The sequence below is a fragment of the Prunus avium genome, chromosome 2 (assembly GCF_965620075.1).
Source record: "Prunus avium chromosome 2, drPruAviu1.hap1.1, whole genome shotgun sequence".
NCBI classification, from domain to species: Eukaryota; Viridiplantae; Streptophyta; class Magnoliopsida; order Rosales; family Rosaceae; genus Prunus; species Prunus avium.
The window spans coordinates 28156367-28217314 of NC_142285.1; the positions used below are offsets into that span (position 1 = coordinate 28156367).

Below are 60948 nucleotides of genomic sequence, written 5' to 3' on the forward strand. Positions count from 1 at the left end.
GAGTTGAAATTTCATTTCCGAAGTCAATCCTTCTCTGTTTTTTATCAGTCACATCAATGATCTAGTGGAGATTGTTTTATTTTAAACTTAAAGAAAAATTTAGATTTTACTCTGAAAATATCCAAAATATTTACTAGACTTCAATCTAGTATAATTCAAAAAATAAGGTGAAAGAATTTGGGGTTATTTTCTAATTATTTGAAACGTTATGTCGTTGTTTAAAATTATATAACAAATATGGGGTCCAAATGTAATTTTCAAAACTTGATTTTTCACCCCAGCCCAGCCTCTGCTTCTCGAGGTTTTCCCAATTTAAAATAAACGGCAGCAGCAACTCAAAAAACCAGAGGTCCAGATCCAGAAGGAAGAAGAAGAACAAAGAAGAAAGAAATTGCGAAAGGATAACGGTCCAGCCTCTTCTTCTCCACTGAAAGTTCTGCATCTGCTCCACCCACCAGGTTTTGTTCTTGATTTTAAATCTGAACTGAAGTTAACTTCTTGTTGCTCCTTCACTTACTTCGTAGATGTATTAGTTCAACTTCATTCGTGATAACCAAATCCAAATCCTGTCCAGAGTTTATGGATTAATAATAATTTCCTTTATCAAAATGATATGTTCGAACAGAAATGAGTAGTGTGGGGATGTGGGCAATAGTTCTAGTGCGAATGAGAAGATGATAGATGAACAATCAAATTTTCTATTTAATTGCGGTATCCTTGCCGATTCGTATCCTAGTTTTTGGAGATTTTCCGTATCCAAATGGGATATTTTTCGAAAATGATTTATTATAGTTTGCATTTTACTCAAGAAAGTGCTTCTTTTGATAGGTTAGTATGGCAACCCTAAGAAATCTGAAAATCAAGACTGGTACTTGCAAACGCATTGTTAAGGAGCTTCATTCTTATGAGAAGGAGGTTGAGAGAGAAGCTGCAAAAACAGCAGACATGAAGGAGAAAGGAGCTGACCCTTATGACCTGAAGCAACAGGTATGGTCCAGACATGCATCACAGACCAGATTGCATCGTCAAGTTGTCATCGTTTTTAAATTTATATACTACTGCAGTTGTTCTTCTTATGAAACTATTGTTGTTTCAGACGTTTGATTAGTTGAAAACAAGAAATTAGTTCAGTTATTAGCTCAGTTAAGATTTGTAGAATTTGGGAATTGCATGGTTTTGTGGAATTTGTCATATTTTCTGTTTGTGACATGTGAGTCGCATCTGTTCTTTGCAATTTATGTTATTTAGGTATATTTCATTTCCTGCAATTGGAATCTGTTATTCGACTTAGTGAAGCATACAGCTTTCTTAAGATTTCTCAAATTAGGTTGACTTTTTTCCTTTTAAATAATTTCTGCAGCAATTCTACTTTTCTGCTTATCATTCTGTTGTTATTGGAATTTGAAACCTCATAATGTTTAGAAAGGGGTAAGATATACTTTACCCCCATGAACAAATGTGGAAAATCACTTAACACGCTTCCACCACAATATTAGAAAAATAAGCCCCACGTTTGTTCTTAATTTTTCATTAATAGCTATTCTATCAGTATATTTACCATTAGTAAAGTTTTAGGGCCAAGTTCCTATCATCTGATGACTTATTTGAAATTTGTAATCGATCATTTTGCCATCTGACTCAATCTTTGAAACATTGGTGTGGTGATTAATAGATGTGCAGATGTGCAATGCGCAGTGTGCATGTACAAATAAATGCGCAGATTCGTTTGTTTACTTCCATGTCTTAGAAATCATGGTAATTTAACAGTTTTATCACAGAAGAATAAAGGTTTGGAATGCATAGAAGCCCGCAATATACACTAAGTACAGATATGGTTACCAAATATCATGTTGAGCACTGTGACTAGTGCAAAGTTAAACTGCATAAATTAGTTTACTAGTTGTTCTTTAACATTTTGAAGATTCATTAGTTGTTCCAAAAATTACCCTATTAGATCACATAATGTTTAGACTAAAGGTCATCGACTCAATCCTGCCTTTGATTGCTTGGAGAAGCTCTGCTGTTTACTTTGTTGTCAAAAGGTTTAATGGAAAGCTATCTATCCATTCCAAATTAAATTCATCTGTTCTTTGTTTTCCTTACAGGAAAATGTGCTGGCTGAATCAAGGATGATGCTTCCTGATTGTCAGAAGCGCTTGGAGGCCTCACTAGCTGACCTTAAAGGAATTTTGGTATGTATAAGTCTTCATTATCTTTACTCTGGATATCAACTCCTTTAGCCCCAATTTGTTAAGCCTGATCTTTATTTTCAGGCTGAATTAGAAGAAGAGTTGAACCAGAAGGAAGGCCCTGAAATTGAAGAAGCTCGAACCATTATTGGCGAAGTTGATAAGTTATTTCAGACGACAGAAGCCTAGTGCTGTAGCTTTGTAACATTTACTAACATCAGGTGGTTTTCAATCCCCGTTTGCTTTTTTTCGTGTTTCAAACGATGGGCATGTGGTGTTGTTGCCTTGACATTGTTTTCCAAGGAGCCTTATTCTGTTGCCTGTATTACTACTTTTTTCAGTATATAAATTGAAATTGCGTGCTGGTTCTCTTTCAGTTTCCATTGACAATCTTGAACTTCAGTTTGTACTCCATGTTGAATGGAAAAAATGAAAAGAATTATTAGGGGCCGTTCGGTAACGTTTTCAACGCCTGTTTTCATTTTCTACCAAAAACGCGTTTGGTATGTCGTTTTCATTTTCACTGGAATTTATTTTCTGAAAACAAATTCAAACTTATGTACAAAACTGAAAACACCAAATTATCGTTTTCATTTTCTATCTTGTGTATTGGTTGATTGCCTTTTTTTATTTTCTTTTTTTATTGGTTGGTCTGATTTTTTATTTTTTATTTTCATTTGTCATTTATTTTTTCAATTTTTATTTTCACTTCATTATTTTATTTTGTTACACGGGTGTATATTAATTTTATGATAAAACCATCATATATTATTCAATTTTATATTTATTTTAAATTAAAGATAATAGAATTTTATTATCGAAGTTTTTCTAACATTAGAATTTTTATTTATTTTAATTATACATTATTATTATCGAATTATACATTTTTCATTGTTTATAATAATTTTAGCCTTTAAAAAATATCATAATTAAAAAATATATATATAGGATAGAAATTAGCAAAAAAATATACTTGAAAAATAACTCACATATTGTTATTCTCAAATTGTCCCAAGTTTTCACTGTTTTTATTTTCGGAATTTATTTTCCAATTAATCTACCAAACTCATTCTCGAATCCTGAAAATGCAAATTCGTTTTCTCAATTTCTTTCTCAGAAAATATTCTTCGAAAATGTTACTGGGCCTTAGTATTTGGTCTGTTCTCTCCTTTTCATTTCCTGTTGGATCCATCTGTTATCAATTAAGTCCATGTGTCACACTTGAAAACGACGTAGCATCAAAAGAAACCTACACAAATATTTCTTCTTCCCCACCCCTTTTTTTTTTTTCGGTCAACCCACCCCTTTTTTTTTGGGTTAAATTATTCTCTACGTTCCTGTGTTATAATCATCTTATTATTTCAAATCCGCACCCCTTAAAAATAATTTCGGAATCCATCACTATCCATTACCTTGCATGATTGAAAGCAATTTATTGTCCCTATCATTCATCAAGCTTCAATTTCCCTGTATTTCTGAGAGCAATTTCTTCTTTTTTTTTCCCCTTTTTTTCTTATTTACTTATTGAAAACTGTCACAATATAGGACATGATTCAGCAATAGCACTTGCAAACATATGAGTCTTTCAAATCCTCCACAAACCAAAAGCCACCATGAAGTGGCCAGTGCTATAGCCCCAATTTGTAGTGGCATGTGACAGCAACTCCAGAATTGCCTTGCCTTCATCTGGTTTTCAGCTTCAAAATATTGCTGCACATCCAGCTACAATGTCATGGCCCAATTTAGATTCCGAGGCCAGTTTTTTTTTTTTTTTTTTTCATATGTTTAGTTTTGTTTGTTGGCTTGGTCATAAAAAGTTAAAAACCATAATTTTGAGGTTTGGGGATATCTTTTCAGTGTTTCAAGAACTAAAAGGCAGATAAAGTTCGCAGGTGCTTAGCCAAATTAGCTAAAGCAAATGCGCTTCCTACTCTGCATGCATCCAAGTTCAAATCTCATCCACTTAGTTTAAATTATATTAAAATAGAATATCGTTTGTATAAAAAATAAAAAATAAAAAGGCAGTCAAGTTCTAATCAACTTTCTAGTATTTACAAAATTAGAAAGTTTCTGACACCATGAGAAACTACTGTCCAAACGATGTATAATGACGTCACTTTGGCTTAATGCTACCATTAGAAAGTTTTGAGAGTTGTAACAACAGTTTCCTGTACACAACCCCAGATGTTACAGCAATCAAGAAAAACATAGCTGTTTTGGGTACATGGATGCTAATCACCTCCATTCTTTTTAACTCGAATTTTCTTAATTTTCATAAGAATGGAAGGATGGTTTCCTGAACTTCCGGCGGAAGGGCCTACATGCCTCAATGCTGAGATCAACAGCAGCTGCAAGAGCCATGAAGATGGCGGCATCCTCCACGCATGTAACATGCCTCATGGCTAGTTGTACCAATGGCTTGCTGCTCTTTCCTTCCCCTTGCACTCTACAGCTCATGACAAAACCACCTACAACTGGACCTAAACCTGCAAAGTCTCCACTGCTTTGTGGGCTTGGTATTGGACTGGCGGCCGCCGCTGCTGCTGCTGCTCGCATCTGTTTGTCTGTGTCTATGAAAAACTCCCCACCCTTTTCAGCATTGATGCGGATTTCAGACTGGAGGAGCTCCACTGCCTCCTGGCATTCAGAAAGAAGGCGAAATCGGCAGCAAACAGAGTCTCTGATGCCACGCTCACGCCATGCCTCAAGCTTTCCCCATGGCTGCCAACTGTCAGGCCTGCAAGGATCAGGACTAACAATCATCCAAGCTCCTGGGTTGGACCTTGCAACCCAATCACAACCTGTTGATGGAACAAATGGAGTTGTTATAAAGGCTGCTGCAACAGCCGAGCCAGAGAGATCATGTATGGTCACCTTCCATCCCTTTCTCTCTCTTCTCTCTGATTCGAGATCAGGATTGTTAGCAGAACCTGACCAGTATGTGCTCAATGGATCCACATGGGGAACCCTGTCAATTCATTAAACTATCAAAATCTTCATCGACACAAGGTGAAATGTAAAAGAGAAAACCAACTTGTCCATAGCAGGAGAAAATGAATAAGCGGTTTTTGCATGATTCTAGAAAACTGCATCCAAAGTTCGGTGATAGAATTACGTACGCTATATACTGTATCCAACATATCTTGAATATTCGTTGTTAAATTGAAATGTTTTGATTATTACTAAATTTATTATGTAGTTACATATACGCCTGGTTGATTCCTGACAAGGCGAATGTTAAAATTCAAATAGAAAAGAATACGGCTATTAAACATCTAACAGGGAAACAAGACCGACAGGGGACACGGAAAATGACTTTAAGCCAAGCACAGTGAATGTTCAAAAAAGAAAACAACCATGACAATAATGTGACAATCTAATCAACCAAATGCTGATTCGCACCCGAAATTGTTGTACCTAACAATGGAAATTTAAAATGACGATTGCCTCTTGAAACTAATCCAGTCAAAACTATACAACTTGGGAAGCCTTATTCATCCAACAAGAATCTAGAACAAGCATAAATGTTTGACAAAAAATAAATTGTTCTTTGCAATCATTGTTATACTTGTCCTTATGCTTTGCTTCTTTTAATTTTCTTGTGTTTTTTTTTCTCAGGGATGCATTCCATACATAGTTTTCATGCATCAATTTGAATGTCCAAAAGAAGATGAGACTAGACAGCAGCCTTTTCAAAAGCTTTAAACATTTAATGTAAGTTACAGAGATAACATAAATCACATCACCTGTCTCGGATGAACTTGCAACTGAAAATAGGCTGCTTAATGGAGCCTTGAAGCTGCACAACCTGAGGACTCAGTTTTGTGACATCGTCAAACTGGAATACATATCTTGGATCAGGATCTAATCTTACTCTCAAATGAAGCTCGGCACTCAATTTTCCACCCTCCTGCTTGTTTTTTCCAATACCTATCCACCCACTAAAGAGAACCACTGGCTTTCCTTCCCCCCATTCAGGACCAACCTCCAGCTTATATGTCCCAATTTGCTGCCTTTTGACCCCTACACCACAGTGGGACCCCTTCTTCCCTGTGAAAATAGCAATCTCCAGAAAGGCACGAGGACTGTAGAAACACCCAGGTTCCAGCAACGCTTTAATATCTGATTCTTCAAGGTAAAAACTTGAGGCAATGGTATGAGAATCAAGTGTAGCTTCAGGAGAGGATACTAAGGGGACTGACGCTGTCTGCATAGGGAATCCTCGAAGGCGAATTTCACACGAATATGGAGAAGAGAATGCATGAATCCCAGATTTTTCAGACTTCAACGCAGTTCCAGGAATCCTCAATCCCAGTGAGCTTATTGACAGCCTAATAAAAGCCTGAGGATCCATTCTGGTCACAAAAATTTCCCCATTATATCCAAAGCCATATTCTTGGACGGCCTGTGGCACCAGCAGAATAGTGACAATTTTTAGATCGCAAAATATTAAGTGATGAAATCTGATGGCATCATGTAACTAAAAGTGAAAGGAAAGTAGAAAAAATCTTAACATCATGTAGTAAGTTAAAACACATACAAAAACGAATTTAGAAAAACCTATTTAAAATCAGACAAGTATATAATGAAAATTCAGTTGACTGCAGGGAAGGAATATGAAAGTTGTTATAGTGTTCGGTGTAAGAAAATGGTAAACACTAAAAGAAAGACAGGTTTTTGGAGGTTTTTGGCCAGACGAGAAACAGGTTACACCATTAGTCTATTTAAATATACTCACATAGACAGTTCCTTGTGTACTCAGAGGCCTTTGCAATACACGATTGTTGTTGAAACTTTGAATTCCTTGATGATTTGTGTCCGAGCAGCAGCCTGTCAATCCACATGCCAATAACTACTTTAATATTTGAAGAACAAACAAGTGAAAAGAAGTGCCATTATGAATATAACAAAAAAGATCATATAATAGAGGCATAGGCCTGTGACTTTTACCCTTTCTAACCAATTTCTCCACCGTAATAAACTGAACCGATATGGAGAGAACCAGAGCCAGATATGAAAATTCAGTGGAGAACCACAAGTATTTAGACAAAAACATTGAAAGTGAACCAAGAGGACAATAAACAACACTTTAAGAACAGGAAAGGAAGATCCAAAACAACTGCCATAGTTCTAATCCTAACAAAGGTGAATAAGCCTGCCTATTAAGGGAGCTACACTGAGAAATACATCAAAGTTTCATACTGAGCAGAGATGCGGTCAACATTTCATTACAAGCTGTAGAAGCAGATGAAAAAGAAATGAGTTGAATTAATAAAAGGATTAAAATAGGTTAAGAATGATGGTAGTTCATTCCAAAGATTTCAAACATTTTCTTCAATTTGCAAAAGTAATTACCGCACTAGTACCTGGTGTTAAATCTATGTTAGACTTTCAACCATTTCCCCCACTGCCTCAAAAATGAGTTCTCATCCTTTCATCCTAAAACGAAGGAACAGTTGGATCATAAAGGAGTTGGAGCAGAAAGATGAGGGAAGCACAAAGGAATTATGTCTAATTTCTGACATCAATTCATTGATTGAGACCACCTTAGTGTACTACAACAACACATATCATCAGCACTGTTAGCATCTCAGTATATTTCGTAGGTATAGGTCATCCTCTGAATTAATCTAATTTTCGCATTCTGAAATATTAAAGTAAACCCCAACAATGCCCATTTTATCAAATGACTGTTTCATACTTGTCTCAAATCATATGATCCAACCTTAGAGGAATAAAATGGAAATAAGAGAGGTAGCAATATTGTCTCTCTTTTATTCTTAGATCAACTACTGACTAAGAATCCATAGTAATTTCCAGCAAGAATAAGCTTTGATTCCATGCAAGGAAGAACCCAACTTAAAAGATATACAAACCCTTTAGCTTACACACCTGCAGAGCTCTATTTGCATCAGGTTAATATCAGTACTAAGGCCAAATCAAATTCCTGGATTTTTCCAGTAGCAGTAGTGTTAGATTACCAGCTTCAAGCCAAAGCTGTCCCATCATAATCACAAGCTGATAGTCATCTGACAAATCACACAATATACCTTATCACTGTAATTATCAAACAGCGCAGCCAAAACTCAACTAACTTGATTTAGCTGTCTATTACTCTCATTCATGTTCCTTAATCAAGTGAACAACTTTCTAGTCAATTATTCCATGGTTCCATACAGAAGGAAAAAAACACACAAGTGCCTTACGGGAATTCCCTATCTTTCACTTGAATTAATTTTCCATGAAAAATAGAAGTATTTTACTTTACAACCCAAATAATTCGCTCAAAATAGTTGTTATACACATGAGTAGTTTTCTGCTAGAATTCCCATATGAAATAAGGAAGACACTAATAGAAGGTAGGATCGTATTTTCTTTTGTCTTTCTGCTTTCTTTTTTGGAAAAAGCGGATTGAAGAAAATAATACACCTAAACTGCTAAATTACAAAATAACATTATCAACATATCTCTTTTTTTTGAGAGAGAATAACATTATCAACATATCAAAATAACATTATCAGCATATCAACTATTCAAATTCAAATCCACAACTGACTTATCAATAACAATCTGCTCGTGACTTGGACTTGGTCTAACAGTAGCATGCCAACCAATGTATAAATCCAGCCATATTATAACAGAGTGTACAATCATTAATGTCTAAGCCCAAAATGTTGAACCAAAACCATTATACTGTGTTAATGATTGTACACGGTTAGAATATGGGTGGATTCAATACACCAAGCCGGCATGCCATGGTGTGTATCCGATACACACAATAAGTTTTCCATTTATACAAAGAGCCATGTGATCTGAGAAAATTATTGAAATATGAGGTCCATTTGGCATTTATCCAACCTTGGCCAATAGGTGAAGCTCCATTTAAATGAATGAATATACGAGCCAAGTTAGCATCAGATAAGTATCCATTGAGGGTAAAACATCTCATATCAATTGTTTGTTAGGGTTGTTCTTGGGACGCCATTAACTTGCCCTCTTTATCACCCGTGAGAAGTCTTCGACACAATTTCACACTAATGTAACAACTCTGAGTCAGATTACATCTTTGCAAAGCCAACTTAGCATTCCTTTACATGTATGTAAGTCAACCACACTCCATTATATATTGATTACTGAGAAACAGGAAAAGAACATAGGGACGTACAAACACTAAGAAAGCAACAAATCTTTTCAGCCAAAAATTGATTTACCTAAGCTGATTGTTTTACTTATGGTCAATTTATGGAAGCTTGTAGTGAGTGTTGCTCTGATAGTTTCCCATAGACCAATAAAATTTAGGATTCTAAGGAATCAATTGCACTTGAAATTTACAACTAAACACACCAATAAATTTCAGAACCATCTCAAACTCTCATGTTGTTACCAAAACACTCAACAGCAAAATACATGCAACCAGCAGACCATTGAGCCAAAAAAAAGACAACCCAGTGCAAATTTCAACAAGCTAAGCTCAACCCACAAAAATATTCCAACCAAGCACATAATTCAGCACAATGGAAGCCCCAGAAGATAAGAAACATTCAGATTTTGAATTAAAAAAACAGAGTCTTTAGAGTCACATAAACAAAGACTGGAAGCATAGCGCAGAAACAAAAGAGAAAAACAGACAAAGAAATAGAGTACCTAACTTGCGGAGCTGAAACAAGAGCAGAAATTCAGCAGCAAAGCATGTGAAGAAAAGAAGTCCCAACAAAAGAACAACAACGACAACAGAGAGAAACACCAAAAACTGGCTTACCAATACGAGAAGTCTCTTGCTCTTCTTTTAGGGAAAAGGAACGAAGCGAATGTGGGTTGCAATAAATATTATGAGTAAATGATTGATGTGAACCGAGCAAGAAGAGAGAGAGAAAGAGGAAGAGAGATAGAGGGCTTCATTAGTTAACAGAAAGATATGGGAAGTGGGTATTTATTGTTGTTGCTGCTGCTGCTCTTCCTGTTGTTGTTGTTTTGCTGAAGTCTTATTTTAACTGAGTCTTCTGCTGCTTTGGATATCACGTAGACTGTGCACGGATCACGAGGACACACAGCACACAACAACACCCTCCTCCCAGAATAACGAAACCAAAAAGCTATCGTCATCTCCTTCTCACTCTGCATCACCATAAACAATTTACTTTCATTTTCAGTTTCTTTTGTTTGCTCGCATTGAAATAAAATTGTACGTATGATAATGTTTCGTCATATTTACGTTGTCAGATTGTGTATCTCGATAATAATAACTAATTTAAATTTCTTTTTTAAGGAACCTTAACTTTATTCGAGAAATATTTTTTTATAAGCGATACTAAAAAAGAGAGGAAATGTTTACCTTCTTGTCATGAGAGAACTTTATTAATCAATAAGTATGAACGGGAGCTTCTCACGTAAGAATTTTATGTTAAAAATTCTAATATTGATCATTCATTAAATGTGTTAGTAAGTTGCATATTTTTCGTATATGCGACCCAATAGTCAACGGCGGCAAAAAAAAATCATCATGCAATTATTCTCTAAAAAAAATTCAAAATAATCATCATGGACTATCATCCTCTAAGACGGATTTTGTGAAATTATAGGCAGATGATTATTGTGCTATTATTATTATATCATGGTTTATTTATTAATCATTTAGGAAAGAAAAGTATGAGATGATGAGATGAGAGAGATAGAGAGATAGAGAGGTGGTCGTGAATACAGCTGTAACCAACACATATTTGCTTAGCAGTTGGCTACTTCCAATCTGTCCCTATTCTAATTTTCTATGAGATTCAATGGAAATCATTTGCCTCGTTAGCTCAACTCTTGACTTGACTTCATCTCTTTGGTTTTTTTTTCTTCTTTTTTATTTTTTCAAAATTATTATTATTGTAAAAAATAATAATATAGATAGCTTAAGCACACACTCTAATAAATAACTTATTAATGAAGTATAGGTCTCGTCCTTTTTTTGGTGCTTTTGCTTCCTTCTACCTCGACATTGGCGGGCGGAATATTGCATTTTGTTCACAACTAGTTTTAGGTTAGGGTTTTAGGTTAGTGTTATTAGTTGGATTAGCTTAGGGTTCTAGATTCATGTCCTCATGGTACTCCTGTGTCCGAGTTTGACACTCCCCACCCACCCCCTTTACTAACTTTAACAAGAAAAAAAACATATATATTTATCTAAGATAAGTTATTTGTTCTTTTGTTTGAGAGGTGTTTATGTCCAATTCTTTTTTTGTGAATGAGGTTTTATACAAATAGTCTCGATGTCATTAATAGCGGAACCATTCATTATATATTGTATTTCATTTAGTCAAATTTTGAATGTGAAATTTTATATTCTTCAACATAATCTTAGTTGATATCCAATGAATTAGCTAAATTGTTAACTCATTTTTCCAACAATAGAAATGAATCTATTATACTAAACATTATTAAGAAAATAGTTATTCCTGACATCATCATAAAAAACAATTTATCGTAATGAGTCATATATTTTTCATATCTTAGTATGAATATAACATTTTTATTAATTGAGGGAAATATTATTCACTCTCTCCTTATGTAATTATGCAGCATTCTCTAAGTGATTTAAAATAATATGTTAATAATCATGAAGAGCAATGATATTATGGAAATGTGGAACCGTATTAGAAATTGTAGCATATAATTTACGAAAGTTGTATTCTTGTTTAATGTTTTAAGAAAGAATAAAGGAATATATAAGAATCAGTGTAGTGAATAATATAGAGAGGAAACCAAGGTGGTTGGTGTGAGTGGTTCGGCACTCTCATTCCTTAAGAGATGTCAGGGGTTCGATCCCTGCTCTCGTACGGAGTCGCCACTTTGGCCAACACTTTACCCCTTACGGGTCGACCCGGTGTGAGTGGGGATTAGTCTGGGTTGTGATTAAGGCTTAAAGGTGTCACCCATAGTTGGGGCCCATCCAGGACCACCTCATGGTTCAGACCAAAAAAATAATAATAATATAGAGAGGAGGTGCCACCCATAGTTGGGGCCCATCCAGGACCACCTCGTGGTTCAGACAGAAAAAAAAAAAATTATAGAGAGGAAAAGACAAAACAGAATAAAGAAATAGAATAGGGTAGAGAACATAAACGAATCTCTAAGAAAATAATTATAAAAAAATAATAGTCATATCTATTTCGAACTTCTTGTATATATCCTTAAATTAAATCTGAAGAATATGTCAGAAGTGTCAAGTTAATCATCGACTGGGATTTCATAAAGATTACTTCAATCTTTCGAACCCCCAAACCACTCAAGAGACTCGCAAAAAATACATAGATTTAAATCGGTACAACAAACCCCAAACAAAGAAGGTTATGGTAGATAGAAAGTATAGATGCAAAAAATTAGAAGGCAAAAAGTCACGGATACGTCCAAATTTCCGTCTAATTTCAGGACTCATGTGGATGATTATTATTCATGTCTGTCATGTGAGGTGAACTTGTTTATTCCGTTATGAAAATAAATAAAAATTTAAACGTGTCTTTAAATTGCGATGGTATCAAATTGGAGAATCTCTCCTTCTTCATAAGCATAGTAAAACCACTTTATGTGACCATAAAACTTCCAAAATATCATGCTCTTAATAATTGGAATAAAATCAGACATTTGAAAACAGACGATAGGAAGGAATTGTGTCACCAAAAGCAAGAGGAATCTTGGTTATTACGTGTGTAGGGTATGAGGACAGACACAAAATTTATGTTCTTTTGCTTTTGGCGGGGACTGTAAACACCGTGAAGCAAGCGGGGATGGGAAAAACGCACTTTCTCTTGTCTTTTTTGAAAAGAATAGAGCCAAACCAATAGGCAAAGAAAAAAACCTAAAAACAAGTCTTTTTTTTTTTCCTTTTTTCTGTCAATAAAAAGAAGAGCGAGACCACACAAAGTCCCAAAATAAAAAGATGGGGAAAAGACATATATGTTTTTTGACAATGATTTTCTTTTTTACACCAAAAAAAATGTAACTGTTTTTAAAGGACAAAAATAAGGTGTTGAAAGAGTAGAATTAGAACAAAAGTTGCTACCAATACATGCTCTAGTTGGAAAAGAGTGATTTAACTACATAGAGAGCATGTAGTACTAGGGAGAGTAAAATAAAAAATAAAACTAAAAACAATAGGGCTGAAGATAATTATAAAAGATATAAAATTGTGACATATATGAGAGTATATATACACAGAGCCTCAGTTCAAGGACACCCTTGTAGAGGGTCCACCACACATTGTATTTTAATGATCCAAACTATCTAGTTTTTAGATATTCCCTCAAAGATCATCTCTGATAAAAATCACTTGAATCCGAAACCATTTGGCAACTCAATTAGATGGTTTTTATTATATTCTTTTTTTGAAGTACCGTGTTTGTCTATTTTGTTGGTCTCAACTAGGTGTGTTAATGATTTTCAATTTGCCTAATTTTTCACAAGGATGATCTATGAATGAAGACTTGAAAAATACACGTTTTGGAACATTGAAAAAAAAAATTATAGGAGACCATAAAAAGTATCCCTCAAATTAAATTATTTGAGGATCACTCAATATATGATAGGATTAAATAACCTCATACACATATAAAAAGTTTAAGACGAGTACTAGCTACTTTCTCTTTTGTATCCCTTTTTTTTATCTTATCATTTTCATCCTTTAATATGGTTTAATGATGGTAACCATCCATTTTACCATTTAAAGATTATCTCTTTAAAAAGCTTTAACTAAATCAACAAATGTTTACCCATTTAACTTTCAACATAAAAAGATTGAGAGGACATAGGGCCAGTTTGGCATTGCTGTGCTGTGAAAATAATCACTGTCAGATTTGCTGTGAGAGAAATCAGCTGTGAGGGAAAGCAGTTTGGCGTTTGGTAAATTTTTTTGTTAAAAGTGTTGTTAGTTTTGATTTCCTCATAATCAGAAAATGATTGTGACATAATCATTAAACCCAACGCCTCTTCAAAACTGATTCCTGCATAATCAGAAAATGAAAGCACCTCATTAGCTGCTTTCCCTTATAGCTTTCTCTCACAGCAATTTTTAATAATAAGTGATTTTCTCATAGTTTACCAAACGAGCTGGACTTCTCAAAAAAATTTAAAAATCACTTATCACCCCAAATAAGCAATGCCAAACGGGCACATAGAGAGTAGTTATGGGGCAGCGGAAAATCATAAAAATAATAGGGGTGGGGAAGATAATTATGAGATATAAGTTATAACATGGTGAGCCTAGCTAGTTGTGGGGATCACTCTCTTGCACGTGAGGAGAAACACGCGATTAGGGTTAGGTTTGTCACACCCCGGACCCGGGGGTTGGTGGAAATCCCGTGCCTGGTGCGTGAGAAAATAAAAAGTAAAATAAAATAAAAAGAAATAAAAAACAAGGTTTAAAATAAACTTCTCTTATAAAAATAGCTCCAAAATCTTACAATTTTACTATTAATAAATAAAGCTCTAACACTCTCATCTAATTCAACTTCAACTGATTTAGTCATTGTCTTGCCCACTAATTCATCTGAAAAATTAAACCGGGTGAGGGGTGAGCAACCACCGCTCAGTAGGGACATGAGACCTTACCACAGTAGATTGATATAACTAAATTAAGTGACATGCAATCACACAGCCAAATATCACATTAATAATAATAATGCATGAACGAATGCTCTTCATCTACTCATGTTAATTCATATAACTGGACAAGCAGACTTGCACGTCCCATACCATGCTTATACCACTTGGTCCCGAATGGCCATTTATATGAACTAACACCCATCTTAATCATCCTAAAATTTCCCCTTTTGTTAGTCATCTTGTCTAACTCCCTGTTGCCAGTCTCGAATCACCCAATAAAAACCATGTGCACTGTGAGATCCCTGAGACTTGGTACCTGCCAAGAGTTAGACTCAACTACACAAAAGATCCTTCCTATTACCCTTTTTTCCAAACTTTCTTTATCAACCCAAGAGTTCCAACCAATTTCCGTGACATGATATAATTATGCATTTCAAATAATAATATCATGCATAATATAGTGCTCACGAAATTTAATTAGATCAATCCCCATAAAGGCCCTCCAAAAAATCCCTACCTCAATTCCAAAGCATTGCTCCAAGTTAAGAAAATACAAGCTAAGCCCCAAATCTCCTCCAAGAATTTCATAACCTCTCTCTCTCTCTCTCTCTCTCTCTCTCTCTCTCTCTCTCTCTCTCTCTCTCTCTCAATTTCTTTTCTAATTTCTCATGTTTTGAAACTATAAGGTTATGCTCCTATTTATAGTGGTTATAGGGATAGGATAAACTTCAATTTAAAAGGTTAAGAACATCCAAGTTTATCCAAAAGATAAATATCCTAACAAGATAAGATCATCCAAGTTTATCCAAAAGATAATATCGTCCAAGTTTATCTAAAAGATAAATATCTTTTTTTATCCGTTTAAAATACAGGTCTTCACAATCTATCCTCCTTAAATGAAATTTCGTCCTCGAAATTTATAGCATCTTACCCAAGACAATTTACTCCTAAAAATCTTTGTCACTACATGAATTCAAGTTTATCTAACACAAATGTTAAACCACAGTGTTCCCAAGGGTATCTAATTACCTTGCTCTGATACCATTCTGTCACGCCCCAGACCCGGGGGTTGGTGGAAATCCCATGCCCGGTGCATGAGAAAATAAAAAGTAAAATAAAATAAAAAGAAATAAAAAAACAAGGTTTAAAATAAACTTCTCTTATAAAAATAGCTCCAAAATCTTACAATTTTACAATTAATAAATAAAGAGATTTTCTATTTAAACCTCACACTTCTCTTAGTTCACCCCATGTTCTAAGTTCACCCCATCCTTTAATTTAAATTTTCACAATTTCTAAGAAAACCCCACTATCTTCCCAAACTACCTTTAAATACACCCCAAACTGAAAAAATAAGAAATAAAAGAGATTTTCTATTTAAACCCCACAATTTTCTTTGTTCCCAGCAGAAAAAAAACACAAACAAATGGAACCCCAAACCTAAAATTTAATAATTTCTAGAGAAAGAGAACAACTTTACCTCCCTCCAAGAACTGTAACTGGAATTTCAACACTTGGGTGTTGTTGAGTTGAGAGAGAGAGAGAGAGAGAGAGAGAGAGAGAGAGAGCTTGTGGTTGGGGAAGGTAGGGATAATAATCTAGCAATATGATGTAGAGGAGTTTGTATTTTTCTAAAACTTAATATGAAGAGTGGTGGGTTGTGTGGAGTGTGTGTATAGATGTGCTAGGGTTAATTATTAAGTTGGATGACCTTTTTTTGTCTTTTTACACAATAATAAAACTTACATCTTAATGATTTAAGTATTGGGGTGAACTAAGAGAAGTGTGGGGTTTAAATAGAAAATCTCTAAATAAAGCTCTAACACTCTCATCTAATTCAGCCTCAACTGGTTTAGTCCTTGTCTTGCCCACTAATTCATCTGAAAAATTAAACAGGGTGAGGGGTGAGCAACCACCGCTTAGTAAGGACATGAGACCTCACCACAGTAGATTAATATAACTAAATTAAGTGACATGCAATCACACAGCCAAATATCACATTAATAATAATAATGCATGAACGAATGCTCTTCATCTACTCCCATTAATTCATATAACTGAACAAGCAGACCTGCACGTCTCATACCATGTTTATACCACTTGGTCCCGAATGGCCATTTATATGAACTAACACACATCTTAATCATCCCAAAATTTCCCCTTTTGTTAGTCATCTTGTCTAACTCCCTGTTGCCAGTCTCGAATCACCCAATAAAAACCATGTGCACTGTAGGATCCCTGAGACCTAGTACCTGCCAGGAGTTAGACTCAACTACACAAAAGATCCTTCCCATTACCCTCTTTTCCAAACGTTCTTTATCAACCCAAGAGTTCCAGCCAATTTCCGTGACATGATATTATTATGCATTTCAAATAATAATATCATGCATAATATAGTGCTCACGAAATTTAATTAGATCAATCCCCGTAAAGGCCCTCCAAGAAATCCCTACCTCGATTCCAAAGCATTGCTCCAAGTTAAGAAAATACAAGCTAAGCCCCAAATCTCCTCCAAGAATTTCATAACCTCTCTCTCTCTCTCTCTCTCTCTCTCTCTCTCTCTCTCTCTCTCTCTCTCTCTCTCTCAATTTCTTTTCTAATTTCTCATGTTTTGAAACTATAAGGTTTTGCTCCTATTTATAGTGGTTATTGGGATAGGATAAACTTCAATATTAAAAGGATAAGAACATCCAAGTTTATCCAAAAGATAAATATCCTAACAAGATAAGATCATCCAAATTTATCCAAAAGATAAATATCTTAAAAAGATAATATCGTCCAAGTTTATCTAAAAGATAAATATCTTTTTTTATCCGTTTAAAATACAGGTCTTCACAAGGTTTTTCTTCTCACGTCGAGCAGCTGTCGTCATTGGTCGCTCTGACTCCAAGGTCTCATGTGTTTTTCTTCCTCTCCCTACGCTGATTCTTGGTGGTTCTCCTTCGTGCGCCGACAGAGGGGATATCATCTATCTCGTTGGTCTCGTCTGGTTTCGTTGTGACTATCTAGAGCAACAGCACCAAGGGTTTCGTCTAGTCTCAATGCTTTCATCTTTTTCTTCCCCCTTTGTGTCTCGTCTGGATCATGCTTGCCTTGTGGTGGTGTTGGTTTGCTTCGACGAATTGAGGATGACGGCTAAGGTTCCTCAATTCTCTACATGGATGTGGGGGTGGTTTTCTGAGTGGTTGTTTCCTTTTTGTACGAGGAAGGCTTTTGATGCTAGTTGTTGGTGGTGCAGGCGGTGGGTCCAAAGGTGTTTGGAATTTAGGGGTTGTGGTTTCGATCCTCCTTCTCTCGATGTTGGGTAAGGTTTTCGGAGGCTCAGGTTGTCGGGTATCATCTTTCTACCCATCTTTATGACCTTGTTTGATTATTATGCGATGGGGATTGCGAAGCCGAATGATGTTGAATTCTTTAATGACCTTGAGAGATTCTTGTGCTCATGTTTTCTTCTAGTGAGAGTATTGTTGATAAGGCGCAGGAGACCAGCTTTGAGGGGTCTCCCAGACCTCCCTGAGGTGTCTATTAGGACATTTGTGGGCTTGGCATCCGATAAACGTTCCTATTATGATGACTTTCGTTGGAATTTTGTCACACTAAGAGACCGATCTTGGTCATTCCTTCTTTGTTAGAGGCTTGGATTAAGAAATATGGAGCGTCGTTTACCTCTCTGTATATTCTTCAATTCTCAATTCTTGGGCTACCTAAAGGACTATGGTTTTTTCATAAGAGCTTTTCTTTGACAGTTTCGAGATGCGGTGGTGTACTCATTCAAGTTTTCTTCATTATGTTTTTCTGGTTTGTTCGTAGTGTTTTTTTTCTTTTGTGTTGCCTCTTTGCAAATTCGCTCACCTTTTTGCCGATTAAAGAACTATGCTTGGTCATAGGTTGTTTTTCTTTGTCTGGTTCTGGGCCGAGTTGGTGTGCTTTATTGAGGCTATTCTCAGTTGTCGTCCATGTTGTCTTTCTTGGTAGTGTTCATGTCTATGCCTCGTGGAGTGCTATACAATTCTTGTGATGTACAAAGGACTATGAGTTCACATAGCAGGTTTCTTTTGATGGTTGGGATGCGTTGGTGTGCTTTTCTTATAGGGTCTTCTGTGTTGGTTCTAGTAATGTTTTTCCGGTTGGGTACTTTGTAGCGGTCCAATGTAACCTAAGTCAAACTCTCTTGTTAGTCAATGGCATGTGTGGACTCTTTCCTACCCTGAGGGTTTGTCCCATGTGGTTTTCCTAGGAAGATTTTAACGAGACTATTCGTGCCGATATTTATATGCCTTTTTGATTTATGAATAAAATCTTGATCCTGTTTTCAAAATTGGAAAGAAAAACAAGAAATTTAAGAAAGATGTCACGTGACAATAACGAAAAATACATTTGAAAAGCATCTGATTGGCTATTGTCAACTTCTCAAAGTTTTTATTTTCTTTTTTCGAGCAAAATTCTAGAACTTCATAAATTTTTCTTTTGTTTCGATTATCCACGTATCACTATAACCAACGCAATAAACATATAGAGTTAGCAGCAAATTACTTCAAATCTTTGTGTCAACATCAAGCATTGGCACTATGAAATGATGCTCCACTCTTTTCAACTAATTTAAGGGGAGTTTTATGGCAATCCCAAGGTTTTGTTTTTGTTTTTATTTTAGTATAAGCGATTGGGGAGGGAGGTTTACACAAATATTCATTAACTGCATAGGGGTTTCAAATCTCTGCTCACATGAGTATAGGTGAAAGAGCTCAACCAACTCAACTATAATCTAGTGGCATAACCCCAAGTTATTGATGGCATTCCTTAAAATATTAATATAAACATAGAATTTGTTGTAACGCAAAATGATTATTAAGGATAAGGTAGTCTTTAAAAATATAAAATTATTTGTTGATTACATCCCCAAATTCCACTTTTGGTAACTCATAGTTCACCCATCATCTTCTTCAAAGTTTACAAACTCAGTTTCAAAATCATCGTCCATTGTTACGACCCTGACAAATTCATTAGATATTGTTCAAAATCTCACAAATTGATAAATAAGAAATGTCACTTTTGACGAATGGAACAATAGATCCTCTCTTTTGAATCTTAAAATAAAGTATGGGTGCTAAAGAACATTTTGGGTACCGTTAGGCAGGTGCACTCGATAGATTGCAGTGGTGGCAATAAAATTTCCCATTTTTAAATAATGATATTCTTACTACATTTGTATACTACATTCTTATACCACCTTATGTGGCAGATGAGGTAGACAACACATCAATTAAAATTAATTTAACATTTACTATGATTTATTGACACTTTTTAATTGATGTGGCTGTCCAATTCATCTGCCACATAAGGTGGTATGAGAATGTAGTATACAAATGTGGTAAGAGTAGCATTACTCTTAAAAGAATCCAACTCATCTTTCATGTCCTATTCAGGGAAAATGCCAATACATATATCAACATGGCTTGTGGCAAAATTTCTACACCCAGCTCATCTTTCATGTCCTATTCAGGGAAATGCCAATACATATAGAGATATGTCTTGTGGCAAACTTTGTACACCCTACTCATCTTTCATGTCCTATTCAGGGACCTATCTCCATTAGAGGGTTGGTCAGCAAAGTAGTCTATAAATGTGGTCTGAATAGCATTATTATATTTTTTATATCACATTTGAAAACAAATCAGATATTGTGAAAAGTGATGTGTACATGCTATCCTATGTCGATTAACAAATCAATCTCACTAAATGTTGATTGCATCACTTGCTATGTCATCATTTGGTATATTCAAATGTTGTAACAATTATAATCTCTCTAGCATTGCTTTAAACATAAATCTACTTATAGTGTGGAAAGGGGATAGAAATGCATAATCTGCAAAGGGCCATTGTCACCAAGTAGTTGAATTACCAGAACTAAATCCTATAAGTAGTCAACAAAACAAAGTACATTCAATGGTTTAAAAATGATATGCACATAAGGACAACTCTAGTGCATGTGAGAGTAGGAGCATGTGGCCCCTCATGTAAACCACTCAAATCCCAGGAACATGCAAACAAAAGAGTTGTACAATTTTGCTTTTTTATTCTTATGGATAAAAAAAAAAGGGGGAAATAAGGAAAATAATGAAATAAAAATATATTAAAACCAGCAACAACAACAACATAGCTAGGGACCAAAATCCATGGGGAGCCTGTTGCAGAGTAGGTGAGCAATGAGTATTCTACTATGGCTGGTTCTTGACTTTTGACTGCATAAGTTGGTTTTCATTTGTATTTTTTTAGATGAATTATTTTTGTAATATTTTTCTTGATTTGAGAAGATTTGCACAAGTGATCCAACAACCAAGACTTTGGCTGGAAAACTCTCTAACTAATAATATATAGCTTAATTAGATGATTGATATGCTTCATAGTTCACGTTGGTCCGAAATGGATCCAACCAAAATGGTATCCTTCTTAGCTACTATTTAATCAAATACTAAGCTTAATTTAAGAAAATTCATAATGGCCAAAAGAAATTAAAAAAATATATATATCATAGGGCCATCTTCTTTAAAACCAACACATGTCTTGTAGATTAGAACTTCACCATTTTCGCCAACGGGAGTCTAACCTAGTGAAAAAAAGGTATTGACTGAAAAACTAGTGGGTTAGGTTATCGCTTGTATTAATAAAAATAAAAATTCACCATTTTCAAAACATTATTTTTTCTTCATATATATATATATATCAATCCTCTTCTATTGAGGGATTCCTCAAATAATTTTATTTGAGAGACACCCCTTAGGGTACCCCACAAATTTTTTTTCAACGATCCAAACCATCTATGAAGGGTTAGGAAGGTGATAATTAAAATCAATTATTTTTTAGGAGTGATTTTCCTATAAAATTCTCATAATATGAACTTTTGGGTTACAATGTCACAGAACTAGTGGACCACCATTATCCTTTTCACATGGAAGGCCCAAATTGAGAGAAAATATGTCGACCCTTTTAAGTAGGGGTGGGCACGATCTGAATTAGATCAGTTTCACCTAACAGTTTGATTTGGTTTGATTTTGACAAAAGTTACAAAGAAAATCGAACCAAACCAATTTAAGACAATTTGGGCCTAAACCCAATTCTTTTCCTTTTGCATTTTTTCAATATTGTTAGCCAAATTACAACCAACAAATTCACAACTTGCTCCATACTTAAATCATTTTCTAGAGTACAAAACCATCTAGAGCTCAACATGCCATAAAACTTCAAATCTCAATTACTAATATAGCTCAATTCAAATATTCAAATATAGTTATTACCTAATTAGAGTATTACACATGTAAAATATACACATAAACAGTCTGGTTTGATTTAGGTCGGTTTACAAAAGATCAAAATCAAACCAAACTAAACCATATACAGTGCAATTCGATTTTTAAACTGTTTGACTTCTTCTTATAATCAAAACCAAACCAACCCATTAATTACGGTTTAATTCGACCGATTTTATATGTTTGGCCGAATTGATGCCCACTCCAAAATAGCAATCCAAGTTCCAATCCAACCCTTCTACCTAGGAAACAAAAAGTCTCAATTATGTAAACATTGTAACCAACCATCATCCTTCATTTAATTTTGCCTCATTACATAATTCATGGAAATTGCTTATATTAACACTTCATATTTTTCTTTTTGGAACATATGAGTCCCCAAGGTCCAAAACAAGCAAAACGAGCAAAAAAAGAGTTTTTATCACTGTAGCTACTATAAATTGAGGTTTGTATTGCGTTCACAAAATCGTTCATTAATTTTCCACTTAAAAATTATTGATGTCATCAAAAATAATTTCTCTAAATGACAATGTTGACTTCATAGATTAGATTGCACATATACTATGATGTTAATTATTAAGGTTAATATTGTCATTTGAAGAAGTTTTTTTAAAATTAAATCATCAATTTTTTTCTACAGAAAATGAAATAAATGTGTTTTGTGAAAATAATTGAAACCTCATAAAATATTAATGTAATTTCTGAAACCTCTAGAGATTGTGTTACAACACCCCAAACCTCTCATATTATATATGTGGTAAGCTTTATACTGTTTTTTCTTTGTGCGAAATGAGTGCTCTACCCAATAGAAAAGAAAAACTAGCCGATAAGGCTTGCACAAACAACACGGGGCCTAGACAGACCAAGAAGATCATCTAAAACAGTATAAATAAGCAGATGGAGGGGGGTCCTCAAGAAGATCGTACTTGTATGTTCACACATTGTTATTACATTTCTTGACCTTTTCGACCGATAAGAGAATAATGTGCACACAAATGCGATAAGAGAATTTTTGTAAAAAAATTTTGCAAACAATATTTAATTTTAATTTAATTTAAATTATGCGGAGGAGTATTTGAACTCGTGTGCAGAGAATAATTCTTAGGCAAGATGTAAGTGTAGCATCTGTCTGAAATAAAAACATACACATTTAATACATTTTGACAAGTTTATCTGGCAAAAAAATTAAAGGTTGTTTTAAAAAAAAAATATTAAATACCACGAGGTGTCCCCACACTCGAAGGGTGGGATTAATCTCCGCTCGGAGTTTAGCTTGCCCCTAGCCACAAAGTCCTTCCAGTTGAGACGCAATAAGGTGATGGATACATTTAAATGCATCTTTACCGTTCATAGCCAAACTAATCGAAGGAGAAATAAAACCTCGTCTCGAAACCTTATTTCTAGGTCTTGAAATCTTATTTCTAGGTCTATACCAATATGTAAAATGCTGAACGTTCAAGTTTTAGTTGCTATTATTTATAATTTAATTATGTAGCTGTGCGTTAAGCTAGTTGGTCAAGGGTCAAGGGAGGGGATTGGGGGCAGGCACTGACAGCCTAGCGACTGAGGTGCTGGAAATTTTGGGATATTTAAGGGGAGGTTGCGTTGCTCAAGCACAATTGTGATGCCATCCTCTTGAAAGAAAGATCAAAAGGAAGAGGAACTGAGGAACAATCTATTGCCATCCCTACTTGGGCTGTGCCACACCCACATGGTAAGAACAGGCTTGTAAAACTATATCAAACAATGCTATAGATTAAACGAAAAACCTTTACTTATTGATTATTAAATCGAAAGATATTTACGACATCAGGAGAAGAAAAAAACACATTATTTACAATAAAGGAAGACATGACTAAAATGACATGCACAATAGCAGCTTTTCTGAAGGAAAAAAAGAAGAATAAAAGGCCAAGAATAAATATTGGTAGTAGTATTATCAATAGAGGGATTTAGATCTTGAACTGACGATTATATTTGCCTGGATAAGCTATTAATTACTTCCATTTCTTGAACTTGCCATGCTTTCCATGCTTAAACTTGCCATGTTTGCCATGCTTGAACTTCCCATGACCAAAGCCACCATGGTAACCCCCATAACCATAGCCGCCACCACCACCACCACCACGCCCATGAACAAGATGGTGAACCCCGTAACCAGCAGCCGCGGCGGCAGCACCCCCAGCTAGCATCGTTCCCATTCCCATGCCAGATCCACGCCCTGTAATATATATTATATATATATAATTTTTTTTTAAGTCAGCACAAATTGCAACGAAGATGATATATTCAATGGTCCTTGCATTATAATTACAGAGAGGTAACACTACTTGCACTACATGACTTTCTCTAAGTTGATGCCTGAGAATGATGTTCTGAAACTCTAATTGATGCTTGTGATCCTCCAAAAACAATGTTGAACAGTGTAATGTAACTCTACCAACAGCCTCTCTAACTATGCTCATATTGAATGGTCATAAGCACCTGTTTTGGATCAGTTGAAACCTTTTTTTTTTTTAAAACCAAATTTAACTGGACAATAATAGTAAAAAAGGTAGCTCCATCAAAACCACAAAACTTTGAGTGGTTCAGTTCGGTTCTTGGACAACCCTAATGTTAGGCAAGGTTCCGACAGACAATTTTGTTGATTTTAGATTGAAAACAAAACAAGTGATTCGAATACCTGAATGATGCGGAGCTGATTGACCTGGATAACCGGCTGGCGGATATCCACCAGCCGCAGGATTGGCGGTTGGTGGATATCCTGCAGGGGGAGTGGGATACCCAGATGGAGGGTACCCACCTGAAGGAGAGTGTCCACCATGGGGAGGGTACCCGCCTTGGGGAGGGTACCCGCCTTGAGGAGGGTACCCGCCGTGGGGAGGGTACCCCCCTTGAGGAGGGTACCCACCTTGGGGAGGGTACCCGCCTTGAGGAGGGTAACCTTGTGGGGGATATCCATGCTGTGATCCAGGCCGGGGAAAATGTCCAGCAGCAAAGCCAGCAAGATTTGAAAATAGCCCTCTGTCACTAGACTCATCATTGTTGTTTGTTCCCCCTCCCATCTTACTTCAACTTGAAACTAAAGCCTACATAAAATTATCTTTCAATAAATCACTGGGGAAAAGAAAGTAACAGGAAGGAAGCAAACACAGCCAACAGCCACACCCAAATCATATCATACTCTTCCTTGGAACAATTCACTACTTTGACCGAGTCCAAAAGAACAGATACTATTAAATGCAATGTGACCATTTACTTGTTAAACAGAAGTCCTTTTATCAAAATAGTTTCTACTTCACAGGTTATAGTTAATAGCCATTATTATTCTGCTAAACTTCAAATGAATAGAGAACATCTTGGAACCAAGCTACCACAACCATGATAAAGAGAATTTCCAATCAGAACTTAGCTCTACCTATTGTGCACAAGTGTATATAGAAAATTGGGATGAATAACAGCAAATCAACTCGCCAGATAAACCAAATTTAAGAGCATGCATCCATGTAGTGGACCCATGAGAATGTTAAGATGGATGATAGGAGTGACTAGAAAAGGCAGAATTAACAATCACTGTATTAGAAAAATATTGGAACTAAACGAAGGTAAAATATTGGAACTAACACCTGGAAACACCCATAAACGAAGGTAAAATACTAAGATGTCGATTAAGACTAATATGAAATAAGAAAAATGAAAATATCTGATTTGAAGTACGACACATAATAAATAAATAAAAAGTGTAAGATGGTAATTCAGATAATAGGACCGGTATGTATGAGATGAAGGCAAGTATGACGATGATGATCAGTAACTGAACTTGTCAAAGGAAATCCTTTGAACATTTTTCTAATAATTTCCTTTATAGGTCTTTACAAAAACAAAGAATCCATTAGAAGTGTGATACATCTCTATTAGATTTAATAAATGAGAAATACCAAAAGGTGCTGTCTTCTTTTTCCACGGCTAATTCAACACCCTCTGGTGTCAAAAGTTCAGCAGATATGCAGCAATTCTATAGAAGAAAAAAAATTTAAAAACCATATAGCTCTGGAAGTGAAGGTTACAATCTATTGTTTTAACCCTAATAAAATTATGGAATTGTGAAAGTGATTTTCTTTTACCATTTAAGTAAATCCCCCCTTACTATCAAAACACCCCATCAGTTCAAACTTTTTCAGAAGGTTCAATAAAATGAACACAATTCTAAAAGGCCACGCTTTTGAACATTGAACTCCAATAAATTTGATGATCTAAAGAATGCATCTCAATCTTGATCTATTCAACATAAAGAAAGACACATGTAATACTACACCCAATTGCCACATGATACCATATGAAACACTAATTCCTAACTTTTGCTACACTTTTTTTCTTTTGGTAATGCTTTGACCAAAGGATAATTTCATGATCATTATGTGACATAGCGACCTTTAAATTGAGCACATAATGCACAATGTACCTCAATGTCTATCATAATGGATACTTATCACAATGAAAAATGAAATCCCAAAAGAAGCCCAAGTAATTTTGGTTTTTACACAAGCAATATTGGGGAGGGGCATACGAACACATGATTTTCGATATAGAATTAACTTTTTTAACCACTTGAGCTACAAGCCCCTTGTAGAGGCCCATGTTATTAAAAGCATGGTTTTGGAAAGGATGAAGAGGAAAGCTGTTAGCAGCAATTCCATCTATCTATTCAACAAAGAAAAAGAAGAAGATGAAATTCATGAAATCACAATGCAAGAAGAAACCTCTTTTTCTAGGATTCGAAATCCATGATCTCAAATATCCCATGACCAACCCACCATTAAGATTCAAACAAGAAACCCATGTTCAATTCAGGCATAGTTTTCAGAAAAATGAAAAGAAAAGCGGTTCCATAGACTGCATTCAACAACAACGATAAGAACAAAGAAAGAAAAACAAATTCATAAATCTACATACCCAGAAGAAAATTCTTAGAGCAACAAAAGATCATCACAATTTCAAAAGCAAATAATATAATTATTCTTAGTGAATAGGCGGCAATTATGGGGAGAAAGATTGAGATTGCTCACCAAATTGATGGATGTTGCAGACTCTTTGAAACGGTGGTTTGTGGTGTGACAATTTTTTGGAAGTGTTTCTTTTTTCTCTTGTTAAGATTGCATGCGCGGTTCCTTCGAGGCTTCGACCTTAAACAAACACACAAACAAATGCGTGTGCAAAACGTTTTTTCCTTTTTCTTTTTTTGTCCAATACGTGTGCAAAACTTTTTGATACAAGCGATATTAAAAGAGGAAAAATGGAACCTAAGAAAAGAACAGTGGATAAGATGTAAAATAATTTGTGAGAAAAAGGAAAAAAAATGTAAAATACTTTTAAATAGGAAGTTGTTGAAAATGAGAAGGAAAGAGAGAAAGAAGTGGGAAGATGCTAATTTGTTAAGAACTAACGGATTAATTATTTTCATTTAGTACTAAATCACTCACGTGCATTTAGAGAGTGGTTTACGTCGTGAACCGTTCAATGTTTAGATTCTCATTTGAAAATTATTCCTATAAAATCATTCTAAACATATCTAATCGGGCCCAATTTGATTTTGTTACCACTGAGTTTTTCCATGAGAGCCGATTTGATCCAAAGTGTTCATTGATTATGGTTCGGTTAGGCTTTCTTCAACCCATGAAGCACTAAACCCAAATTTTCCCCCTCCAAAAAGTAACTATTTGGGTTTTGCTTGAACTCAAATCATTTTTTCTCCCAACCTTCTGGACTCAAATTTTAAGTCCGCAATTTTATTAAATTGTTTAAGAATGGTTTAAGTCTAATTTTTTTATTTATGAAAAACTTTTTTTCATTTAATCTTTTTAAATAACTTCATAATTTAATTTTTTGAACAATTTAACATAAAATAGATTAATTGAGAAATGGGTGAGTATTTATAGAGTTTGGAGCGAGTTTTGGGGTTGGATCTGATTTAGATTAATTTAAAATATTATTTTGACTATTGGATCATTTTTTTTAACCGTTAAAATAGCTTAGATTTCATCTGGATCGTTGATTTAAAGTTACAATGAGAATTTTTTTTATTTAAAAAAATGAAATTTGAATTGCAACGGCAACTTAAGCTGGAGCCGACACGTGGCACCTGCTGTGTCAATCCAGCAGACAAAGCCAACAGCGCGGGGCCCAATCTGTTTTCTGATGCACATGGGCTGTGATAGCTGTAGGTGGGCTCCACTTAATAGTTTTGGGTCCAAGCAATACTTGGACTGGTATTTGAGTCCAAGTTTGGGTTTTCCCAAATTTTGGCCCCTTTATTTTCTTGGGTTGGGAGAGATTTTGAGCTATAATTTGGGATATTTTGAGTTTAGCCTCTTGGGTTGGAGATGGCCTTAGTGATTATGGAGGTGGGTTGGATGGAACTAACTTGTGCTCATTTGTACGTGAATATGATATCTAAATTTACAATTTGGCAATGCAAGTATATGTAGCATTTATCTTACGACATAAGTTTGGTAAGAGGTGTCATGCTACACAATGCAAATGCACATTAAATATGTTCATTTTTTTTTTTTATACAAACAATATTGGAGGAGGTGAAATTGAACTTAAGACCTCAAATGCAAAGACAAATGTTCTTAATCACTTGATCTACATGCCCCCTACATATTGTTATATTTTGTTTGATAAAAGGATCATAAGAGCGTCAACGGACCATATTTGACGTGAAAGACGAGACATGGGTCAAAGCTAATTGAGTCATTAGGGTCTCTTTATGTCTTATACAATAATAATAATTATTATTATCAAACATAAGGCGAAAAAATCCTCGGGGCTATCCCAGGTGTGAGTGAGGGTAAAGACTAGAGGCTTAGGATTAGAATAAACCATTTCCAAAACAGAACTCAAAATTAGTTAAGGATAAACAGAAAAGAGAGAATTCTTGAAGTGGTTTTAGAACAGAAACTTCATTTACATCACACGAACGAAAATAACTAGAATGGCATATATATAATAGCAGTTTTTAATAAAAAGAATCCAAAAAATCCTGTCTGAAGTGATTTTCAGAAAGCCAATTGTAGAATACCATTATCAACAGAGAGACTAAGATCTTCAACCGGCCATTATATTTTGCCTAGGTCCATTATATCACTTCCATTTCTTGAACTTGCCCCCAAAGCCAAAGCGCTTGCCAAATTTCCCATGTTTGAACTTCCCATGACCATGACCGTGTTTGAACTTCCCATGACCATAGCCGTGGTGACCCCCATAACCATAGCCATGCTGACCCCCGTGCGCAAGATGGTGAGCCCCATAAGCAACAGCTGCAGCTGCAGCACCCCCAGCTAGCATCCCTCCCATATTAGGTCCATGCCCTGCAATTTTTTTTTTTTTTTTTTTGAGTTAGCAAAAATGAAACAAACATAGTGGCATAGCATATATTACTATACAACCTTTGTTAGCAAAAACTGAAACAAAAATAGTGGCATAGCATTTATTACTCTACAACCTTTCGGTTCTTCATATCCGATGGTCCTTAACATGTAATAGAGAGATGTAATATCACATACAATTAACATGCTATATTCATGGTCCTTCTCATCTTACATGCAATGGAAAAATTGGTGCCCAGGAATACTATTCTGAAACTCTATTTGAACTTTGATGCTCATGATCTACCACAGAAAAAAAGTGCAATGGTCTATGCAATTACCAACAGCTTTCTAGCTATTCCAATAATCAATGGTGTCAGCATAGGTTTAGCTATTCACATATCCAATGGTCATCTGCAACAGCCCTAGGTAACCTAGGTTCTTACAGTCAATTTGTTATGAGAGGAAAAACAAAACAAAGGATAGGATAATACATCACACTCTGGCCCTTTTAAGCTATCTGTCACAACTGAATCAGCGGAGGGACCGGTCAGGTATAAGTATAACCTTACGAAGTCACGATTGAAACTAAACTCTACACAGAATCTCATGTCATATAATATAAGTAAACAAATAATGGTGATTTGGTTACCTGAATGGTGAGATGATGGACCTGGATATCCGGCTGGTGGATATCCGGCTGGTGGATATCCAGCTGGTGGATATCCACCAGGGGCAGGATAGGCAGATGGTGGATATCCCCCAGGGGGAGGATATCCAGATGGAGGATACCCGCCTGCAGGAGGGTACCCACCTGGAGGAGGATACCCACCAGGGGGAGGGTACCCAGGTGGTCCATGTGCTTGTGGAGGATATCCATATCCTTGTGGAGGGTATGATCCATGCTGTGGGTAGTGTCCAGCAGCATATCCAGCAAGTTGTGAAAAGAGCCCTTTGTCATTAGACTCATCTTTGTTGTCTCTTCCACCGTCCATCTTACTTCAACTTGTAACTAATGCACACATAAAAATCATAATTCAAAAAATCAGTTGGGAAACCAAGAACCATAAGTAATCAAATAGAAACAAGCACACGAACAGCCACTAAGCAACCCCACATCATATCATAGTCTGAATGGTGCCCAATATATGCAAAGTTCACTACTTTAACAGAGTCCAACCAAGAAAAACACAGAGACTATGTTGCAGAGAAGATTCACAAAATTAGCCCAAGATATGACCTAAAGATTCTTAAATTTGGGCAACCATGATCTTTAACTTTTTAAACAGAAATCCTGTTATCATAATGGTTTCTACTTAGTATATTATATAGTTAATAGCATGAACTGTTTGGCAAAACTTCAAATCCAAAGAGATCATCATCATCTTGGCAAAAAGCTACAGATACCCAAATAGAGTAAAATTATCAAGCAGCATGTTCTTACACATAGACAAGTTTATTTCTCACATATTACATTAAAAAAAAGAAACCCATCTTCATCAACAGCATAGTTTTGAGAAAACCCAAAAGAAAAGGGGTTAGGAAGCTGCAACTCCCCACCCACTTCATTCAACAACAAAGAAAGCAAAAAAGAAGTAACCCAAATTCACAGATCCACAAACCCAGAAGAAAATTCTTGGAGCAATTAAAGATTACCACGATTTCAAAAGCATAGACTAGAATTATTACTATAGAAAAAGAAGCTAAAAGCAATGGAGAAAGATGGGTATTGCTCACCAACTTGATGCTATTTTTTGTTTTCTGTGTAAATCACCAAATTGGTAGTTTGTGGTGCCACAATTTTTGTTTCAAGATTGCATGCGGCTTCGGCCTTAAACACACAAACAAAAGCGTGTGGAAATTTTTTTTCTCTCTTTTTGTCAAACGCGTAGAGGGAGCTTAAAGAAGAAGCTTTGAAGTACTTCTAGGAAAATAGGAGGGAAGGAGGGGAGTTGATGAGAATGGTAAGGAAAGGGAAAAGACCAGGTTGATTTGTATGTACATGAGCTGAGGAGGCTACACACGTTTTGCACGCCTTCTGTCTTTGTGAGGCAATTTGAACCAATTTAATGGCTCTTTCTACCCTTTTAAAAAAATTCCTTATGGTCAACAAAGTTACTATTTTCCCTTACTGTTATTTATAGTTTGAACTTTTATTATTTAAACATCTTTTTCTTTTCTAAAAAACATTCCACCTAAAATACTAAACGGCCACCATCATGCTCCACGCCACTAATCGCCTACCAATTATCTTGCAACCCTACTGACAAGCAATGTGAGGGAGAGCACCGATAATTTCGTCAACATCGAGCTGGCGTTTGATATAACAAGAATCAGGTATTTGAGCGAATATAAAAATTTATACATAAGAAATTTGAATTTAAGTTTTACTTTTAACATGTAAGGAAAATTCGAATTTATGATCTCTTCAAATATTGGAAATATATATATATATTAGTAGACGAAGAACTAGTTGATAATTTGTATTGTGTTAACACAATGAAAAATGTTTAAAGGCCCAATTTTTCTCTTATGTGTTTGTTTCCTCACACTACGAATATTTTGGTGTAGATAAAGGAACCAATTGAAAGTGTGATTGTGTACAATTAGCTTATTGGTTTTCTTAATATCCTATTGCTACAATTATTTAAAATAAAAAATTTGGTATCATATTTAACAATATTTTGATTTACCAACGAGGTAAAGAATTCTTCCAACAGAAAGACCACAAAAAATAATTATTATTTTATATTCATATTAATAGTATGGATTCTCATCCTCTTATCCACATGACATACGACAATACAATACATTAAAGTTTAATCCACCACAAGAATTAATGGACCGCGTGACATCAAAGCGTGTGCTTTTGCTTTATTATATGTCATTCATACGATAAGAATTTTATTTAGAAAAAGGCCCACCAACTCTTATAACTTTTAAGGTTGGCCCGGTTTGTTTTCGTGTTCAATCTTCTGAACTACTCAATTATGGTCAAGATAGGCGAATTTAAATAAAAATAATTAGAAGAGGAGAGGAAATAACGAATTCAGAAATTGAAGATTGCGAGATAATATTTAAATATCAATCACGCACATTCAAATTTTTCAAATTTTTCGCTTGGAGCTAAAGTTGTACTTTTATCACATGACGGTAGTACGGTCACAAACAAAAATTTCTTGTAATTACAGTTGTATTGTGACTATAATGACCACCCCTAATATGACACTCTTCCTATTTTGCTTGAATCAACACCATCTACATACAAATTACAATCATGCATCACATGATAGCTACATCTCCTTTGATTCTCTCAATTGATTAATCCCTTTATTGTCTCTCATGATTTTCTATCTTGATTTTCATGAAAACAGAAGGAACATACCTTGATCTACATACATACTTGACGTATACCAGGACGTCTTCAGACCAGAAAAGACTTAAACGTCTTTACTAACTAACTCTTGGTCTAGTAATATTCATCTTCCAAAATGTTGAAAGAAATCTCAAATTTGATTTCCTCGCCCGATCAAAAAATACATCTTTAAGAAATACAAGGCTGTGCACCCTATTTAGTTTATCAATTTAGGCCAATGCATTTTGGGCCTTTGAGGCATTCAACAGATACGTAGCTGCCAAAACAATTGCCTATAGATTGGCAATGCAACTAAGCATTCCATCCACTAGCCTTCTCAAAGGAAAGCTTGCTTTTTCACTCGTACTTAAATCATAGGAACAAAAACAACTAAATTACACGACATATATAATATATAGCATTATTGAAAGAAACAATAAGACAACCCGAAACAGCATAGCTGTAATAATTATTAGAAAGCCAATTACAGTATAAGATTATTTATAGACTTAAATCTTGAACCGACCATGATATTTTGCCTGGATCCACTCCATGATCACTTCCATTTCTTGAACTTGCCCCCAAAGGGCTTGCCATACTTCCCCTTTCCCTTAAATTTTCCATGTTTGAACTTCCCATGAGAACCCCCATAGCCCTGGTAACCCCCGCCGTAACCATATCCATGACTATGGCCCCCATGCGCAAGATGGTTAGCCCCGTAAGCAGCAACACCCCCAGCTAACATCCCTCCCAGTCCCATGCTAGATCCATACCCTGCAGTATGTGGGATATATTACTCAGGTACTTGTCAAAAAATATATATATTTACTCTACCAAATGGCCATTTTGTGATCAACGGGACATTGGGGATTCGAACTTGAGATCTCTTCAAAAGTTAGTAAGAGAAGTACCACTTGAACAAGAGCTCGTTGAGCCAAAGAAGGAAAAGTGAGAGTAAAGTGAGAATATATTGGTGATAAATATAAATGAGAAAGGAGAAAACTATAACTTTTTGTTTATATTTGAAAAACTAAAACATTACAGAAGATGTGGTTCGATTACCTGAATGATATGGAGCTGAGTGACCTGGATAACCGGCTGGGGGATATCCACTTGGATAGGCGGCTGGTGGATATCCCCCATTGGAAGGATATCCAGGTGGAGGATACCCACCGGAGGAAGGATATCCATGATGTGCTTGTGGGGGATATCCATATCCTTGCGGAGGGTATGATCCAGGATAGTGTCCAGCACCAAATCCACCATCATATGAAAATAACCCTTTGTCAGTAGACTCATGTTGTTTGTCCTTTCCACCTCCCATCTTAGTTACTTCAAGTTCAAGTACGTGAAATTGATGCCTAGCTGCACAAAGTTATTATTCAGAAATACACTGAGGAAATAAAAATCCAAGTAAACCAGATAAAAATATAATAATTTCTACCTCACCAGTAATGTTTTGTTATTATTAGATATTTGGAAGGTTATGTACTTGAGAGACTATGAATGTCAACCACACATCTATACATGATTTTAGCTAATCAATGATCATAATTCGGTATGAAATGGCAACATGATATTAATATGTCAGACTAGTAAGCAAGAGAATTTTGTTGTGCATAACAAGTATAGATAATAGCAACAATTGTGATGTTAAACATCAAATGAAAAGAGATCATCTTGGAACCAAGTACAAAGATTTGTTTGCATCTACAAGTTTAACATGACCAACTGACCTTCAAGATTCAAATAAGTAACCTTTTCATATAAAACATAGTAAAGGGAAAAAATGAAAAGAAAAACAGTTGAGAAGCAATTCCTCCATTCAACAACAAAAAAACAAATGGCGACCTAAGGGGCCTTTAGTTTACATTTTTTTAATTAGAATAGGCAAAAGAAAATTATCACAACACTGAAATATTACAATTCTAGATCAAATAACAGCATTATTAACAGAGAAAGAGAATATAATGACTACAAAGAAAAAGACAGAGATGGCTCACCAAAATGATTTTACAGTCAGATGAGATGGTAGTTTGTGGTGTGATGACTATCTTAATTTGGAAGTCTTTTTGTTTATCTGTTAAGGCTTTGGGCTTAAACACACAAACAAATGTGTGTGTGTGAAACTTGAAAGAAATGAACTGTATATATAAGAAGTAAAGATTCTCATCATTTGATCCCAAAGACAAATAGTATAGAACACATAAAGTTGATGCACTCAACACGTGTGCTTCATTATATGCCGTTCAGACGGTGAGAATTTATCTCTGAATGTGATGCTCTAGAAAAGGTCCACTAATTTTTGAGTACTTGGAACTTTCATGGCAAAATGCATATACTCTCAAACACAAGATGAGAGAATATATCATTTTCTTTTCCCTTCTTTTTAACCTCCTTTGCACCAGAAAAATGAGAGAATCTCCCATATTTAAAAGTATACCGCCTTTACTTTTTCAGAATGACGGAAGGAATAATTAAGGATCGTATAGATGGTATCTTAATCCTATTACCATTACTCATCCATAGGTTGAAACATTTAGAAGAAAGATACTTGAATTGGAGACCTCATATCAGGAAAATAATTATCATAGGTTGGAATAACTTTTTGAAAGTAAGTCATCTTTCATTTTGAGACTTTTTTTTGGGGGGTGGAAAACAATGTCTCATCTATAAAAGTGATATTATATGCTTGTGGATTTCTTCTTTTATTCTAAATATTAAAATATCTAAAGGCGAATATTATACTTAAAATAATACTACGCAAACTAAAACTTTTTTCAACTATTTATTCGTCTAGCAGTATTTCATATTTTAATAGCCAATTATTGACAAGTAACATGAGAATATAGTAGCTATTATATAAGCAAAAATGTGTTTTACAGCACACTTTTGACAGCAAACACCAACAATTCCAGTTCCTTTTGATCCTCAATAAGTTGGCTCATCACAATGTAGCATTGGTGCAAGGCTAGACTTGGTAGTCCATGCAACGATTCCAGCAAAAATTTAAATGCTCCCTTCCTTCTTTACCATACAACTGGTTGTCAACATGAATATACAAACTAAGGAATATGATGCTCGAACTCACAACACAAGACATAATCAAGATTGAACAAGATTGGCCTAATCAAACTGAGGTGAAACAAGCAAGATCAAACTGCCAAAGTGTGCAGGATTGAGGTTGAAGAACCTATTACTCACCTCAACTTCGCTTTTGACAACTCTGTTACCATCATCAGATTTCAGCTACTTCAACTTCCACCTGTAAACACCCGCAAGGAACTATTTGCATATGCAAATTTGCCCGCGGCATTCAATGCATATTTCGTCGAATTGCACAAGAACTTTGTGCACCCAAATCACAAATGGTGCCTGCTCACAGAAACCTAATCAAATTGCACCCATAAATCAGAACAAGATTTATACAAAGGTAATAGCAATCCTTTCTAACTTACTTTAAAAATCAAACTCTACATCATTCATAAAGAAAAAGGTGAATGTTCTTTCTTTCCACAAGGAAAACTAAATACATAGACAAATCAACAACATGAATATTGTTTACCTCAGAAACCTTGTGCATGAGATTATATAAATGCATTCCACTTTCACGAGGTCTGGGTTCCTCAGATGAGATTATATGTTGAAAAAGCCTCTAATTAACATTCTCCACAAGTATTTTGTCCATAACAGCTCCACCAGTATCCAAATCACCAACAAACTTAGTAAGCAAAAGATCCCACAAAGCACTCTTAATGTCTCCATTTGACATTGACAATGAAATCACTTTTGTGACTTCAGCTTCCTTCCCCAAGTCACAGAGCCCCTCAATCAACATGCCATAAGTAGACTTGTTGGGCAAACAACCTTTATCCAGCATCTCCTCTAAAATCCTAATGCCCTCCTCTGCTTTTCCAATTTTACAAAATCCTTTGATCAACATGTTATATGTAAAAGCATTCGGAGCACATCCTTTCTCAACCATGTCATCCCACAACCTCCCTGCCTCGCACAGCTCCCCCACTTCACACAGTCCTGCAATAAGAATATTGTACGTCATGACACCGGGAATCAAATCCGTCTTAAACTGATTAAACAATTTCTTGGCTTCCCATACTTTCCCCTCCTTACAAAGCCAGTATATGAGCGTGCTTGAGATTGCATTATCGGGTGTGCAATTGTTCTTCAAAAGCCTCTTCCACAATTCACTACCGTCCTCCGCCTTCCCTTCATGACACAAAACATCAATCACCTTACAGCAAAGTGCCGAACTCGGTATATACCTTTTCTCAAGCATATCATTAAGCAAATTAACCGCTTCACCTGACTTCTTTGCCTTACAATAAGCTTCAATCATAACCCCATAAGTCACCTCATTTGGGCCAACCTTATTTTCCTCCATCTCATCCATGACCTTCACAGCATCAACTAACTTCCCTTGCTTAACAAACCCATCCATCAAAATGGTGTAAGTAGTCGCATCCGGATGCCACCCTCTATCCAAAACCTCCCCGAAAACCCTCTTGGCACCAACCATATCACCCCGCGAAACATACCCTCCTAAAACCGTGGTATAAGTCACCACATCCGGGACAAACCCCATTGCAGGCATTTCGTCGAGCACCTTGAGTGCAGTCTCAACATCATCCTTTTGGCAAAGCGCTTTGATCAGTATATTACAAGTGAACACGTTGGGCCTAACCCCAAACCTCTCCCCACAATTTTTAAACACGGAGTGGACCAAACCGTACTCATGGTTCTGAACCAAAGCGTTCAACAAGGCGTTCAGGGACTTGGCAGAGCGTTGAGCTCCAAACTTTGGAATGTCGAGGAAGGTCTTGAAGGAGAGCTTGGGACGACCCAAGACGCCGAAATTGCGAATGAGGGTGATGAAGAGGTCTTCAGAGCATTTGATGCCGGAGTTGCTGAGGTCTGAGAGGAGCGGGTCGATTTTGGGGTGAAAAGCGCGGGAACGAGAGAGGCGGTTGAGGATGGCGTGGTAGGTGTGGTAGTTATGGGAAAAGCCAGGGTGGAATTTGGAGGCGTGGTGGAAGATTTGGAGGGCGAGGTCGAGGTTGGGTTCGCGAGTGATGAGGTAGATGAGGCGCTTTGGGTGGAGGCGTCTGGGCCAGGGTTGGATTGGTGGGGTCACGGTGTAGGAGTCGAGGAGATCGACGGTGGAGATGGAAGGGGAGGGGGAGGCGGAGGCGGAGGCGGAAGTGGAGAAGGAGACGGTAGTGATTGAGTGCAGGAGAGGGCAGGCTTTGGCTGAGATCTTCAGACGCAGCATGAGCATGGTTGGAGAGTTGAAGACAGTGGCATTGGCAGATGGCCTCCAAGTCTCATGTGGAGTGGAGAAATCATTCAGTAGTACTGTAGTACAGCTGATGTGTAGCTACGGCCTAGTAGTTTTCTGACACGTAGCAAACAATTTGACACATCGGACATTAAACTCAAATGCATTTGACCTCGTTATCGAACTAGTGTGCACACTATTGATTATTGATTTTAATAAAAAAGTATTAAAAAACCAAAAGCGAGTGCAAGTACATAAAAGGAGAGTGAGAAAATCAGTACCTATCAAATTGTTTCAAGAGATATATCCCGTGAAGGATAACAATTCCGCTAATAAAATATTGAGATGCATTGTTTTTCACCTAAAAGCTACATTTTAATGAAAGGGTCACATTACAAAATTTTGATTTTCCATGCTAAAATTTGAAGCATGAACATCCTTCACACGATGTTGCCGACGTTACCCATCAACGGGTAAGAAACCCTACTTTCTACAGGATACATGGACGCAATCAAAGCTCTCACTTGATTCTTCATTTGCTTCATCCATGAACCTTCTACTTCTAGTTAATTACATTTGCTTCTGGTAGATCCTTCTGTAAATTTTTGCACCTTCAAATTCTGCATGAATTTCTCTCTCAGTCCTTATCCCCATTGGATTGCTTAACACCCATCCCTCAGTGTCACACAGCACACTCGAGTCGATTTCATGGATGTGTTTCAGAACCTGGGGTTGAGAATCAAATTGATTTCTCATGTCAAGTGCCACTTCAAGTACATCTGACTGCATAAACACCTGCTCATACAAATAACATTAGATAATTGGATCAAGCCTGCAGGTCAATTACTCATGCAACAATCATATTTGTTCATCCAAAATCAAGCCATTATTTCAACAGGGCCAAAATCATTGAAAGAGTTCATATAGAAGGCACGCACTCAATTTTTAAGATGAATTTAACACCACAATCTCCCACCGAAATCTCTAACGAGGCAAGATGAAATTCCTGACTTCTTTGTTAGGGCCTATACTTATCATACTGAATTACTCCCAAAACCTACATGGCAGTATTGAATTGACTCTGATATCATTTATCATGATCAAAACATCACACAATACCCACAAGGGAAGGTCACTGATGGAGCTCCTTGTAATCAATTATATAACCTAAATCGACACAGCACATAACCACTGTGAGACCCAACGCACAAACAAATTGGGTTGGAATTCCTGTTTTTGATAAAAGCAACTATCTTGCTCCACTCTGTCTTTCTAAACAGTGCGGTCTTTCCTTTTATTTCCCATTCATGTGGGTTGGCAAGACTTCATCCTAAAGATCCACCCTAACCCGAGCCTAACCCTTGCAACCAGAGCCATATATTTGTATCCAGACAGATCTATTTTAAGAACAGGCAACAATCAATAGGAAGAAAAGGTTCATCCTTTTCATCGTGATTGATCCCTGCATGAAAAATAAACCCCACCCAAGGTATATGTCGTGTAGCAAGAAACTGATGGGTTAGACTTCAAGTGGAACAAACATAATCAAAGGACGCATATTTTCACTAAAGAAAAGTGCACAAGCTGCTCATCTACTTGACCAGCTGCATCAGGGTTTGATACTAGTAAGGCCATTTTCTGGAATTGAAAGATTAGGCTTCAAGCTCTTGATACTATTAAATCTACATGTCTAGTGACCAAAGCTAAACAAAAATGACAACCTTTTAATAATCAATCATAGTCGCTTTCAATCCCAAAAAAATAGGTCATCTTCACTTCATTATTTTGTAATGAGTAATTATACTTGGTTATTTAATCAAACCTGGCCACTGGGCATTAAATTGTTCATGACGGAATCTACTAAAGGCTTCTGTACAACCCGTCTCTTATGATGCCTTTTCTTGAAATAAGGATCCGGGCACTGCACATGAACATGAGCAAAGAATCCACTTAGATAAAGGTGTTTCAGCCTTATGATCGGAAACATAATGAGAAAATGTCCTTGAAAATTTCATGAGAGATTAACTCACCAGGATTGAAACAAGCATCAATGGTCCAGGGTATGTAGACACTAGTTGTTGAAAGGAAGTTGTGGCATTAGCAAACATGAAATATCTGCCATTTAATTCAATATAATATATCACTTGCTTGCCAATAATATACAATAGGTTTCACCATCTAATGATTAAGGGTCTTACATATTACTAAGAGCCAGGTCCTTAACCCAGAATTCAGCACGCTTGACCAGCTGCATCAGGGGCAAAACATAAGTACATGAGAAACAAAACCATATTATTCTCTTGAAACAAGAAGGAATGAGTACCAAGTAATTATACACTGACTCAATCAGAAGAACTATCAAGTGTATCAAAAATAGCCCAAGGAGTTGTCCCATACTTTCTTCCGTATTTCCAGTCCCAAATAATTTCTCATAACTAAATTTCTTTTTGCAAGCCATATGAGAAATCTGCCACTACCTGAGAATGTTTACATAGTTAGATTGACAAATGATAATTGACGATTACATCAAATACCTATAATTGTTGAAGCAAAATTTGGAAGTATATACCTATAATATGAGCAAGGGTTACGACAAATATCACAAAAGATGCAAAACCAGCCAAGTATTTTTGCTAAGTTTCAGTGCACGAGACCAGGAGACCACACACAAGGGCAATTACTGGGTTCTAAAGGACTGAACTAGATAAGTCCCAAGGAAGCTAGCAAGTAATTGCTGGTTCTATATGCAAAAATATCATCCTTGTCATGGTATTAAACAACTATGACATATATGCAATGCTGAATTGCTTATAATTATGAAGCACTAGGACTACAAAAATAGATTGCATGTAAGAGGGAGTTCATAAGAAAAGGAAAAAAAATGGTACCACATCCAATATCCACCATGAGTGGCAATGTGGGGTCCCTGAAGACTTGATTCCAATCAGGTACTTCCACAGGCACCTAACAAAAAGATTACCAAAGAATCAGAAGGTAACCAGAACAAAAAATTATATTGAATTATGTAAGAGAGAAAAAGAAAGAACACCTTTCACCAAAAAAAAAAAAAAAAAAAAAAAAAAGAAAGAACACCCTTCAAGTCACATACAGAGAGAGAGGAACTTAGAGGGTTGACATGTTGCCTGATTCTGACATGACCCAGTTCCTGCAATTGAGAAAATACAACCCAAAATGAGCTTTACATCAAAGATATAATAAGTTTCTTTTTCTTACAGAACAAAATTTTAATTTTTTATAAAAAAAATATGAAAACCCAGAACACCACATAACAATTCTTTCTACCCAAAACGAAAAAGATGATGAAATAACAAAAACAAAGACCTCAGAAATTTTGTGGGTGAGATTAAGGTCAGCATATTCCAAGGCCACAAGGTCTGGGCTCCTCACATACTGTTGCTGTTGTAGTTCCTCTGCACCAGAAGAAGCAGAGGCACAAACTCTTCTTCTGTTGTGGTGAAATTGATAAGAAGGTAAGAGTGAAATTGGACTTTTTAGTAGAAGAGCAGAAAGAGACCTTCTTGGCAATGCACCAGAGACAGTGACACCACCAACACCACTGGGTAAGCAAACCCAAGAACCCATCTCTGCTGCTACACCAATTTGGGTTTTGGGTAAACCCCTCCCCTCTCTCACTTCAGTTTCTCTCTGTGAAACTAATGCAAATGGAGAGGACACGTCAAGACCGTCGGATTATAGTTCCACGGCTGGATTAATAACACAGATAAAAAGGACATTTCATCTTTTTTTCTTTTTCTTGTTTGCTAAATTATGATTTTGTCTTTATAATTTAGGCACAGTTTCACTTTAGGGGCGTGGATTCAATTTAGATTTTAAAAGATTTTTAAAAAGTTTAAAAGTTTAGGTGTATTCAATCACGATTTTATAAAAGGCTATTCAATTCAAACTTTTTAAACTCCATTCAAGTTTGGATGTATTCAATCATGACTTTAAAAGAACTCATAAAAGTTTGAGTGTATTCAAAAACTCATTGATCATTAATGGTGCCTTATACAAACGTGGGTTCAATCTCCCTTACCTTCGGTGTCTTACACCAGAAGAAGACAACTATATCATTCGGAAGGTATATGAAGGCATTTGTGGCAACCATTCTGGTGCCTGATCTCTCGCCCACAAAGTTATTCGGCAAGGATATTTTTGGCCCACTATCACAACAATGCCCAAGCCTTCACCTAGAAATGTGACAAATGCCAAAGTTTTACCACCATCCCACAGCTCCGTGTCGAACCATCGACATCAATGATCAGCCCATGGCCATTCGCTCAGTGGGGGCTTGACCTCATCGGACCTATGCTTGAAGGAAAGGGCCGGGTCAAGTATGTCGTTGTTGCTATGGACTATTTTATCAAGTGGGCTGAAGTTGAAGCCCTAGCTACCATCACAGTCGCTGGGCAATGAAACCTTTATTTGGCAAAATATTGTATGTCGTTTCAACATACCCTAAGCGATTGTCATAGACAACGATATGCAATTTGATGATGCTAAATTCAAGCAATTTTGCTTCAACCTTAAGATCCGCCTTTGGTTCTCCAGCCCATCCCCAGTCCAACGGCCAGGTAGAAGCTGTGAATAAGATCATAAAAAAGACTCTAAAGACAAAGCTCGACAAAGCCAAAGGCTGTTGGCCTAACATGCTCCTAGAGGTCCTATGGTCTTACCGCACCACTTTTCGCACTTCTCCTGGAGAAAGCTCTCTCCTTCAGTACTGAAGCTGTTGTACCAGTAGAGATCGGCCAACCCTTATACTGAATGTTAGCATATGATGCCGATGCAAACAATGAATAGTTGGCTCTGAACATGGACCTCATCGACGAGCTTCGTGACCAGGCCAAAATGCGCAACTTCACTTATAAATAGAGTGTTGCCAAATACTATGACTTTCATGTGAAGCCTCAAGCCTTCAAACCTGGAGATTGGTTATGCGCAAGGTCTCGCTAGCTACCAAAAACTCAGCCGAAGGTACCCTCGGACCAACATGGGCCGCCTCGACACTTATTAGCTTCGCGGATCCAATGGCAAGCCCCTGCCTCATCCCTAGAATGTTGATCACTTTAAGTATTACCACAAATAAACAAGCTAAGGTCTTTACCATCGACACCTATATTTTTACATTTTTCTTATGCCTTTGGCACTTATGTTTTATGCTTTACCAAGTTCTTATGTACGTATGCCTTTCAACGCCTCTCTAAATGAAATGCCTTACCTTGGCTCATTTCTACCCACACAAGTGCCTTCGGCACACACTTACTGTTACCATTTAGCAAAACATTTGTTAAAACATAAAACATGTTATGATAAATTACCAAAATCACCCCACCTTATGGCAGGGCTAAATATGCATACATAATATAAGTACCATCGGCACTCTCAAGCTGTTTACAGAAGATATATATACTACATACAAAAACAAAAACATACAACGCCCTCAGGCTTCAGCATCCAAGCCATACCCCCTCCCCCCAGTAACCTGCTCAGTCTCCTTGGCCTCGTCGCCATCGTTATCTTCGACACCAACATTAGCTTCTGCGCTGAGAGAAACAGCTGCATCGGCAGACGATGAGGACGCAAATATCCATTCCTTGCAAAGAGGAATAGGAGTAGGAACGCCACTAGTGTCGAAGTTTATCTCCAGCATAAAGTTGAACCTTGCTATGAGCTTCTCCCAGCCCAACTACTCCTCAACCATCCCATCCAGTACAAGGTCCCGGAACTCATCCATCGCCTTGTACTCCTCCACGGCCTTGGTACGAGCCGCAGCAACCTCATCCACCTTCGTCCACTTGGTTTCGGCTAGGGCCTCTTCTGCTATTCCCAACTTCCTCTTCATCTCATTCAGCTCATTTTCCATCCCAGTGGTCTTTAGATGCCGGGTTTTTTTTGCAGGATCGTAGCCTAGGCTTCAGCACTGGCAGCTTTCACCGTCTCCTTCTGACGCCTTGCAAGCTCCACCTCATTATCTGCCCTAGTTAGGGTAAGATACATCTCCCCAAAGGCCTGTATATGATCACACAGTAATCAGAAAGCAGTTATTATCAGCAAACCATAACTAATAGTTTTGGCACTTACATTGGTCATAGACAAGACTGTCTTTTGCACACGATTGAAGAAGTCAGTGGCTGTGGTTTGAGCCAACTCCCCGGCATTGATCTTCTCCCTAGTCAGGAAGGCGTTCACCAAGGGCACCTCTTGACGATGCATCGCCATAGTCACTTCATTCTTCTACCGCCGAACCGAGGCAAAGTCAATATCCTAAGTATTCGTGGGGAACAACTCTTCCATGTCGAACGGAAGCTTTGAAGGGGTTGTAGGTCGAATGGGGCCAGCCTTGGCTCGTCGTCCATGACATCCCGAATGACCCCCTCAAATCCCATCCCCTTTTTGTCCAAGGCTACCGCCACTGGCCCATCATCATCATTCTGTGGCCGCTTCCCAGCAACATAGTCCTCAGCTCCTTCAGCCGCACCCTTCAGCCCTTGGCTTGCCTCTCTTCGGCCCTACTAACCCTGAGAGCCTTATCCTTCTCTTTCATCTCCCTGAGGCACTGCTGCTTCTTCTCCTCACTTATCTTCACCACCTGCGGTGATTCTGCCACTGTCATCCCTCCCTTAACAATTCCCGTCATTGTCATTAACACAAACAAGGAGTTAGTCAAACAACATGCATAGACACACACACACACACACACACACACACACACACACACAAATCCATCGAAGAAAACACAACTTACTTCCTTATAGCAACCCTATTTCAAGCAAGTGCGCTGACGTCACCAAATTCTTATATTCCTGCCTCTTTACCGAAAGCAATGACCCTACCTTCTCCACCTCGTTCTCCTTCTCCTTTGAGAAAGAATTGCACTTCACCAAACCTACACAAAACAAGAATACGATTAGTTCACTTATACCGCTTTGGTAACATGACAATTCATACAAACACATGCAAGCAACAAAATCAACAAAAGGGTTATGACTAAAGACCTATGGATTGAAAATGGGTAGGCATATATCTATCCACGATTTTCCTCGGCAAACACTCGCAGTCACCAAGGGTTAAGAACCATTGATTCCTCCATGTCTTCTGCGACGAAGGCATGTGCCCTATGAAGTAACCTCTCTCCTTCGCCTTTTGGGAGTTAGCCTGATCCTAGCCAAAATTGTTCTTTTGTCTGGAGATGGAGTATAAGTGCATGAATGTTGCGTAGATACCAGCTGCACCAAAATGGATTAAACTGCATCCTCAACTTGTGATACTCGCAAGTGCACGAGCCGTTCGGTAGTATAGCGTATGTAAGTGCGAGGTCGATCCCACGAGGATTGGTGATTGAATGATCCAATTTAGTTTCCCTACACAAAATAGAAACAAAAACAAAGAACATAAAACAAGGAAGAAAGAAATAAGTAACTCAAGCAAATAAGTTCCCAAGTTCAATTTAGATTAATGGATTGATTCTAGCTAAAGTATGATTAAGCCATGGTGTGTGGTCATAACCTTGTGTTCCTAATTCCCTAATTTGATCATTTGTTGTCTAACCTAAAACTAAGCATTAGGAACCCATTAAGCATAGAAGAACATTTTAAACAACCAAGTATGTATCTAATCCCTGTTGTCGAATGTCCATACATACTCTTCCTATTCATAGTTCAATTCGAATTAAAGCATGGTGTATACTCTTAATTCAAACCAAGATAGCTAACATGCAAGCCTAAATGGTGATCAATCATTCAAACTAGCATATTAACTTATAAGCATAATGAATAAGAACAAAAACCATAATTGAAACTTGGAAACTAATTCAACTTGAAAACTTAAGAAAAGAATTTACATAACAAAGAAAAATAAATTACAACTAAGAAAACATTAAAGAAAGCTAGAATTGAGAACTAGAAAGCAAAACTAAGAGAATTTGAGGGAGAGAAGGGAAGGGAGCTCTAGAGAAATGTTTGAGAGCTCCCCCCCTTGGGGTGTGTTTACAAGCTTGGGAAACCTCACTATATATAGGCCTAAGGAAGCTGAAAATCTGAATTAAGTATGGCTAATGCATACAACACTTGTTTTATAAAATCTGAAATGGTTGATGCACTTCACTAATGCATACAACACTTCCATTATAAAATCTGAAATGGTTGATGCACTTCACTAATAAATCCCACCAGCAGCCCTAGCTCATCTTCATGTCACCATGACCAAGCTTCCAACCAGAAATAATAGCTCATCCTGAGGTCAGCATGACCAGCAACTTCAAGGGCTTACGAATTGGGCTTCCCTTAAGCAAATTAAGACTTTAAGCACTCAAACTTGAAGTTCAGAATGTCTTATTTCCAGCCATATGTTATTTGGGCCAATCCAAGGTCGGAGGAAGAAGTTAAGGCCAAAACAAATCGCTAACTCATTTTCCGCGCTGATAAGATGCATCCTGAGCATGGTTCTGTGTGTGCTAGGTAACAGACTCCATATTTATCCAATGGGGCTGAATTTTGGATATGTTATATTACACACCCATTGGAACAACTTTCATGAAGAATGTGGCCTCATCCGAGCTATGTAGGTTGCTGAAACAAAGCTTGCAATATGACCTACGAAACTGGGCTGGCAGGGGACTGTAGCCAAAATTGAGTTTGTCTTTAAGCTCTTCATCCATTCATCCAAATTAGGCCCTAACATGCATGGATTGCATCATTTACTATCCAAAGCCCTCATTATTACCTAAAGCTCAATGAACTGAAAGATAAACACAAAAAGGATTAAAAGCACAAGTTTAACTCAAAAACATAACCAAATCATAAGCTAGAAGGGTACAAAATGATATGTAAATATGCACCGATCAATGAACAGCTCAAAGGTTGGCTCCCCCAACTTCAACAACCACCAAGCTATATAAACCTCATGCAGCATGATCTAGAAATTGGGGTTATATTGCTCTAGCACATAACCCAACTTCGCCAGCATCATCTACACCTAAGGATGCATTGGCAACCTCAGCCCGTACTTGTACATGGCTGAAAATATCATCACTCAACCCTCAGGAGGATACCTCACTATATTTGTTAAAGTTGGCAACCTGAGCCCCATTGAATGAGGAACCCCATACTCCATCTTGAGCTCTTCCACCTCGTACAAGCTCATCATGTTCCTATTCGGTAGTGGAACTCTCACTAGAATTTTCACCCGTGCCGAACCTGAAGCTACCATAACAATACTAGACTCAGATGGTTGTGTCTGGTTGCTTGACACCACTTCAGCTGTATGGGACATATCAAGAACCTGATTGGCCACCTCCTGTAGCACGACATAATTCATTTGCATCTCCCGATAAGAGCCAACCCCATAACTTACTGGTTGCTCTTTTACCTCAACCCTACCCTCTTCTACCAAACCCTCCATGATCCCTTCCGATTTGGCACTCTCCTCATTGGCACCCCATAGTTTAAAAGAAATTGTCATATTTTATTTATTATTATTATTTGAAAAGAAATTGCCATATTTGAGTAGAATTTGAACGACTTCATCATTAAATTCAAAGCTATTTATATATAAAAGAAAAAAAATGACTTACGAGATATTGCAACACTTAGATGCTAGGGCTTCTCAGGGGCGTCATCCACCGAATAAGGGTCCTTCGTTGTTGTTGTCGGACGCGGTTCCTCTGTTTCCCTTAGTCTGAGTTAGCCTTCAACCATTTGTCATGCATTTCTCTGAGTATGTCTGAGTCCTGATAAACACATAATTATTACAATTTCTATCCCTAATCTATATTTGTTAATACTTTGTTTCACTGAATTTTGAACCAATTAGAATGTTACCTTGCATTTTACAAATCTAATTGCACTTCATTGAAATAAAGGCTAATTCAATTGATTTCTCTAATTGGTAGCTCTTTCTTGTGCAGCAGCCCAAGGAGATAAAAGAAATGAAGCCCAAACTCCAGTCTATTTTCGGCAGTCAGCTTGCAATGCCCAAAACGTACACTTGCACTGCTCAGATGGGAATACGTTCTTCATGAAAGTTGTTCCAATGGGTGTCTATTATAACATATCCAAATTTCAGCCCCATTGGATACATATTGAAACTTCAGGTAACATATGCAGCAGCAAAAGAACTTTAGCAGCCAGTAACAAAGAATAGCAGCACATGGGTTGGCAGCAAATAAAGAGCTAGACCTCCATGCTAAAAGAAGAATGGGCAGCACCATGTGTGCAGCTACCAACATATGAAGATGATGATTATGTTGATGCTTTAGTTGCTTTCCTTCCTCTATAAATAGAAGGTAATGCAAAGAGAATGAGAGTAGAATTGTAGAGCAGATTTTAGTAGAATAGAGTGCAGATTTTGTGCAATTCTTAGGCACCAAAAGGAGAGGGAAAATGGCAATATAATTGAAGAGAACCTTGGGGAGCCATGAGGCAAGGAACCAAGGGGTTGATGATGCAATTTTTCCTTCTCCTCTTTGTTCTTCATTTTTATCTTGTATTGTTATTTTATTTATGTCTAGTTAAACTTTTTTAATGATGAAATACCATTATGAAATGAAGTTCTAGTTCTTAACTTTTAATTCCCAATTATTATATTCTTCAATGTTTATAATTTCACCTTCACATGATTAATAGGTTAATTTTCTTTTCACCACTTCTATCATGTATTTGTGGTAGTTAGGAATACAAGTTAATCTATTAATGCATCCTTGGTTTTGTATTACTAATATACAATTTTCTTTGATCCTTTGTAGTTAAACAATATTTTTCACATAGGATGGCTTAGAATTTGTAATTATGAAGGGAATGAGAATTTACATAAGATTCATAAAAATGCATGCTTAATTGATATATCTTGAGAAAGTAGTAGATTGATTTCTAGATTGCTACTCTGTGGGAATTGTTAGACTTTATGGAATAATGGTATGGAATCTAAAACCTTAGTTTTTCCTTATTTTAGTTTATTTGCATTTTCAATTCTTTGCTTTATTTCTTTTTCTTTTTCAACTTTGAATTAACTTGGGTTGGGTTAGTTTAGCATCTTTTTCATGCACTCCCTGTGGTTACGACCTCGCACTTACACACGCTTATTCTACAAACGATTCGTGCGCTTGCGAGTTTTATAAATTTAAAACATGCACCTTCAGGTGGCCAACAAGTCATTTACGCTACACTCTCACACCATCTTCTTTTTGAAGTAGTCGATGGTCTGTTGCGTTCCTTTTCTGTACATAGCGTACAAGAAACTGCCTGAATTGAGTGAATAATCTATTGTTCCGGTGATAATTACAAAAACTCCTATTGAATGAATCACCTTTTCAAAATAACGTATATTTTTGTCATCTTCTCGTAGTCTTCAGGATTAATGTGGATAGTGACCACTCCCTTAGGCCAAGAGGAATTTGGAATATAGGTTTTCTTGAATCCTAGGACGGTGATCTTTAACAGCTCACCAGCCGCAACAAACACTCGGCTGAAAAGTCCCATGGAGAGGTTCGGTGGGTAAGGTGCTAAGAGCAAAGGGAGAGTAGAAGGGAGTGAGAAAGAGGGAGTGAGTAATGGTAATACCATACATGGATGTTTCGCGTTTTTGGCAACTTATTTTTACTTGCCCCTGGTTCTTAAAAAAGAGGGAAACAATTTTGGTTGACTGATTTGATAAATCAACAAACCATATGCAATTCCTAGGAGTATGCCCATGATCCTTAAAAAATAGATAAAACAATTTTGGTTGACTTATCTAAGAGATCAACAGACCAAATGCAATTCATAGGAGTATGCCCCTAGTTCTTAAAAATGAGAGAAAACAATTTTGGTTGACTAATTTGAGAGATCAATGGACCAAATGCAATTCCTAGGAGTCGCACAGTAGTTGACACGCTGCTCGTTGTTTGGGGTATACTGCACCCAGTGCCAGTTGTTTGCGTTTTACTTATTTATTTGGTCAAGTTGTGTGCGTTCTCAAATTCATTAGGGTTTAGGGTTTTAATTCGGGTTTTAGTAGGAGATGATTTAGAGGGAATTGAGAACTTGGGTTTCGTAAAAAAGAGTCGGGAGGATTATGGGTGGATGAAGTTTAGGGATGGTAATAGGTTGAATCAGGGGTGGGTATGTCATTCTCATCACCATTCCTATCTCGCAATCTTTAAATCGGGGATTCTTCATCCCTGTCTTCATTTGGATATATACTGATGTATTAGTCTCTTGGCTTGTTGCATATTATTTTGTGGAAAAAAAGGAAAAAAGATAACAGTTTATTATTCATAATTCAAAGGTCCTTCTACATCCTCCATCACCACATAAAGCACAGGGAAATGACATAGTTTAACTATTTTCCTAGCTTTATTGGCACATGACAAGATTAGTCATCCAAAATTTGACTGTTCATGCCTACACTTTCAATTAAAGAAAAATCTCAATTATATATATATATAATACCACAACAAAAAGCAAAGTAGTTTTATCTCAATATACAGTAAAAGAACCTACTCGGCTAATATAACTTTAACGCATCTTAATAAGTATAGAAACATAGATGACATACTCCTCAGCCAACATATATCTCATATTTAATCCCCTAACCAATGGCTAAGTTCTTTTTACACTTAACGATACAACAAGGGATTTGTAGCTCAAACTCAAAGTGGTAGCATTTACTCTTGCATTCAAGTTCCTATGTTCAATTTCCTCCTTTCTCCCAATATCGCTTTGTATGAAAATAAAATAAAATAAAATAGTACACCTTAACATACAAAGACAAATCCTATAACCCCCTCACATGACTGCATCTTATAACCCCTTCTCCCGAATTAGCCTTCAACCATTTTTCGTGCATTTCTCTGAGCATGTATGAGTCCTCTACGCTAGACTCTCACACCATCTTCTTCTTGAAGTACTCGATGGTTTGCTACAATCCTTTTCTACAGGTGGTGTTGTTGGGCTGAGCCTTTTTTAGTGAAGACTTTGCTGGTTTTATGGTAGGAGTCTAACCCTAATGTGGTTTTAAATTTTGGTTTAAAGAAGGGTAAGTTGGTAATATGGGCCGAACATCTGCCAGGTGTCAGATAGGTACAGGGTTCGTCATGAATTCGAAGGGGAAATTCAGGGTGGGTCCTGTCAACTTGGTATCAAAGTGTCAGGTTAAATTCTTGTAGACTTCGCACCTTGTGTGCATTTACTTTTCTAATGGATTCTTGTTTCTTGTATCAGTGTTATGAGCCTTAAACGTAATGGTACTCATTGAGGACTCACCAGTCATCCAGGTTACGTGGTCATGACGCCAATCCCAACAAGTGATGGAAGTTTTGCAGGAACATAGGGTGGTTTTGGCTGCGTTCTTTCTTCGAAAGAATGCACGTTACTGGTGGGAATTAGTGAGATATTTATACCAAGATCCTTCAACAATCACATGGCAGATTTTTTGGACCACGTTTGATGAGCAGTATTATCTACTTTCTTATCAGGACATGAAGATGGAGGAGTTTCTGCAGCTTGAGCAGGATAGCATGACTGTGCTAGAGCTTGAGATCAAATTTATTGAGTTATCTAGATATTGCACATATATGGTGGCAGATGAGACTTTGTCGTTTGACCAACGATTGGAGTTTCGCCTATTAGGTACCGTTTGATCGGGAACTACCGGACTGTCAAATCAGTCCAAAGTCGTGGGCCCACCAGCTCGGTTGATCGGATGTCTCCCGAGACCATCTCGGTCATTGGAGACTCTTTGTACGACACTCGGACCTATCCTTTAGTGTTTCACACACTTAGGGGTCGTTTGGTACGGCGGACTGTTATAGACTGGACTAAATCCTGAGACTGTCTTGGATTGGCTTGGCTTGGCCTAAGCTGGATTAAGTACTGGCCTACGTTTGGTGCTGCGTCGGACTAAGAAGCTGGATAAAAAAAATAGTACTATCCTGTGTTTGGTTTATGCTCGGACTAGGACAAAAAAATTTAAAATTTTCTTTGAAGTGATAATATTTTAATTATCAACTCTTTTTACTATAATTTCAAGACCAAAAATTGGTATTTAATTTTCCAAAACTTGCCTATATTTTAAGAACATTTCCAAAATGTGAAAGCTCAACTTCCCTAATGCAAATTGCCAAACCGTCACTAAGTAATTGCAAACACAACATGCAATTGCAATCACAGTTTGCAAAAACCAAATGTCTGTTTGCAAACACAACATCACAACATGCAATTGCAATCACAATTTGCAAAAACCAAATGTCTGTTTGCAAACACAACATGCGATTAGCCACATGACCTCTACCCTTTTATTCTTCTTTTCTTCGTTCAAACATGGTGGTGAGACAAGCTCCAAACCATCCCAACATCATATAAATCAAAAGTCATATAATATTTATACATGCAAAAGTTAGATATTATATATATATATATATATATATATATATGCGTCATCCACATGGCTTGAAATTACAAATTCACTTTCACATATTACTTTCCACAAGCGCACAGACTAACAATAATAATAATCAACCAAAAACCCACTAAATAACATATATAAATAAACATCCACAATTCCAAACTGAGACTAATAAAGCAGCAAAAACAAAAGCTATAGCAGCTACTTGTGGTGTTTCTAAGGTGGGAGATGCACTTGTGGTGTTTCCAATTTATCAGATGTTGCCTCCTTCAAGCATTTTCGTCGAGCAATTGCTCAACAAAGGCTTTTTTGATATCAGCATCAAGTGACTTGAACAGAGATATTGTTTGTGGCTTATCCAAAATGACTTTTAATGCTTTAATTTGATCCATAGCAGAAAATCCCATTTCCTTGACTTCTTTGGCAATATCAGATCGATCTTCATTACCTTTTAAGAAAGCATCAGTCACCATTTGCATTCTTTTTCCAGATACTTCAAACAATTTTTCCAATGCAGTCACAATTCTATCTTCATCACTTGAGCCTCTTTTCCTCTTGTTTTGACTAGCCACAGATTGGCTGCCCTCCTTGTTTATTGACATGGGAGATGTATCATTGTCATCACTAGCATCAACTTCATTATTCCCTTGCTCTTCCATCATCTCACTGGGGACTTCAGCTCCTTTTCCATTAGCACGATCCTTTCCAAAAATATTAGCAAGTCTATCAAATAATGTGAATGATTTGTTTCTTCATTCAGCTGCATTCTTGTGGTGCTACAATAAAATAAGATACCACTTAGTTTATGTTTAACTATGTAACAAAAAAAAAATCTCTGTAATGAAATGTAGGTAAGTAGTACCTGCACATAAGTCTCCCAAGCTTCATTACTATCAACTTCAATGCATTTTTTCATATCATTCCATGCAAATCCACTTGTGTTTATGATGTCATAAATTATACTATATTGTTTTTTCCACCATTTTAACTTTGATTCAATGTGTGGACTTGCCTTTAGCTCAGCACCAGGACATAGATTATTCAAAACCTTCTCCATTTGGAGCAAAGTACCAGATTTAAAATTACCAGTCTCACATCGATGGCCTCCAGCCACAAAATCTTCAAGCACTGTCAGCAATTGCTCTTCCTCAAATTTAGACCATGACCGCCTAGTTTGTTTCCTCCCTTGCTCAAAGTCTTGATTGGTATCAACACTTTCCATTCCTATTATTACTCCACACATATAAAGCAACACTATATATCATCATTGAACTAAAGAAAAACAAACAACAAAAGAAATATGTAACATTGACAAACAATAGGTAACAACAACAAGGTTGTCAAAATTATAACATAATTGGTCAAGTCAATATAACAATCATAATCATTATTCAAATTGCAAAATGCTTAATCCTCAAGCAAATTAATACATGCTTAAGTTTGAATGGTGATGTCTCAAATACAAATTGAAACATAATTCACAAATTGGCTAGCTATTCATAAACCACAAATTGAAACAGAAACCACAAATTGCCTAGTTATTCCTAGTTGCCCCCCACTCATTATATAGTTGCAAGGCCAAGTCATCCCTCCATGCAGTCCATTGATTGGATGCTTCGATAGTGCCAATTGTATCACCTTCTACCGTATTTTCTGCCTCATTAATTTCATTCACTTCATGCTCCATTGGATCCATGGACATCTCCCTCCTAATGAGATTATGTAAAAGACAACAAGCTGTAATTATCCGACATTAATTGCGTCTTTATAGGGTAAAAAGACGGACTCCTTAGTATGCCCCACCTAGCTTTCAACAACCCAAAACATCGTTCTATTACATTTCTTGCTTTTGAATGCATCATATTAAAATATTCTTGATGATTTGCAACTGTATATCCATCTCTCCATTCGGATATATGATACCTTGTTCCTCTATATGGTGCAAGAAATCCCTCACCATTTGTGTAACCACCATCTACCAAGTAATAATAACCTAATAACCAAAAATTGACAATTCCTATTAGTGTTGGTATATAAATTTAATTCAAAATTGCACATAAAGTGAATACTTACTAATGGCCTTACCCATGGGAACTTTTAACCCATTTGGCCTAGTTATGGCATCACGAAGGACTCGAGAGTCAGATGCAGATCCCTCCCAACCCGGCAATACAAATATAAACTGCATGTCGCGTGAGCAAACAACCAACACATTTGTTGCAATTTCACCCTTCCTAGTTCGATATCTTGGTTTATCAGTTTCAGGCACACGAACTTTAATGTAAGTTCCATCTAGAGCTCCCAAGCAATTCTAGTAAAAGAAAGGTTACATTTAATTAAGTTCTAAAAATTTCAAAAGAAGACAAAGCAACTTACTAGAATTTCTCCAAATTTCCAATACATAATAAACATACCTTAAAACATTTCCATCTATACTCTGTGCAACTCTCACCCACAGGTTCCGGCACTCTCAATAGGCTACCTTGCAATCTTAAAATTCCTTGCAACACAGAGTTGAAGTACCTACTAATGGTCTCACCCGATCGAAGAAATCTACTTCTAATAGTACGATTCTTAACATGATGTGCAAGTACATGTAAGAATATACACACTTGTTCCTCCAAAGTCACCAAACCATCATTTTTAACCCTTCCATTAGCGTGAAGCAACTCACATAATATACCAAACGTCCTTAAATCCATTCTTAATTCGCTCACACACACTACATCATTCTCCAATATACTATTTAGATAACGCAACCGTGTCTCACGTCTAACAAAGGAATGATTATTAAGGTCACATCTTTCTATAAGCCGTTGATTTCTCCTCATTTTGAACATCATAAGCACAAGAATTGTGCAACCACACATTATCTCTAAATGCCACATCTCCATCAATAATATCAACAAAAGCTTTCTTCGATCCATATCTAATAAATCATAGAAACCAACAAAAATTAAGCATGTATATTTTTACAAACCAACAAAGCATATGTTTAGATAATATATATACAAACCAACAAAGTTTTTGCATTACTTATGGTCCCTGTTTTTTCTTTTTTCTTTTTTTCACCGGAAACAATTACATATGTTTAGATAATATATCTAGTCATTCTTGCAAACGACAATGACTTTCATTAAATTTGTTCAAAGCTCCAATTCCACCCATCAATTTATTCATATCTTCCCATTCCAAACAAAAACCTCATAATCAAAACAATTCAAAACTGAAAACCCTAGAAAAATACCCAATTATAATCCATGAAACAGAAACCACAAATTGCCTAGAACATTTCCAAAATGTGAAAGCTCAACTTCCCTAATGCAAATTGCCAAACCGTCACTAAGTAATTGCAAACACAACATGCAATTGCAATCACAGTTTGCAAAAACCAAATGTCTGTTTGCAAACACAACATCACAACATGCAATTGCAATCACAATTTGCAAAAACCAAATGTTTGTTTGCAAACACAACGTGCAATTAGCCACATGACCTCTACCCTTTTATTCTTCTCATTCCAAATAAAAACCCCATAAACAAAACAATTCAAAATTGAAAACCCTAGAAAAATACCCAGTTATAATCCAATGAAAATTAACCAATACAAATGTTAACTCTCATCAAATTAAGCTAACTACAAACAACCACATAATCAAAACTTTAAAATCAAACTAAGAAATAGCAAACTAAACCCATCAAATATCACCAAGAAGAGAGACAAACAGAGAAGAAGAGTGGAAAGAGAAGAAGAGAGTTGAACAACTAACCTTGAGTGAGAGTAGAGCAGAACAGAAGATGAAAACAAAGCAACGTGGAAGAGGAGAGCCAGAGCACGTTGAAGAGAAGAGCAGAGCAGAGCAACGTTGGACAATGGCAGACTCAATAACGACTTCGTTATTTAGCGGCACCTCTTCAGAGTTCTCTATTTAGTGCCAACGAGTGAAGTGTTTTTTGTGGGCCCGGATTATATAGTCTCATTTAACTTAAAGATGGGCTGCACCAAACATGGGCTTGGGGTGTTATTTAAGCTAGTCCTATCCAAGCCAATCCAAGGAGGTGTACCAAACAGCCCCTTAGGGTTCTAAGGAAGCTAGAATTCACTTTTAAGTCCGATTTTAGAGTTATTGTTTTACTAATGGTTGTATCCTTTCAAATAAGTTCACAGACAGTATGTACCACTCCGGAAGCACCCAGTTAGGGTTGAGCGTGCTTGGATCCACAGTGAGTGGACATTTGTTTTATAAACGATTTCCATGTTGTGAGGATTTTATTAAATATTTATGAATGATTTATGGTTTTTACTTTTTAAGCATACTGTTATGATTTAGTTTTCGAATTTGGTTTGAGATGATTTTACATACTTATGCATGTTGTTAAATAATGATAACTTGGGAAGTTGAGAATGGTTTAAAGACTGGATTTGCGAAAGGGTCATGGAGATTGGTTTTATGGGAATGGTTTTATAACATGTTAAGGAAAGGTTTTCAAACCCACCATAGGTACCCTAGTTGTTGCCTTTCGGAATATTGGTTGCTTTCAGATGTTATGATGTCCACGAACATCCCAGCTGCTCTTGGAAATTAAAATGTCCTCAGACGACTTAATTGCCTTCGGACAAGTCAACGGGCGTATGACATTGCCCCAGGAGTCTCGGGGACCCCCAAACTGTGTCGTGCTAGGATTTGCGTCTCAGGCCGACCATGTGTCCCTTGAGTTCTGCTAGGATGTGCATCTCAGGACGACCATGTGTCCCCTGAGTTCTGCTAGTATGTTTGTATTATGTTTAATAACATTTATTTTTTTCTGTCAACTCACATTTTTACTATTTTGAGCCCCCAAGGCCGTAGACAAGTACCGAACCGACTCTTGAGGGCATCTCTTTTGCTGCACTATGGGGACACTTAGTCAGCTTGAGCCGCATTCCTCGCAAGACTCAGGGGATCCTTAGTCAGCCTGAGCTACACTCCTCGCCGAACTCGGGGGACATATAGTCAGCCCGAGAGCGCATATCCTCGCAAAACTCGAGGGACATGTAGTCAGCCAAGGAACGCATATCCTCGCACCTTAAACTCTGTGGTCTCTAATAAATCTCCGGTCGTTCTTATAATAATTTCATTTCCTTCGTCATCCCATTGAAGAACAAAGAACTTATATCTTGCAATGCAAAAAAGAATAGAATCTCTATCCTCACCAATGGGGCGAAAAATTTGAAAGTTAGAAATCTGTCCATATATTGGCACCTCCACTATAGGCTTCAAGCCTTGGTTAGCATGTAATAGAATTTCAATGAGTATACATTTCCCAATGATCACATTTAGCTCCGAAGGACTTGTAAAATTTCAGACACATGTGTAGAGGACACTAGCAGACTTGTTAGTCTTAACAACATAATTCCATTGACGAATCCATGGACTATCATTCATCTTGCTTCTCTAGCTGTGTGAGGGAGGTATTAGGTGGGAGGAAGCAACGGCAAATTCAGATAGAAAGCGAGAAAAGTCATTACTTGTACAACTTTCCTCGTGTAGGATTTCCTCTTGTTGTTGTTGTAAATTCTCTTTATTGTAACTTAACTTGACTAGATATGCTCTGATATAGCCCGAAATGTTTGCGAGGAGGCCATTTGGATTTCTTGTTTTTAGTGTGTGAACTTGTCTTGTGCATGTTGAATGTTGGGTTTTAAACTATGTTTTCTATAGGTGGTGTTGTTGGGCCTAACCTTTTTCATGGGAGACTCTACCTGTTTTCTGGTAGGGTCTAACCCTAAGGCAATTTTAAATTTTGGTTTAAAGAAGGGTAAGTTGGTACTATGGGCCCGACATTTGCCAAGTGTCGAATAGGTACAAGGTTTGTCACGAGTTCCAAGGGGGAATTGGGGGCGGGTCACGTCATATAATCTTTAATCCCCCAACCAATGGTTAAGTTCTTTTAACACTTAAAGATACAACGAGAGATTTATATAGGGATGGCAAAAATCCCCGTCGGGGCCCCGGGCATATCGGGGGGGAATTTTCGGGGCTAAAGCGGGTACGGGTACGGGGGAGACCCGAAAAAAAAATCCCCGACGGGTTCGGGCCGGGTATGGTAAGCGTGTCCCCGTCCCCGAACCCGGCCCGAAATATATATTTACAATTTTAATTAATAAATATTTAATTCTAAGTCTAACCCTAAGTGAGTCATATTTATTCATCTCCATTCAGCAAAGGCCTTTCTCACTCCAGCACCTGCGGCTCCTCCGACTTTTGGGTATCTCTCTCTCTCTCTCTCTCTCAAGTGTTTTCTTTGGGTTTCTATTTCTCTTCTTTTTTTTTTGACGAATGGGTTTCTATTTCTCTTGTTCCCTGAATCAAGTCCATATTTTTTCAGTTTGTATTCCTCTTTGCTTTTTCTCTGATCCTTGAACTGAATCTATTCAATGGGTTGGTGGCTAATTTTCCATATTATTAAAATATGACGTCTTTTTCTGCTAGTAGGAATGGTTGGTTTGAATGATTGGTAAGACTTTTGACTAGATCCCAATTTTAGTCAGCAATTTCAACTCCAGTCGGCGACCATGGCAAATATTTTTAGAAACTTCCCATATATGTATATATATTGTGTTCATGGATAGAACAATTTGAACCCAATTTTTGAGTCTCATAAATCCATCATGATATTCTCCAAATCAATCCCTCTTTGTTTCTTGGTCCTCTGTTTTTTCCACCATTTAGCCATTCGTGTTATCTGATATGTTGATTTACTTGTAGGTAATATATGGAGGTTCAAAGTGAGAGAGTTGAGGTTAGTGAACATTCAGTTAATATATTTTTTTTCTTTTTAGAAATTCAGATTTATTTAAGTGGCTAACAACTGACTTGTTTTTTTTTTCTTTCTATATCAGACACAAGATGAAGATAAAAGCAGCCCTGCACCAATGGAAAATGATATCAACACTGCAGAATCAGGTGTCCCTCAACTTGATGGGAATAAAGTAAGAAAAGCTAGATCTCCTGCTTGGGAACATTTTGAAAAAATAGAAATTGGTGGTCAATTGAGAGCTGTATGTATTCATTGTAAAAAGAGTTTAGGAGCAAATAGTAAGAATGGGACTAGACATTTACTTGATCATATGAAGACTTGTGTTTATAAAAGACAAAGAACCATTAATCAATGCATGTTGAATCCTACAAAGTCAAGTGATGGGTCAGTTAAGCTTGATACTTATAATTTTAACCATGAGCGTGCTTGGATCCACGGTATAAGATGAAACAAATTGAATTTTTGTGTCCTCTAATATATGGGGACAATGCAGCCCAAGAGATCTTGAAATATAAAAATATTCTTTATGACTTGATCAAGGAGTATCAATCAAAATCTCAACAAAGTCAACATGTGCAGCATGAATCCTCTGTTAATAACCCTTCATCAAGAGCAACTATGCCTAAACTTGATTTGGTAAAACAATTGGATGTGTTTGTTTCTCATTCCACGACCAATACACATGTTAAATCTGAGTTGGATCATTATTTGGATGAGTCTCTTTTACCTAGGAATGATGACGATGATTTTGATATATTATGTTGGTGGAAATCAAATGGGATCAAATACCCTACATTGCATGATATTGCTAGAGATATTTTGGCCATTCCTATATCAACAGTTGCTTCAGAGTCTTGCTTTAGTACTAGTGGAAGGATTATAAGTCCTCATCGTAGCCGGCTTCATTCAAAAACAGTGGAGGCATTGATGTGTGCTCGTGATTGGTTATGGAGTAAGATATATTCAAATATTTTTATGGTTTTTTTTTTTTCAGATTAAGTAAAGTATTTTTATCATTGTGTGATGATTATTTTTTGTCATATCATTAGGTTCATATGCTAATGATAATGATAGTGCTGAAAAAGTTAGCATTCAAGATGAAGAGGTTGATACTAATGAAGAGGTAACATTCTTATTATACAAAGATTTATTTTGTTTACTGGTTTTCTATCATATATAATTTATTCTCCTTGAAGTCATTGTAATGCATTTATCATATTTGTTGTGCAGGAATCTACCATTGAAACAGAGAATGTATCTTTGTATTTTGACTAAGTTGTGGCTTAGATTTATTTGTGCTTATTTTGATTAAGTTGTGTACTTATTTGTGAGATGATATGAACATAAATTTTGTAACATGATGAAGCTTTCAATTTTAACTTTTTTATAATTATATTATTTGTTGTTTATTGGGTTTTTAAAAATGAATGGAGGCAATTTTGAGTATTTGAGTTTAATTTTATATTTATATTAAATGTTTTTAATGATAAATTAATGTGAAAATAAATATTTTTTAGAAGCAAATTCGGGGATTCGGGGCGGGTATGGGGAATGGTCCCCCGACGGGTACGGGGCGGGGAATCCCCGAACCCTATTAAACGGGGATGGGGGCGGGGACGGGGGAGGGTTTGGGAATCGGGGTCGGGGATGGTAT

The 60948-nt window shown here is 36.8% G+C and overlaps 7 protein-coding genes and 1 pseudogene across 18 annotated transcripts; 2 read left to right on the forward strand and 6 right to left on the reverse strand.

The window, feature by feature from the left end:
* The first annotated feature begins 300 nt into the window (after positions 1–300).
* KIS (tubulin folding cofactor A (KIESEL)) lies at positions 301–2570 on the forward strand. Of its 2 annotated transcripts, none has more exons than XM_021957404.2 (4): positions 301–458; positions 829–987; positions 2106–2192; positions 2274–2570. In XM_021957404.2, the coding sequence occupies exons 2-4, from the start codon at positions 835–837 to the stop codon at positions 2376–2378; spliced, it is 345 nt and encodes a 114-aa protein (XP_021813096.1). In that variant the 5' UTR covers positions 301–458; positions 829–834; the 3' UTR covers positions 2379–2570. The 2 variants fall into 2 exon arrangements, with proteins under 2 accessions (XP_021813096.1, XP_021813097.1); XM_021957405.2 differs by having other exon boundaries at positions 302–458; positions 834–987.
* A 1646-nt stretch (positions 2571–4216) lies between these two features.
* Positions 4217–10355, reverse strand: ASG1 (nuclear factor 1 A-type protein (DUF1005)). 5 transcript variants are annotated; one of them, XM_088249253.1, is made up of 5 exons: positions 9949–10355; positions 7556–7628; positions 6928–7019; positions 5936–6594; positions 4217–5157 (listed from the first exon to the last, which is right to left on the reverse strand). In XM_088249253.1, exons 4-5 carry the CDS (start codon positions 6541–6543, stop codon positions 4455–4457), a joined length of 1311 nt encoding a protein of 436 aa, XP_088105379.1. In that variant the 5' UTR covers positions 6544–6594; positions 6928–7019; positions 7556–7628; positions 9949–10355; the 3' UTR covers positions 4217–4454. The 5 variants fall into 5 exon arrangements, with proteins under 5 accessions (XP_088105379.1, XP_088105377.1, XP_088105378.1 ...); XM_088249254.1 differs by lacking the exons at positions 7556–7628; positions 9949–10355 and adding an exon at positions 7140–7409 and having other exon boundaries at positions 4801–4990; positions 5064–5157; XM_088249251.1 differs by lacking the exon at positions 7556–7628.
* A 13473-nt stretch (positions 10356–23828) lies between these two features.
* Positions 23829–27297, reverse strand: LOC110756032 (uncharacterized). Of its 2 annotated transcripts, none has more exons than XM_021957401.2 (3): positions 27139–27297; positions 24756–25161; positions 23829–24293 (listed from the first exon to the last, which is right to left on the reverse strand). In XM_021957401.2, exons 2-3 carry the CDS (start codon positions 25135–25137, stop codon positions 24070–24072), a joined length of 606 nt encoding a protein of 201 aa, XP_021813093.1. In that variant the 5' UTR covers positions 25138–25161; positions 27139–27297; the 3' UTR covers positions 23829–24069. The 2 variants fall into 2 exon arrangements, with proteins under 2 accessions (XP_021813093.1, XP_021813094.1); XM_021957402.2 differs by having other exon boundaries at positions 27026–27184.
* A 1659-nt stretch (positions 27298–28956) lies between these two features.
* Positions 28957–34155, reverse strand: LOC110756039 (uncharacterized). Its single transcript, XM_088248624.1, has 4 exons — positions 33857–34155; positions 33352–33568; positions 30092–30438; positions 28957–29442 (listed from the first exon to the last, which is right to left on the reverse strand). Exons 1-4 carry the CDS (start codon positions 34116–34118, stop codon positions 29216–29218), a joined length of 1053 nt encoding a protein of 350 aa, XP_088104750.1. The 5' UTR covers positions 34119–34155; the 3' UTR covers positions 28957–29215.
* A 642-nt stretch (positions 34156–34797) lies between these two features.
* On the reverse strand, positions 34798–38271 carry LOC110756037 (Pentatricopeptide repeat (PPR-like) superfamily protein). Of its 2 annotated transcripts, none has more exons than XM_021957408.2 (3): positions 36360–38271; positions 35999–36183; positions 34798–35818 (listed from the first exon to the last, which is right to left on the reverse strand). In XM_021957408.2, the coding sequence occupies exon 1, from the start codon at positions 38088–38090 to the stop codon at positions 36450–36452; it is 1641 nt and encodes a 546-aa protein (XP_021813100.2). In that variant the 5' UTR covers positions 38091–38271; the 3' UTR covers positions 34798–35818; positions 35999–36183; positions 36360–36449. The 2 variants fall into 2 exon arrangements, with proteins under 2 accessions (XP_021813100.2, XP_088105537.1); XM_088249411.1 differs by having other exon boundaries at positions 34798–35834.
* A 211-nt stretch (positions 38272–38482) lies between these two features.
* LOC110756038 (tRNA (guanine-N-7) methyltransferase) lies at positions 38483–41783 on the reverse strand. Its single transcript, XM_021957409.2, has 8 exons — positions 41433–41783; positions 41200–41256; positions 40979–41054; positions 40488–40567; positions 40289–40338; positions 40121–40205; positions 39913–40011; positions 38483–38885 (listed from the first exon to the last, which is right to left on the reverse strand). Exons 1-8 carry the CDS (start codon positions 41691–41693, stop codon positions 38661–38663), a joined length of 933 nt encoding a protein of 310 aa, XP_021813101.2. The 5' UTR covers positions 41694–41783; the 3' UTR covers positions 38483–38660.
* Positions 41784–52562: 10779 nt separating this feature from the next.
* On the reverse strand, positions 52563–57549 carry LOC148296780 (uncharacterized; annotated as a pseudogene).
* Positions 57550–58649: 1100 nt separating this feature from the next.
* Positions 58650–60687, forward strand: LOC148296781 (zinc finger BED domain-containing protein DAYSLEEPER-like). 5 transcript variants are annotated; one of them, XM_088248196.1, is made up of 6 exons: positions 58650–58742; positions 59243–59276; positions 59377–59466; positions 60012–60246; positions 60344–60417; positions 60525–60687. In XM_088248196.1, exons 2-6 carry the CDS (start codon positions 59250–59252, stop codon positions 60567–60569), a joined length of 471 nt encoding a protein of 156 aa, XP_088104322.1. In that variant the 5' UTR covers positions 58650–58742; positions 59243–59249; the 3' UTR covers positions 60570–60687. The 5 variants fall into 5 exon arrangements, with proteins under 5 accessions (XP_088104322.1, XP_088104321.1, XP_088104324.1 ...); XM_088248198.1 differs by lacking the exon at positions 58650–58742 and adding an exon at positions 58771–58991 and having other exon boundaries at positions 60107–60246; XM_088248197.1 differs by lacking the exon at positions 58650–58742 and adding an exon at positions 58774–58991 and having other exon boundaries at positions 60026–60246.
* Positions 60688–60948: the final 261 nt, after the last annotated feature.

Bases quoted from the DNA above. Each gene is read 5' to 3' on its own strand.
- KIS (XM_021957404.2), top strand. From the start codon at position 835: ATGGCAACCCTAAGAAATCTGAAAATCAAGACTGGTACTTGCAAACGC. The intron at 988-2,105 runs GTATGGTCCAGA...TTTTCCTTACAG, and splicing joins CTTATGACCTGAAGCAACAG to GAAAATGTGCTGGCTGAATC. The intron at 2,193-2,273 runs GTATGTATAAGT...CTTTATTTTCAG, and splicing joins CTGACCTTAAAGGAATTTTG to GCTGAATTAGAAGAAGAGTT.
- LOC110756039 (XM_088248624.1), bottom strand. From the start codon at position 34,118: ATGGGAGGTGGAAAGGACAAACAACATGAGTCTACTGACAAAGGGTTA. The intron at 33,569-33,856 runs GTAATCGAACCA...CACATACTGCAG, and splicing joins CTCAGCTCCATATCATTCAG to GGTATGGATCTAGCATGGGA. The intron at 30,439-33,351 runs ATCATGGAGTGG...TACAAGTTGAAG, and splicing joins AAGTTCAAGAAATGGAAGTG to TAAGATGGACGGTGGAAGAG.
- LOC110756032 (XM_021957401.2), bottom strand. From the start codon at position 25,137: ATGGGAGGGGGAACAAACAACAATGATGAGTCTAGTGACAGAGGGCTA. The intron at 24,294-24,755 runs GTATTCGAATCA...TATATATTACAG, and splicing joins ATCAGCTCCGCATCATTCAG to GGCGTGGATCTGGCATGGGA.
- LOC148296781 (XM_088248195.1), top strand. From the start codon at position 59,739: ATGAAACAAATTGAATTTTTGTGTCCTCTAATATATGGGGACAATGCA. The intron at 60,247-60,343 runs GTAAGATATATT...TCATATCATTAG, and splicing joins TGCTCGTGATTGGTTATGGA to GTTCATATGCTAATGATAAT. The intron at 60,418-60,524 runs GTAACATTCTTA...TTTGTTGTGCAG, and splicing joins AGGTTGATACTAATGAAGAG to GAATCTACCATTGAAACAGA.
- LOC110756037 (XM_021957408.2), bottom strand. From the start codon at position 38,090: ATGCTCATGCTGCGTCTGAAGATCTCAGCCAAAGCCTGCCCTCTCCTG.
- LOC110756038 (XM_021957409.2), bottom strand. From the start codon at position 41,693: ATGGGTTCTTGGGTTTGCTTACCCAGTGGTGTTGGTGGTGTCACTGTC. The intron at 40,206-40,288 runs GTAAGACCCTTA...ATTAAATGGCAG, and splicing joins GACCTGGCTCTTAGTAATAT to ATATTTCATGTTTGCTAATG. The intron at 38,886-39,912 runs GTTTGATTAAAT...TTGTATGAGCAG, and splicing joins ATTTAATGCCCAGTGGCCAG to GTGTTTATGCAGTCAGATGT.
- ASG1 (XM_088249250.1), bottom strand. From the start codon at position 7,245: ATGTTTTTGTCTAAATACTTGTGGTTCTCCACTGAATTTTCATATCTG. The intron at 7,020-7,139 runs GTAAAAGTCACA...GTGGATTGACAG, and splicing joins GGAGAAATTGGTTAGAAAGG to GCTGCTGCTCGGACACAAAT. The intron at 5,158-5,935 runs GTGATGTGATTT...ATGAATTGACAG, and splicing joins TGCAAGTTCATCCGAGACAG to GGTTCCCCATGTGGATCCAT.